This window comes from Gymnoscopelus braueri (assembly GCF_963280865.1).
Source record: "Gymnoscopelus braueri genome assembly, chromosome: 4".
NCBI classification, from domain to species: Eukaryota; Metazoa; Chordata; class Actinopteri; order Myctophiformes; family Myctophidae; genus Gymnoscopelus; species Gymnoscopelus braueri.
Window position 1 is genome coordinate 45,968,038 of NC_137605.1, and position 72,089 is coordinate 46,040,126.

At 42.2% G+C, this 72,089-nt stretch overlaps 2 protein-coding genes across 3 annotated transcripts in view; one reads left to right on the forward strand and one right to left on the reverse strand.

Moving 5' to 3' along the window:
* eif3ea (eukaryotic translation initiation factor 3, subunit E, a) overlaps nucleotides 1–590 on the reverse strand; it is a 38,257-nt gene extending 37,667 nt beyond the window's left edge. The window contains exon 1 of the mRNA XM_080426010.1: nucleotides 496–590. Within this exon, the coding sequence (XP_080282136.1) occupies nucleotides 496–585 (90 nt within the window). The 5' untranslated portion in view covers nucleotides 586–590. The remainder of the gene's footprint in view (nucleotides 1–495) is intronic.
* Nucleotides 591–13,713: 13,123 nt separating this feature from the next.
* emc2 (ER membrane protein complex subunit 2) lies at nucleotides 13,714–57,203 on the forward strand. 2 transcript variants are annotated; one of them, XM_080427064.1, is made up of 11 exons: nucleotides 13,714–13,757; nucleotides 15,532–15,645; nucleotides 19,698–19,762; nucleotides 20,849–20,934; nucleotides 22,793–22,850; nucleotides 27,688–27,773; nucleotides 28,479–28,538; nucleotides 32,136–32,217; nucleotides 32,499–32,609; nucleotides 34,467–34,571; nucleotides 57,076–57,203. In XM_080427064.1, the coding sequence occupies exons 1-11, from the start codon at nucleotides 13,718–13,720 to the stop codon at nucleotides 57,181–57,183; spliced, it is 915 nt and encodes a 304-aa protein (XP_080283190.1). In that variant the 5' UTR covers nucleotides 13,714–13,717; the 3' UTR covers nucleotides 57,184–57,203. The 2 variants fall into 2 exon arrangements, with proteins under 2 accessions (XP_080283190.1, XP_080283191.1); XM_080427065.1 differs by lacking the exon at nucleotides 57,076–57,203 and adding an exon at nucleotides 41,411–42,460.
* Nucleotides 57,204–72,089: the final 14,886 nt, after the last annotated feature.

Below are 72,089 nucleotides of genomic sequence, written 5' to 3' on the forward strand. Positions count from 1 at the left end.
CATTAGCAACTAGCAAATAACTTATTCGATTATGTAACGGTAATTTATATCACTAAAATACTTTTGGAACCGGGAGACACTCGTCAACTACCTATAAATTGTGTCACACAGCTTCATATTAGACACGATAGACATGATAATACACTTATCAGCTGTCTATGCGCGGCCATCTATAGCTAAGCTAAGATATTAGCAATGCCGTTAGCTTAGCAACCATAGATAGCAACGGCGTAGCGAATGTTTGTTTTAAGACACCGGGTGCTCCGCTCGAGCGGTCACGATACTGGCATTAAGGAAAACCGCCCATAAAATCTGTACCGGCTGTGTTGAAACGAGTGCTCCCAAAGTAAGCTGAAAACAGCGTAGTAAAGGCTGCACTACTAACAACCAGCGCACGTGGCGTTTTTAGGACTTAGAAAATGCCATCTACGTCAGTCTGTAAATCCAGAGAACAGTAGCATCGTCTACTTTAAAGAATACATCCAAGAAACAAACCTCTTTGACGGAAAGAAATTCCAGCAAAGGGAACACGAGATGCCGGTCCAAGAAATGGGTAACTCTGGTGGTGAGATCGTACTCCGCCATCTTTACTAGAGAGAGGAGGAGGATGATGATGATGATGATGGAGCAGCTTGGAGCAGCGGTGTGTCAACACAGTGACTGTGACCAGCCAATCAGCGACAGGCTGAGCCTCAGCATCCCCATCCTCCAAGAAGAATCAGAAAAGAAGTGCCAAAAGCAGGGGTCATCATCGCCATGCCGGCTTGTTGTGGTGGACATTTTTGTCGAAATTATATTTTTGCCATGCACATACAAATGAGCGGACAGTAATATTACCAGAAACACACAAAGAGCCAGCCCAAAATGTAAGCTATAGCGCTGCAGCGCAGTGGTTCTCAGCAGGTCGCGAGAGGGACCTTTGGGGTTCTTTGAAGGTGGACTCAGAGTTATGGAGGTCCTTGAAAATAAAATGTTTGAGAACCACAGTGGTAGTGTGGACTCCTAATGTGCCAATACTGTAGCAAATCAGTGTCATACATATGTTGAAGAAAACCTGGAGACTCACATTCAGCAATTGGGTCTTATGATCACAATAAGAACATTATAATGTTATGTAAAAACTAAATATATTTTTTTCCACGGACAAGGACAAATCTCGCCACAGACACATTTGTCCGTGTACAAATTGATTGACCCGGATTTTCCAATATTATTATTACACTGTAATAATAATCCTATTATTTCTGCATCCTTTTATGCTGAAATAATATCAAATTATATTATAATAATATAATATTCACAGCAATATGATATTATTTCAGCATAACACGTTAGAGAGAGCTGCAATTACAGCCTCCCAATTCACAGATCAATAATTTATATATTGATACATTAAAATTATGTTATGTTGATTTTGACCTTGATTCTCTTAAAATATAATCATAGTTGTTATTACAACTTGATATTGACTTGGCTTGAAAATGGATATCTGGTCCCTCTTCAGTGGAAACCCATGTTTGTAATTGCACATGTTTTTCTGAAGGATGCATGCATAATGTATGTTTAGTAATGTTGATACAATGACATATTTCATTTATATGGTCAATTTAATGTTGAATCATAGCACATCAGGTTTCCTCCATATCTCCATATCTCTCTGATATTATACATACACAGATGTACAACTGAAACAGTATGTTTCTATAACAATAATAATAATAACGATAATTGAACAATTGCAGGCTAAATAGAGTAGAAATAATATAATAATAATAATAATAATAATGATAATAATAATAATAATAACTAGAAAATGTGCTCCTCGGAGCACAAGTCTCCGCCAGCAGACTATAGCAATTATATTATCATAGCAATAACTAATGAGATACAGTAGAGTAAAAGATATATACTGTACTTAAATAAAAAGGTGTATGTTAAAGAAATATTTATTTAAAAAAAAATGATTTAAAAATCATATTTTGTCTTCTAATGTTTAAAAATTCAACTCTAGTCCTCTTCTGTGTTACTGTTGTAGATGAGTATGCTTTCTTAGCTTTGGCCTTCTGCGCCTTTGCTTGACCTATGTCAGGTGTTCTCAAAGGGACACACACACGCACGGACGGGTGATTTGGACTAGAAGATACTGTTCCAATCAAGACTGATTGATCCTGTCTTACCTCGCTTCAAAAACGTAAACGGCTTTTTGAAGTGACACACCTTTTTATTATAGGATTGTATTTCGTCATGCGTCCCTCTAGCCAATCAGAGACATTGATGTCAACATATTGACACGTATTAAGAGTTCGGCTTTGTTGTGGGATCATTTCAACTCTAGTCCTCTTCTACGTTACAATTGTAGATGAGTATGCTTTCTTAGCTTTGGCCTTCTGCGCCTTTGCTTGACCAATGTTAGGTGTTCTCAGAGGGAAACACACACGCACAGACGGGTGACTTGGACTTACTGAAGGTACTGTTCCAATCAAGTCTGATTGATCCTGTTTTACCTCACTTCAAAAAGTAGGGGCTTTTTGAAGTGACACACCTATTTATAGAATTTTATTTCGTCACGCGTCCCTCTAGCCAATCAGAGGCATTGGTGTCAACAAATTGACACGTGTCACGTGGAGCTTGCCCAATGTTAGCTTGGCTAACAATGTTTGCTCACACAAAGCGAAAACATATTCTCCACCTTCGGCGGAGACAATAATAATAATAATAATAATAATAATATTAATATTAATAATAATAATGATTACACTGGATGTCATAAAAAATACATAAAAAAGAAGAATAGAGATAAAAGAGAATATTGGTAATAGTACAGGTAAAAAGTAAAAACACTTAACAGCAATGGTAAAATGTGCAGAATATGTGTTGGTTTAGTATTTGGCTTATAGAATGTACATCAAGGTATACAAATACTGTATATTAGTAGTATGAACAAAAACTGGTATTTACGAATTGAATACAGTTTTTTCTTCTTCTTTTTTTCTGTTTTGTTTTTGTCCTTGTTCAGGGCTTTAACAGGTAAAAAAATAAGCATCTTCCTGAGCCCTGAGCCCCGGCTTTTTATAAAATTTCCCCTTCCATAAAAATAAGAATACTCCAAATTTCCCAAAAGTTAAAATGTCTTCACTGTGTGTCCAGGTGAATGTAATATTGTTCTTCTTCAATTCAGCAGCTGCTCCATGTGCTGACCATATACCCAGAAAGAGAAGAGCCAATATCAGCTACCAAATGGCCCATCTCTAATAGGTTTCACTAGTACCTTGTTTGCTTGACAACCACACACGGCACTAATCCTCAAACAATTCTGTCCTTGTTACTGTGGAGCTTTCTCCCACTCTTTCTCTCCTTCTCCCTCCCCTCTGACAGCAGGTAGAAATGAGTCATAAATAGACAGCACACACCGTGGCCGATGCTGTTTTACTGGGTGCTTCTGACACAGCCAGCAGCTTTGGCTTAATGTCAGCGCTCTTCTGAAGCCTCCTTTGTGTGTTCTGTTCAAAACGATAAAAAAAAGGGTTAAAACGAAGAGCCTCCCAAGTACATATAGAAATGTTGCATTGTGGAATAGTACGTCTGTTTACTTAAATTTTCTGTCCCAGTGAAAAGGAAAATCAAGATCTGAATCTAACAAATTTGTGGAGCTGACAAATGAATGCAACATAAAAGTGAGCTTTTTTATGCTTGTCATGCATATAGGCAAATTTGTTTATATAGATAATCTTATACACAAAGGCAATAAAATACTTTTCATTATGTATTTTTCAAATTGGTTAAGTACCAAATAACAAACACATATGACTGCTAAATTGCACACGCTATTTTATTTCAACCAGCAAATGGATAAGGATATGTTTTTGTTTGTTTGAATGTTTTCCATTCTAAAGCTTTCCATACAACCCTCACATAAATCAATTCACCCCAGAACAACAACCATGTTTCAGAATTTCATTATAGAATAGATAAATATTCCCCTTTACAAAATATATCTTCTTCTTTGAAGGAATACAGTATGTAACAGTGCTTCTTATAGCAGGCCAAGAATAATGCATGTAACTGTTTCATTATGAATTGATTACTCATCACCTTTGTGTACAACCACATATGCAACACCCCAGGAGCTAAACAGAGGTCAGTTCACTGATAGAATTGATTTTAGTTATGATCAGATTATGCCTAACCAGAGAATCTCGTCAAGTTGAACTCAGATATCCCCACAACAAATAGCTCCAATTAAAATATTTTTAGTTTTCTGCTGTTGACTCAGACTTCTGTTACATAAAGAAAGTCATACCATGTGACACATAACACACATTTTACATAGCCATGAATCAAATTGAAGCACACAATGTATTTAATATTTTACATACAGTATACAGTATGCAGATTTACATATACAGTAGGAGTAGGGGCTACAAGAGGTACATAAAGACGATCATTTATACAACTCATGTGCCCTCAATAGTTTGTACTCCAAAAGGACTCCAAAAGGTAGTAGTATATGATGGCTAAATAGCCATATACTACCTATTACAGGCGCCTCAGTCTATTTATAAGAGTACCTGGTATTTTGAAATAGGGAAAATGTATCACCATGTGCAAAAAAAGAACACTCCAAAATAAAGAACACATAAAATATAAAGCATAAAACAGCAGTGTTACTAGAGACATGACCCAGGGAATTCCTTCACAGCAATGGTCTTAGATCAAAATCCTCATCCAAGTGCCCAGTGTAATAAGCATCCAGAGGAGTTCATGTTTTAGGAGCATAGAGTTTATAACTCCCCCTCTGTGTGGATGTTTTATTAACTAAATTCCCATATATCTGAGAGTGGAAGTGTTGTGTTTCGCCTTGGCAAAGTGTACAGCCACAGGAGGACTAGATGTTACATGGTTTCTGATAGTACTGCAGTGTTCAGCGATTCAAGTTTTTAACGTTCTTGTGGTCTTACCAACGTATGCCAGTCCACACGGGCATTTAAGCATGTACTGTATATATATATATATATATATGTTAGCAGTATAGTGCTAATGGTTTGTGTGAGAAATGGCATTGTTGGCAATGACCACATACAGTATGGGTAATTTCCAGAGGGGACAGAGCAAAGGAAATATGTGAGGGCGATGGAGGGGGAAGGTCTGCTCTCACCAGCATGTTCATGTTAGGGAGTCTGTACAAGCAGCAAAATGTTGGTGTGACATGCTCATTAACCCATTCAATCTGGGAACACATCTCTGTCAATTTAAATGTCTTTGGCTATTCAAAAATAGCAGATATACAAGCTATGAGCTTGTAGATCTGCTATTTTTGAAAAATGTGTGCAAATCTTTTTTGTAACTCAAATTTTTGCTTCTGGGGGTCCCTGGAACAAAATATATTTTACAAATGTTCTCTTTAAAAATATATGTATTAAAAGATTTGCACAAATCTACAAGATTTGCAGATCTACAAGCTCATTGCACGGCACTCGGTGCCACGCTATGAGCTTGTATATCTGCTATTTTTGAATAGCCAAAGAAGTCTAAAATGACAGAGATGCGTTCCCGGATTGAATGGATTAATAAGATCCAAGATACAGGTAATAGGATTTGGCAGCAGGCAGTATTCCATCAAAGGGGACATAGAATATAGTATCAACTGTTTCCCCTTGAATTGTATATACAGTGGTTTTCTTCAGGTACCTTTTGTATATATGTAGACAGTGAGTATCTATATATAAATAAATCTGTGTATAGTAATAAATGAAATGCATTTGTGTTTTCTACAATTTAACTGATGGCAATTGTGCAACAGGTGTGTTATGTCACATGGATTTATAGGTATTTATCAAGATGGTGACTGTACAGTACAGTATATATTAGAAGTCTGAACAAGAGCCGTGTGTTGGATCCAGCACCCATCCTATTGGTCTTCTTGATTGTTTCCTATCCAGAGAATCTCAGCAACTGAACATTATGTAGTCCTAAACTCTCAACTCATGTTTTATAAAAGGGTGAATTAAATTATTCAATTGCATGCTCATCCATCCCCACAGATCAAAACTAAGCCAAACCCATGAACTCCCACAGGAGTTGAAAATTGGCCACGTCATATAGTAAAAAATATAAAGGGATTCTGGGCACTGTAATGATATGTTGTGTATTAGGTACATTAATCAGATAATACATCAGCAGTATAATAAACCTTCAAAAAGAATAATTCAAAGTGCGGAAATTCAAGATGTAATAAATTTGGTAGTGAATGGTAGTGAAAAGTAGGTACTGAAATGTGGGAGCTGGGTTGCGGAGAACTGATTATCACAAACCAAAATGTTGTGTTTCCAACTATGCTGGTAGGGTAAGCACAACATTGGTCTCTGAAACTAGTTATTCCCCATGTGAACCTAAATCTAAATTCACTTCCATTGCTGTTTGTCAAACTCAAACTTGGTAGGGATACAATACATGGTCTCAAAAAATAACATACAGTATGTCTGGGCAGTGTCAAATAGGTGCCAAGATGCTTCTGTGGTCAGCCCAATCAAGCTAGAGGGACTTATAGCTTAAATTCTAATTAATCTCAAACACTGTCATAAACAAAATATAAATTAAGCTTTAGTTCCACATCATATCACCATTATAATTCATGAAGAGTTCCAGGATGGGGGCTTATCAAACCTTTAAGCAAAGCTCAGAAAACAAAGTAACTGTAAACAGTCATATACCATTTCTGCTGCTGTAAATCAAAATGTGTGCTTTTGTAAGCAAAAGACTTGCTTTGACCACACATGATCTAAGGTTCTGTTTATCGCCATCCAATATAGGGATGTTGTCAGAAACATTTCAGCATGCGAAACAGTTATTAATCATTTAATGTGTCAGTCTTGTAGAAAATACTCCTTAGCTGCCTTAATGGGATAAACTTAAAGGGGATAAAGTGATGGGTCAAAGATTCCATGGAAAACCTCAGAACTTCACTTCCCCGAAAGAGAGCGCTTTCTCGGTCAACGGATGAATCCAAGGCAGGGAGAGGGGATGACACTGCCAAATACACCAACCACCAGCCCCTCTCTCTATATCTATCAAAAAATAAATCAATAAGATCAGAAGATGAATGCTTCTGCTGGATGTTACAAAGCCAAGCATCCCCTCTGCGAATAGTAATTTCAGAATATCTCATATGAATTTCAATGCTTCTTTTGGAGACTTTTTTTTATATGCATTACCTTGCTCCTAGTGTGTGTCAGGCTATAAATCAGTAGCCTACATTCCTGAGCCTGAGCCCAATGCTGACTTCAGCACTGTCATACTCGATGGGACCAAGTTTATCAACCAAGCCTAGGGGCCAGAAAAAGATACAAACTCCCAGCAAACAGCCAGTGGCACCAAGCATGGCAGAACATCTGTACAGCACATGTCAACTTTACACAGAGTGCATATCATGTACTCTTCTAACTTTAGCGTGTCCTCACATGGCCATATGCCACATGCTTACAAAACACACCGGCTGTTAGCATGTAAAATTGTGTGATGCCATAATCGTGGATTATACACTTCAGCAATATCTCCTGAGGCAGAAAAGGGCATGAACAATATTTGACCCCCCTAATCTTCCTTCACAAACCCTTTCCCAGACTCACTCTCCATGATATGCATAACTTCACTTTTCCTCTGCAATTTTCTCTGAAAACATGACATTACAGGGAATGTGGTGCTATCTCCAAATTTGTGGTCATGAAAATTCTTAAGAAAAAGAAAAAAGGAAAAAGAAAAAGAAAAAGAAAGACGAGTGAAACCTGATAACTCCAGATCATGTTGTTTAGCTATGGGCTTTCGTCGTAGAGGGGAGGGGATTTGATTATTCCTGTTCGTCTGGATTCTGGATTTCTGGAATAACGGCTGTTGCATGTATTTGTGTAACTTAGATGAGGCCCCCGAAGAAAACCACTCTCAGAACAATTGGAAGAAAGCAATTAAGGAGAGTGAGCAAGGGCCACGACTTCTCTGAACGGCAAACCTCAAGTAAGCCCCCCTGAGGGGACGTAGAAGTGCTCTGCGTTTCAAGCTGGAAAAATAGGACAAATGCTAGGGAATCAATGAACCTCACCAGTCATTGCACCTCTAATGTGTGTAATTTCAAACCGAGGGGAAAATAATGTGTTTTGTGGTTTCCAGGGAGCAAAAGCTGCAATATTTGATTTACAGGTCTCCAGAGATATTGCATTATTGGCAAAGTGTACTCATGAACACAGGGTTAAGGGTCAAACTAGTTCTGCAGTAGCCCTGCTGTGTCAACTTATTTAGAGTACTCAAATACAAATAAATGAAAAGATAGTTACTTCATGTTGATTTTGTTTTTCCTCTGTTAATGTAACCAGTACCAGGCAGAATACGTTTATGTGTACAAAAATCAATTTATTGTAACTTCAAAGGTTGCACAGATGGGGTTGTTGGTTTGTAAATTCCCACCCCTTCTCATGATGGAACATGCATCTAATTGTCTTGACACGTCGTTCAGATGTGGCTGAACACACACAGTGTGCTAAAGTCTTTTGGAAATAATCGTGTGCGTGGTGATGTTAAACTCGTGTTTGAATTGAATTTAATGAGCAAGAAGGATTGGCTATTAAAACCAATCCAGCAACACATAATATAGTGCATGTGGTAATACTCCACTCCACAATGAGCAATCGCATTGCTACACAAGGTGTCTTGGGAGCTATACATCCTAAGCTTCGTACTGGGTGAGTAACGTCAATTACCAGCACGGAGCTGGTCTGACATGGGGCTGAATATTGTTCTTGGCACTGAAGCACTGAAACCCAGGGAGAGAGGAGAGAGGAGAGAGTGAGGAAGCCTAATTGTGATGTGCCATAATTTCCCGCTCAGGGCCTCTCACTCAGGATATGGGTGAGGTCAAAGGTGCAATGGAGGGAGACCATCAGAGGCAACGTGTGCTGGAGTCATCTGTAGAGAGTGATTCACAGAGAGGTGAATGCAACTTGGTCGGACAGGGGACCTAATCAGATTTCAAAGTAAACACAGCACTGCTGGCTCCAGAGCGCTGAGTCCAAACATTGTTGCTAATTGCATCTGTCTTCATTTTCCGCAACTCACAGTGCGACACCAACGAGAAAGAAATTTAGATGGAACAGGAGCTGTTTCAAAACCACAGAAAGCACCTCAACCTTACCTCAATTTTCAATTCATAACTGTTCATTTTAGAGATTGCCAACTCTGATTGCTTCTGTCACAAATCAAAATATTCTGTCTGTGAAGTGTTTTTACTGGAATATTTCTTTTTTTAATGCATGGACACTGAAAGGGAAAATATATGTATGCTTGTCCCATGTGGGGCTTCCAGAGAATGGAAACCTACGTAAGCACCAGTCAAGTAGTACAATTTGGCTTTTCAGATGGTTGCAATTGATCTCCCTTATTGTGACATTTCTGTGCGAGAGAGTAGCTCCAAGGTAAACAGGCACCTTATGTCCGAAAGCTTCTTTTGGGTCAGATGCACCTCACACTGACAATCCTATAGACAAATACTTAAAGCTGTGCACAGAGGGCATTTACCATTATGCCATGTCATCCTGTGAGTCAGGCCCTGTCTGTTCTTTAATTCAGGTCATGATCTGGGCCTGTGGCCTTTTACTAGCACCCTGGCAGGGAGAGTTATGCCCTTTACCCCAAAGGACAGTGTTCACTTGTTCTAACGTGGCTCCTTTAGTATTTGGTTTTCCAGCAAAATCCCCAACCACATATCAACCGACTGCCATGTGCAGACTTGAAAATTACAAGTCTATGGATCGCTTCAGCTGAAAGTACATTAAACAACACAAAGTGTTTTTATTTTACAAAGATGATGACATTTTAAGAATCCCCTTGTGCACTTGCCCAACAATGATCATGCGTAATTCAGGAAAGCACCGCCATGTTGAACTGTGACAATAGTAAATAGTGTACTAAACAAAAAGTGGCTGCACATTCCTCCTCATAGTTACAGTGACAATTATTGAAGCACCAATATTTCAGTTATGAAGTCTTAAAGGGGCCACACCATGAATTTTTTTTTAACATTCAGTCATTCATTCTCATTTCAGAGATTTTCAGAATGGGCGTGTCTGAACAGGCCATTTCAGAATGGCAATGCAAGTGACATCACTTGCATTGCCATTGCATTGATGATGGCCAGACAGAATTGCTCAGTAGCCCCCCCCTGCCCAAAAGGACGTTTTGGTATTGCAGTTGAAAGTGCTGTATAAGCCAGAGACAATTGACTTGGGATGAGTATATCTGAGTGATGATTTAGGCTCAAACCTTTTGAAAAAGGTTTGAGCCAAATATTTTTTTTAAATTCATGGTGTAGATCCTTTAATTAGGGTGTTGCAACCTGAACTGAGACAATAGAACATTAACAAAGTACATGAATACGCTATAGGCTACAGTCAGTGCAATGACCAATGTTGCACCTCAAACAAGTGGGTAATGTAGTGAGAGAGAAGCTCATAACAAACAGGCGATGAAATCTGTTGAATCCTAGGCAAAACAGGAAGAAAATGGGAGATGTGAAGGAGAAGCACATCTCATCATGTTAATCTTGGGAGGACAGTTGATATATTCTAGGTTCAGTTGACTGTCCTAATCGATCCTTTTGCGGGGAATGATTTGAGAATGTTATGGAGCATCAGAGTGACAGCATCTGGCCTTGTAAATGGTTTCACTGAAGGTCCAGCCTACAGACCATTATGTCTTTGGATAGTGCTATGGGTAGGCAATGACAGATTTATTATGATTCATTGTAGATGGTGCTAGAACCCTAGCTTCCCAGTGCCTCACATCTGTTCGCTGACCTTGACACTGCACAGCATATATGATCTAGACTTGTAACATTCAAATTGATAAAAGTCATTAATATCATTCACTGGTCTCTGCTGCAGCAGGAACAACAATGTTAAGAATAGAGAGAATTAGTGCAACACGATTTATTGTCCTGCAGTTCTAAATGACGAACATTACCAGTATGAAGATCTAGGACATGGCCACTGGCCTCCATCTAAAATGAAATTTAAAGAACAAATTAGTCTTTAAATTTAGGCAAAGAAATAGTTCACCTGCATAATGTAAAGCAATAAGCATGTACAGTGCACTGTGAGCTTGTAGATCTGCTATTTTTGATGTGTGACAGCGACACAGCACACAACCAAATATAAATCACCCTAAAGACAGGGCAAGAGATACTTTTAAACACTTTCAATTTGAAAAACAGTAGGCCTACCTATGCTATAATTTGGCATTAAATGTTGTTTCCTTTGCAAAGCACTTTGTAACCCAGTTTGGAAAGGTGCTATATAAATAAAGTTTTATTATTATTATATGTTTTGGAAATTGTTTGAAGAGTATACATTTCCCATACTGTGATGTCAGGAGTGGAAGAATCCACCCTGATAAACACAACGTAGCTCATTATCATCATCATCATCATCATCATCATCATCATCATCATCATCATCATCATCATCATCATCATCATCATCATCATCATCATCATAATACATTTTATTTGTATAATACAGTGTTACAAATTGTGCCTCACACATAAACTGAGTTCTATTCCATTCTGCCACCAGTACAGTAACCTTTTCATAACGTTTAATGTCAATATAATTATATTAAAAAAGCAACTGATATTGTTGGCCAGGCTGGTATGTAAATATCCAGTGGTGGACAAAGTACTCATTCTACTCAACCATCATAGTATACATACTCCTGGTCAAATATTACTCAACTACAAGTGAAGGTTGCTCTATAAAATTAGCTCAGTAGCTCAGTCGGTAGAGCTCTCGCCTTTGGACCTCAAGGTTATGGATTCGATCCTGTGCACCGCAAACTAAGCCTATGAGTAGCACGGCTTGGGTGCGGCAAGTCGTGCGGTAAGTACCGGGAACTGATGGTAGGTATGGCGCTTCACCTCAGCAATCCATCTCCAAGGGGACAGGGATAGACTCCTGCGTTATCGGCTGATACCGACAATATTCAAAAGAAGAAATTACAAAGTAAATTTTCTTTTTAATATCAATGCATTGCTGCATTAAAATTTTGACAATTGTTCCAAAACAATTAAAATATTTTCCAGACATTTTCAAAGAGTTTGGGGGGAAAGTGTAAATAGTCGATCTATAAGCTCACAACACATTGCAACCTGTTGTGAGGTTGTAGATCTGCTATTTTCACTTTATTTGACATACAGATCAAATGGTTAATTCCTAATGTAGCCTACTTTTTTCCCTTCCTAGAAATGTAGTAGTGTGTGGTCAAAAGTACAATGTTTGTGATTGAAACGCAGTGGAGAGAAAGTCATAAAGTATCAAAAAATCACACCCTGTGTGAAGTGGGCGGTGTCTTAGTAGCTAATCACAATACTGAATGGAGTCAACCAATCATGTACAAAAAATAAATACATTTATTGAAACACTGTTTATGATGGACAAAACCATAACTTGAAAAAAACAAATTTATGTTTTTTTTCAAGTTATGGTTTCTTATATAGGGCTATGCACATGTGTCATGTGACACTGGCCAATCACAGTCCTGAATAGACTGTGATTGGCCAATCACGGTGCAGGATAATTGTACAAATTATCCTGCCAATCACAGCGCAGGATAATTGTACAAATTTCCAAACCTCACTTATAGGGGCGGTTTCACCGCCCAAAAATCACACCCTGTGTGAAGTGGGCGGTGTCTTGCTAGCTAATCACAATACTGAATGGAGTCAACCAATCATGTACAAAAAATTAATACATTTATTGAAACACTCTTTATGATGGAAGAAACCATAACTTAAAAAAAACCAATGTATGTTTTTTTTAAAGTTATGGTTTCTTATATAGGGCTATGCACATGTGTCATGTGACACTGGCCAATCACAGTCCTGAATAGACTGTGATTGGCCAATCACGGTGCAGGGTTAGGCGGGGTACATTTTTGTACATTTTTGTAAATTTTTGGCCAATCACAGCGCAGGATTTGTTGTACAAATATCCAAACCTCACTTATAGGGGCGGTTTCACCGCACAAAAATACAAATACTCAAGTAAAGTACAGATATTCAAAATATAAGTACAGTAGCCTAACACTCAAGTACAGTGGTGTAAAGTAACTAAGTACATTTACTCAAGTACTGTACTTAAGTACGATTTTGAGGCATTTCTACTTTACTTTTAGTATTTCCAATTTTCAATACTTTTACTTCTACTCCACCACAATTATTAGACCACTATTAGTTAGTTACTAGTTATTTGTAGATTTTGATTATTATTACAAAACATACAATACCCACCCACCCCCTATTTACATTTCATCCATTTGAAAATAGTTTGTAGATCTGCTATTTTCTAAAGATTTTTAAACATTTTATACATTTGAAAACTTGTGAAATGGGACATTTTGCATAATGACCACTTTGACTTATATTTAAAGTATATTTTGAATTTTGAACCAATGCTTTTGTACTTTTACTCAAGTAAACTTTGAATTCCGGACTTAACTTGTAACAGGGTATTTCTACATTGCAGTATTGATACTTTTACTTAAAGTAAAACATTTTTTAGCACTTTTTCCTCCTAACTTTAAGATGACCATTGACTTGTCAAACAGGCCACACCCACAGCAGATACATCATCCATGACGTCACACCCACCCGTGTGTTGTCATTCAATGAGAAAGAAAGATGGCGTCGGTGTCAGAGATGTACGATGTGGGCTGGGAAGGTAAACAACACATTAAAACACAACGTGCTTTTCTCATTTATATCACTGAAAAATCCGCGTCTAACTGAACGTGTCGTCCGGTGTGTTTAGTTCACAGTGAGTGAGATGTAAAGAGGAAGGTTGTTACTGGCTTATTACTAAGCATCTGACTGACAACATTAGCTGCACAAGCTAGCAAAGCTTAGCTAGTGGTCGATAATGAAGCTAAGCTAATTTTTAACTGTCTTACCAACTAGCGAGTTTTAAATGTGAAGAGTAATGCTGCGTTCACACTTTGTAGCTGAAGTTGAAACTAGCTCAACGTTTTTTGTAGCTTTTGTAGCAGCTACAAACGTTGGATGTATCTATCGTTGTATCTTCATGTCGCTGGCTTCCATTGAGAAAAGAATGGTAGCCTGTATCTCTGTAGCTGCCAGTGTGAACACAGCATGAGGGTGATTCTGCGTTATCCCGTTATCTCTGTGTCCGATGCAAATAAAGAGCCATCTGCAGTCGACATGATGATATGAGATTATAACGTTTCTAGCAATAGAATCAATGGGAACTTGGCTTTAGCTACTACAGCAGCGCCGCCTGGTCCTCGTCAAAGAAAGAAAGCCCTTGGATCTGTAATATTTTACACATCTAGCCTTGGATTTTTTTTTATCGATTTCGACATTTTTATATCTATATAAAAATGTCAAAAATCGATAAAATGTGTCTATGATAGTCTTGATCCAAGGCTACTGCCTTTGATCAAGTAAAAAATCGATAAAATATGTCTATGATAGTCTTGATCCAAGGCTACTGCCTTCGATCAAGACTATCATAGATGTATTTTCTCGAGTCTGACTTTCCAATCTATGATAGATGTGAAAATGTCAAAATCGATAAAATATATCTGTGATAGTTAGCCGCAAGCAACTCTTAGATCCTATTTTTAATATCTGGAATCTAGAGTTGCAATATCAACCCTTGACAGCCCATACATCCAAACAGAAAATGAACAACGTTGCATTATGTGACATTTCAAAACGGGTGGTACAAAGGACCGTTGAGAGATTTCCAACGAGCGCTTCCAAAAATAATCACCTGCATGGATTTTATAATTTATTGACAGAAAGTAGCTCATAACATGTCTGTGGTGGATTTTATGAAACAAAAACTTTGCAGATACAAATAGGTTAATCCAAGCTTTCCGTACAGCTGCAATGTTGGTGAGTTTAACGTCGTTTAATACAATCAGATAGGACTTTTCTGTTTGGATGTATGGGCTGTCAAGGGTTGGTATTGCAACTCTAGATTCCAGATATTAAAAATAGGAGATCTAAGAGTTGCTTGCGGCTGTATGATAGTCTTGATCCAATGTCAACGTTGGCTTGAAAACAACACTGACACGTTCTACTCGATTTGTTTTCAATGGAACTTTCAAATCACCCACGTCTCATGAGATTATTTACTCCTATAAATAACAGTGTGCCTACTTAAGTTTTGAATGTCACTCTCATCCCACATCGTCAAGACTATCATAGATGTATTTTAATTGAGTCTGACTTTTGTCAAAATCGATAAAATACATATATGATAGTCTTGATCCAAGGCTAATGGCCAATCATGGTTTGATTGATAAAAAATGGTGTCCTACAGTGAAAATGTCTAGACATGAATGTAATGCACAAATACACTGAAGATAAAGAATAGAATGTCAGTTAGCCCACTACTGCCACACACATTTTTAACCTAATAGTATACTAATACAAAAATTGCTCTCATTGCTTAATTGTTTTGTTGACAGAGATGAGAGACAAGCTGCGGAAGTGGAGAGAAGATAACAGCAGAAATAGCGAGCAGATTGTGGAAGTCGGCGAGGAGCTGATCGGCGAACATGGCTCTAAACTCGGGGATGACAGTAAGTTGGGCTGAAGGATATCGACCTGTCAGATTGTCAGATAGCGATTTCAAATGACCACAGAAAATGATCGTTTCAATAACAAGTCTGAATTACCCAGCTTCATATAATTAGCTCTCTCTGTTACATTCTGTTCCACCGACATACACGGCGCATCACTGCCAATACAGACAAAATGTAAAAAATACAGGAAATGAATATGAAGAGGTGGGTTTTATTCACAGACCTGATGTAGATCCCACACTAAATGCCATGGAAAACATTCTGTTTGGTTTGGTTGCTGGTCCATGAGCAAGGCTTCTCACTGTCTCTTTGATGAAAATATGATGGCACATCATATAAATATGATGGCACATCATATAAATGAAGGAGGACATAGCCCTCACTTATGTTCACAATCTAATAGTGGTTTTTGAATGAGGAACTGTCTGCGTGTAGAGTTCAGTACGTGTAGCACTCAAATATTATTCTTTTTGGAATGCTTAGAAGAACAGATAATGTTATCCACTGTGGGCCCAGATGCATTGGATCTTGACGTTTTCTGTGGATAACGTTGCTTGGCTTTTCAGTTTGCGGTTGCCCTACTTAAATAAAAGCACATTGGATTTTATCTGTCATTAACTTATTTTTTTTAACCCATTAAGACCTGCGGCTGATAAAAAGAAAAATCTTCTAAATCCTAACAGTTTTCTGAAAAGAACGTATGTTGGTGCAGTCGTGTGTTCAAAACCTTTTCATGTCAAGGCCCCCCAAAATGATATGTATTTGGCCGAGGACCCCATCTCAAAATATGCTGTTCCAGGGACCCCCAGAAGCAAAAATTTTAGGTACAAATGTTAGGTTTAAAAATATATATATTCAAAGATTTAAAAACAAATAACAGATCTACAAGCTCATAGCGCGGCACTCTGCGCGTACTCGGTTCCCGGTCTTAATGGGTTAAGAGAGAGCCTCACGTCAGGCTATTTTTGGGCAGGTTAACAAAATATACTCTGGATTAATTATTTCTAAAACATTTCTTTTTACAAAGAATTCGTAAGAAACATAGGGTCCCTTTCTTATGTTTTTCTGTCAAAAGACATGGATAGAAACACAGGGTTTGCAAACGTAATTCAGACGTGGACATAAAGTAACGTATAATTAAGTGACGTGAGGTAAAATGATCATGGTTGGAAGTTGGAAAACAAGGAATGGAAACAAAGACAAGGTGCAAGTGGAGTGGATGATTATATAGTGCGTGGATCCATGGATGTGTGAAGGCATCTCCCTTCAGTCTGACTCATGTTATTACTCCTGAAATGTTTTCATATAGGCTTACACAGAGCTAGGCAAAATTCATAACTTCTCAGTATTTAGATTATTGGATACACGTTTGTGAAGCCTCTGTAACCACATGAACCCATAGTACGTCCTTATTTGGAGCATGTATTATAGGCTAACCTTTTCCCAAATGTTTTATTAGATTTTTGTATAGTCCCCAGGGGGAGTCAAATTAATACAACCACTTCTTGAGAAGACAATAGCGAAAATAGCCAATCTACAAGCTCACAACTGCTTCACAACAATGCTTTGTGAAGCATTGTTGTGAGCTTGTAGGTCGACTATTTTCCTCGCACAACACCATCATATGACAAAGTTAAAATAGGGCTTAAGAGGGTAATCTGCCACTTGCATTTACTCCTGTTTTCCACAGTTTCAATGTGGTTTTGAGGGATGCAACATCATTTCTCTGGGTTTGGCTACCACCTGAACAGTGCAAAGGCGGTTTCACCAAAAATAAATAAATAAACAGTAATTTGAAACAGTGTAAGCCCCATTATCAGTGTTCATAAATCCGATGGTTTGAAAAGTAGTGAAAATAAACACACTGTGTGGATAAAAAAAAAACGTATGGATCTATTGGTTAAGACAGCAAAACCACCGGTTTGAAAGTCATAAAGCACCCTACTAAGCCCTTTGCCTGTTTTGCAGAATGGCTCTGACTCAACTTTATGATTTTTGCAGCAATGTAGATTCAGTTTTACCTACCATAAACACAACAAGGTTTAGGTTTCCTTTATAGTCCTGCTGAATTACGCAGTGAAACTCCTTTTCCCCCCAGTCATTATGATTCATACTGTCCTTAAAGTGGAGGATAAACATTTAACACACCATGGTTTTTATTGAAACCAGCTCTTAAATTGGCTGTGAAACAAGATTGCAATTATCAAAACAAGAGCTGGAATCATAAAAAGGCAAAAGAAAACTCCAGGCATTTGTTTGTCTTAGCAGAGGGCTATCAGTTTGTTTTTGGAGTGAGGTTTTATTGTTCTTTTTCAATTAGTAGTATTGGGTGTCCATTTGGCAGAGGAGTGTGTGGCGTGCTTGTTGAAATAGACTTCTGACATTTAGTATTAATCTCATTAATTGTCTTTGGCAGCCAAAGCTATTAGTGAATATATTATATTGTGATAGCTGACGAATGCAATAAACATTTTTAGTAAACATTGAATCTCTTACTGCTAGCCACAAAGTGAAACATGTTACAGGAGTGATGCAGATGGTCAGTGAAGTGTCTCACTATGTCCTTGCTACACAACTGCAAAAAAAGAATAAAATAACACGCAAAGACGTGTTGGGAGTTTTATTTTATAGTGTCAAGACTAGACATATTGCTCCATAATGTGTTGTGACACAAAAAAGTCAAAATATGCATCATGGTGCAGACATAAATATATTGAGAAATCAGTTATGGCCAGAATCTGATATGACCAGCTACAGCTGGGTAACAAAATTCACAAATCAATATCACAATTTTGTGCCAAAGTAACGAGACACTGACCTTCTTACCCATGTAATTCCTCATTCCTCGGTGGCAGTGATAAACATTTGAGAAGTGACTATGCAGTGTCTTTTCCAAACACATTTTAAACTATATTTAGTCTAATTGCAGTATATGGCTAGATATGGCTAGTATCCATTAGCTCCATGTAGGAAAGGTTTAATGTGGTGTTTGGTGATACAACTTAAGGATATCACAATATATATTATGGACAAAACATTAATATTTCATCTGTCTTCATATTCTGACATTTGGCCTATAAAGACGTTAACTTGAATTACACAATTCAATCAACACTGTTAGCAATATCTGTCTTTGTCAATTTGCTCCATTTGTCCTTTCTCACTGTCAGGAGCCACACTTGCATTACTGTGGATGGGTTTAAAGTAGAGGTAGTTGAAAAATACATTTAAAAATATCAAGTGTCTTTGTAGAATTCTTCAGATCATTCATATTGTTCAGTTATTTCCCAGTACTGGTAACATCATGCCACCTAAATAACTTCAGACATACATTTTGACATTAATCAATTGCAACATACATTTTTATGAAAACCGTTGGTGTTTCGTTTTTAATCCATCTATAATTAGCTGACCAAACTTGCTCTGGTATGTAAAATACAGTAACTGTTTACACAGCCGCTAACGCTAACCTGTGCAATGGACTGGAAAAATCCCTCTGCTGCAATTCCAACATTTGCTCTGGTTTTTGGTTCCACTGAACACATATAGTGTTTTAAACATCTCACCATTTTCAGCCAAATTTTTCTGACAGATATTTTTAGTTGATGACAACACACTTCAACATTTCTTCAAATACTCTGGCACAACCCTCACAATAGTCCAATCTAAACCTGTTCCTTTATAGCGAATTAGTTAACATATCACATTGACATCTAAGAAGCTCTAGTCTAAGCATATTTTCTAGCCAGATAATGCTTATCTCGATCGAAACATAAATATTGTATAGCCTAAGAAATATGTATGTACCGTACAAATGTAGAATATACCCCTGACGCATGGTAGATGTGTAGTGTAGCTGCCGTTTCAATAAATCACTTGTGAGTTCAGGGTGGGAGCAGCTAACATGCTGTGCTGCTGTTTGAGTCACAGCTTAAGACAGTACAAGAAGTCAATTTATCATTTTTCAGTGCTATACCAGGGCTCTTGAGTGGGAAGGGTATTAAAGTGTCTCTCTCTAAAACCTCTTTGTCTCTGTCTCCTTTGCCCAGTATGGATTATTTATGAGCAGGTGATGATTGCTGCGCTGGACTGCAGTCGGGACGATTTGGCTTTGGTAAGTTCCTACTAACATCTGCCTCCCACACCCTACAGCCCGAAAAGCCATCGCTCACTTTCTCGAAGCCATTGCTACTTTGCAGCCCATCGTGCCAAATGTGTGAATATGATTTTTATTTGGCCAAAAAGTATTACTCTGTCTGTACTTTGGAAAAACTATTTGCTGAGTGTTGGAATAAGAGGGTGTACAAAATGACTGTTGAAGCACGCCTTAAGTGTTAGCTGAGCTTGGCCCTCGTTTATGAAGTTCAACTGCCTTTTTCCCCCCAAGGATTCATTTGCCATCCTGGAGTTTTATGGGATGTTTTTGACATCACATTTAGGAGTGTTCGTCGGTCCTGAAAATGGTCAAGTCTGCATAGAAAAAAGCCCTGTGAAAATAGAAATTGTAATTCTGCGTGGTTTATCACGTGTGTGATAATTCCCTTAACAGAAATCATGGGGTCACTGAGTGCATAATGGTACAGATGACATTAGAGTTAAATGTCTTTTTGCCTGGCTGCCAGCCTTTCTACCATACCAGAGAAAACAGGAGAGCCAGACATAAGCTGCTGGATGGGGCGAAAGATTCGGACCACAGTGCAGACTTTCCATCTCGTTCGGGATAACACTGAATGTGACGATAACCATTCCTCACCTCTCTCACGAGTGTATGAAACAACAGCCTCCAGTTCCTTGTAGAAGAGGGAAAATGAAAAAGCGCTTGCAGGAGAAGGCATCCTCCCTCTCCTTTTTATAGTAGTGAGGGTGGAATTGTGGGTGCCCACATGCGTAACGCGGTAACTGCAGATTTTTACATCCTTTGCATAGTACAGTGTTGTTGACTTTTTTTTTTATGATGCGTCCTACGAACGGAAAACACACTGCCTGTTTTTTTTTTTCTTTCGCTGCTTTGCGCTGACTTGATGATCCAATTTTAGCCTTGTTTTTGTTTGCAACGTCCTTGATTGGGAATCCACAATATACATATACATTGTGATTTGTTTGTGTTAATTTCTTAGAGAGATGTGTTATTAATGGACCATAACGCCAGGTAAGTTACTGCCAACCATAACTGCTCTTTTCTCTGCCCACATCCTTGCAGACCTGTCTACAGGAACTGAGGAAGCAGTTTCAAGATAGCCACAGAGTGAAGCGATTATCGGGCATGCGGCTGGAGGCTTTGGAAAGGTAAGCAATGAGGGCCCTCATGGTAATGACAAAAAAACACACAAAAAACAAACGCAAGCTCAATATTTAACGTATTGGACTTCAGGGGGTATCGGGGGAGGAACTGCTTGCAGATCCTAAGTGGTATGGTGGTCTGTGTGTCTGTGTGCATGTGTGGTGGGGTGTGTTTATGTTGGCTCACCCACCATTCCTTTGGAGACGAGGGGAGAGGAGCGAGGAAGAGTTCAATGCTGGGTAGCCCTGTGGCCCTTTAGCCTGAGAGGGATTCCCGGGAAGGAAGTGGTTGAATCCCACTGTTATTCTGGGGGTCCCTCAATCTGCTCTGGTTTCTATCTCTCTCTCAGTCTCTCTCTCTCCCTCTGTCTTTATTACTCTCGCTCTTTCTCCTGTTGTGTTTTATTTTTGTCTGAGAGAGTAGGTCTTGTGTGCCCTGTAAATATTGACATGTCACCGCAATATCAACTTCTGTCCCTCTCTCTCGCTCTCTCGCTCTCTCTCTGTGGACGATTTTATTTTCAACTTCACAATTCATAAAAAAGCAGACGGACACAGAGCATGAGAAAGGAAAGAAACAGCGTGTATTTTTTTTACTTTACAAAGCTAAGTAAGGGTAATTCAATCTGTTTACCACCTCTCTCACGTTCCTCTGCCTGATCACGTTGACTGGTTTATCGGTTATGTCAGAGTTTATGCGATAATTGAGAGTGATTGCTCCTGCACCGTCAGATTAAATAAACGGCATGCTGGGACCTAATTGGCAGCAGGCAAAGCTACACTTGAATGACGAAGCTTCAAACAACTAAGGCAGGCCTATTCCTCCCACTCTAGCACACACACACACACACACACACACACACACACACACACACACACACACACACAGACGCACAGACGTTCACACACAGACACAGATGCACGCACGCATGCACATCTACCATGGTCCCTAAGTAAATAAAGCAAATCAAAGTGGCTCATTGAGTGGTTGCCTGGTGCCATCTGAAATCTCCCAGAGTGTGGCTGAGTAATAAAGTGGAAGTGAGGGACGGAGTGGTGCTGGAAGTGGGGCTGTTCAGCGCTAATCGGAACCAGAGTTGCTTCTGTCTGTTGTAGGTTGTGGGCGGGACAGGTTTTGATCATGGAACCCTGGCTTTGGCTGCTAAAGTGTCAGCGTTGCAGATTGCCCCCCTCCCAATAAAAAAAAAAAAGTTTCAAAATCATCCATCAGACCCTGATTTGACATGACAAGTGAAGTGCACATGCCTCTTATTTCCCATATTTCTTTACCGTATGATTTGATATTTACAGCTCATAACGTTTCATTCATAACAGAATCCATGTGGGCTCTCCCACACAGTTTGAGACGCGCGTTGGATGTAGTTGCTTATCAGGTTCATATGTGCGGGCGGGGGTTCCGTATCGGCCAAGAGTAAGGCAACTGAACCAACGACTTGAGCTGCGGTGCTGGATAGATGTAAAAGCAGCAATTTGATTTGTTTAAAAGGTGAATCAAATTGGATGCAATCAAATGGAAGTACAATCTCCGAATCAGGGTGCTTTGTTTGTATTGATTTCATGACTCACCGTGAAGTTCGGCTGTTTGACCGGCAACGCTAACTTTAACGACTGTTTATTTCTTTCCTTCACATCACTGCTGATTTCCGTACGGCCTCGCCGTAATGTAATCACAGAAACCTGCCACGCTGTATACAGAAACTTGATTGCCTTGAACTCTCGTTTGATTTCCCCACCACCTAATTTTACCCGACTCGTGAGATCGTGTGAGTCGTTAAAAAAACAAAACAAAATCTGTTTTCTTTCTTAACTTCCTTTTTTTCCTTTTTTGTTTCTGTCTCTGAAGGTACGACGAGGCCAACAAGTACTATGACGCAATCCTACAGGACGACCCCACCAATACGGTAAGAGAGGAGAGGAGAAGTTCTTAGGTTCCTACTTTGTTTCACTTTGTGGTCTCAACGTTTTTGGAGGGGGCTCTAAATCTGCTGAGGCACTTTGGTGTTAGCGGTGTGAGTTTGCTAAGTTAAACTCCCCTTGGCCTTCTCTGACCTCAACCACACTGCTGATCAGTCTCTCACCCACACCACTGACAAGTGTTCAAGGGAAGGGGGGTGATTCATGGATTTAGTGAGCGGTAGACATGTTTGGTGAAGCTAAAGCATAAATAAGAGTCTGGCCTTTGAAGACTGTGATTTACCAGTCAATTCAGACCCCCCCCTCCACCCACACCCCTTCTAAATGAGCAGGGCCATGCTCCTGTCCTGCCTCCTCTATTACTGGCTTGAGGTGCAAAGCCTACTTTTCATTAAGCAGGTGAAACAGCCTTGTGGATGTGGCCCTTCTACATATACAAACTGCCCTATCACTTCTCAACTTCCATTTGATATCTTCCAGAAGCATGTCTATGCAGTGTTCTGCCAAGCACACGCTACCGAACCCCGAAACATAACGTACCTGCTGTTAATTGTTTCCATAAGGACATGTGGCCTCGCAAGAAAATAAATGTTTTAAAGGGTTTTTCAAAAGAAACCATGAACTTATTTATTTTGGCAATGCCCCGCCCACCCGGCCCCAAAAGACGTTTGGGAAGTTTCCTGCTCTGCTCTTTTACACATGGACCTGCTATACTAAACATTTTAGACTAAACATTTTCCCTTGTGTTGGCAAAATGCTACTAGTCTAGAGACAAAACATAGGCATTGTTCTCTGGATGTCATGTCAACTAACTGTAGAAAACAAATGGAGGCTTTGATGACCAAATCAATAAACCCCAACCCCGCTCCGATGACGCCGTAAAATAACCCCCCCCCCCTCACTCTCACCTTCACTTTGTCTTGACCATCTGTTTACTTTGCCTTCTTGTTGCTGTTGGAACTGACCAGTCCTATTCGTCATTCAGTCTTTAAAAACAAGGAATATGGCTATTTATTTTTCATGTGCTAGATAGAAGAGCCCCTCAGGTGTTCCACTACAGTGGATGTTATTTTCTCGCAAGACAGAAATTCAGATAATCACTGTTACAAAAAAAACAACAACGTCCAGATGAATATAATAAAGTATTTGTATATTTTTGTTGAATCAGAGTGTGGGAGGTCCTGCCATTCTATATGACCATTTTACAATAACTCCTCAGTCTTTACCCTGCAAGATCTTCTCCAAAGGTAGTTAAGTGACACAGTAATCACACCCATAGGGTGGTAATTGATTACATTTAAACCCGATACGGCCAATCCAATGAAACCCGCATACTCAAAGTTCTGCAGAGGCTTAACCCATTAAGACCTGAGGCCGATTCTAAAAACGTCTTCTCAAATCCTAATCCTCTTTCATGTCAAGGACCCCCAAAATTATATGTATTTGGCCACGGACCCCCATCTCAAAATATTTTGTTCTAGGGAGCCCCATAAAAAAAAGTGTGTATTCAAAGATTTGCGCGAATTTTCACGACAAAAAATTATAATCTACAAGCTCTAAATGACGTGCTATGAGCTTGTATATCTGCTATTTTTTAATAGCCAAAGTATAAATAATGTTTAAAGTGGTTAAAATGATTATGATGCTATCTATATTCTATCTAAAATGACACGGATGCTTTCCCGGTTTTATTGTGTTAATTAGTTAATGGAATCGGCAGTGAAGAATCGTATGGCGTTTTATCCTCCACTATGGGAATGAAGGTCGTAGCTCAAGCGAGGGGATGGGCACCACCCAGGCATGGCACACAAATCCTCTGGGACGTTCACGGAAAAGGGACGGGTCCATTTCCTGTTCTGTGAACGCTACCGACCACCGTTACCCATGAGACCATGGGGGCTGTCAGTCAAACCCTCAGGGGTGGGAATGGAACAAAACAGACAAATAGGTCCTCTATCCTACGGGGTGTCAACTCAACAACCTTTTTCCCACAATCCCCATCCTGGCTTGCATGGGTGTGGCACGGCAGGCAGGGAGGGTGAAAAAATACAAGCACGATGACATCATCTAGGTCACCTGTCTGAGAGACTTGAGGCCTATCTCTCCACCCGGCATGTTCTCCAACATGTTCTTCAGAATGTGGGGCGAGGATGGGCCTGAGAAATGGCGGAAAATTGGCGACCACAGGGAGGACTTGTGAGGCATCCCAGCATGCGGAGCAGAGATTGGAAACTGAGCTGTTGTAATTGCAGGCTGTGGAATAGATGTGGTACCCATTAACCAAAATTGTTGAATCAACAAAAATTGCTCAAGGTTTCTCTGCCATGGCGGTGTCCAAAAAATGTTTCGAACTCTTAGCCCTTCCATCGCTTGCTATGTTCCAATACCTACAGCAATGATCTGGCTAAATTCTCGTCTGCTTGCGTAAACGCATTTTTCCCCCATTTTATGACTTATTTTTGAGTGCTGTGGATTATGTGGTGTCCACAACATTTGCATACAAGGGGGTAGCAGATTATTTATTTAGCATGCTTCTGACTCAATCATCCAGTGTGCATCTAACCCCCTCATTTCATCTTAATTGGTTTATATAAAAAGCAAGTATTTCTAGAAGAAGCCATTGAGGTCGTGCAGAATCCTGAGGTTGACCTAGAATTATAGCCTGTTGCAGTTTCAGGACAAGATAGTGTTTGCAGAGGTCAAGTGCACTCAGATTTCATCTCAACACTAGATCCTCTGTAGACTGCTATTTTAGATTGTTTCATGCATCATGGAGTGGTGAGCTATTGAGTAATATGGCGATGATTCCAAAACACAAGACATCTGAAAAAAATCTTCCCTCTTCACTCTCTTTCTCTGTCCACTTCTATGTCTGCATCTCTTTCTTTCTTTATCTTTTGGTCTTTCTCTTTCACCCACTCACCAATCCACCCCAGTGTGCTAGGTGTCTCTGTCACGGGCCTGGTTGCGACAGGGTCGTACGTTAACGCCAGGTTGCGGTAGGTCGCAGCAGAGAGCCAGGGGTGATGTAAATAACCCAGTCCTCACTCTTGAGGGCTCCTCTGAACGCTAATTAAAAAAGAATCATGACAACAGAGGGATCAGACCCACTGCCAGGTTTTTCTGGATCATTAGTTAGAGAAAGGAGGAGAGAGAGGGAGGGAGAGTGCGAGAGGAGCGGTTTGGAATTGCTCCTCGTTTAATAAAGTGCCGTATGACTCTCCAGGCTACCAACTTCCATATGTTCCTTTGAGCCCCAAGTGGTTCTTTATCTGGAACAAAAAAAAAACTGGTCGAGAGAGAGGAGAGGTGGGTGGGGGGTGCACAAGACTTGCATTGAACACTGCTGCAGTGCTTGTCTAAACTTTTACCTCCCCCGTTTTGGTATTGGATGAGGAAAGAACCCACATGCTTGTAATTTAGAAAAATAGTGAGTATAAATTCCAGAATCTCATAGCGTCAAGTCCCTGTGGAATACGCTCCCACGTAAAACGGTGTGATCTTCTGAGGAGATCTGTGTTTTCATAAGCAGGCGAGAGAAAAGAGGAAATAACGATTTGACCTCCTGTTGCTCTCCAATTATTGTGAGATTCATAAAATGTTTGAATGTCTTCTGAAATGGCATTCTGTTGCATTGTGTGTAGCCCACCCTGACACCAAATACACACCACACCAGTTTTTTTTAACTGTTTATTTTGGAATAAGGCACAGAGTGGTAATTGTTAAAGTTAGAAATCCCGTTAGCGTTAGCAGAATGTTTGTTTCATCTGCTTGTACGAGTTAACAAGTAAAGTGCATACGTGTTGCATTGCCCCCCCCCCCCCCACCATCACCACCCCCCCTCCTCAGTGTGCGATGTGGCCAGGCCGCAGTGCTGCTGCAGGTCGCTGTCCCAGTGTGATGGATAAGTGGATTTCTTGTGACGGCGGTGTCAGAGGAGTCCCGGATTTACAGCCCCCCAGACGTGACTCATGCGCAGCCCTCAATGGCTTTGGTTATGAGTGTGGGAGAGAGGAAGCCCCACTCAATCAAGTGCCAGTCCATAAATAAAATGGGCTGTGGCAGGGGCAGTGCACTGCTAATGGAGCAGCCGCATCCTCTCTTAGGTTCTTCACTCCCTACCGGGAGAAGCAGAAAAAGAAAAATGAGGAAAAGCCTGGAAAAGTCGCGGAGGAGCAGGCGTAATACTTTCTGCTTCAGATTGATGAGAATCTAATCCACTTTAAGGTCACTTCGACATCAAAAAGAAACGGAAAGCAATTTTAAGCTGATGTAAGTTGGGGCTTGTGCTGCTTTACATGCATGCCGGGCAGGCAGGCAGGCATAGGGGTTTGGTGTAGTACGTTATTTTCCCCACTTAGATGAGCGATGACTCACCACTTTATCTCAGCCGCTAAGCTCGCTGCGACTCCCCCAACACTGACTCATGCGTGTCCATCTCTTGTGGCGCCCCTGCTGGAAGTGACCATTAACGATCTCTAATGACGTGCTCGTCGGCGCGTACGCATTTAAGCTCCCAAAGTCAATAACAATAAACTGGATGTCACTGACAGCATTCGAGTTTTAGCTCATCAGCAAAAGTGCAGATTAATCCTGTTATGTTTTATAAATGTTTTTGCGGTTTCGTACCCATGCCTGGACAAGGGGAGAAAGGCCAGTGGCTGTGAAAATCCCCCCAGCATCCTCCAAATTCCACCTGAGCCCTCCTCAAATCCAGTAGGCACTCACCCCCCACAAGCCCCTCGACCCTCTCACCCCCACCCCCCCAAACAAGACAAACACTTGAGGAACTGAGACTAATCCTCTGTTGATATTGCTCTGCAGGCGGCAAGGAAGCGCAAGATCTCCATTTTGAAGGCCCAGGGGAAGAGCGCCGAAGCCATCCGAGAGCTCAACGAGTATCTGGAGCAGTGAGTGTTTTACATGGGGATTTGGGAACCCTCCCCCTCATCGCCTCCCCTGGCTATTTTAATTAAAAGAGGGTTTGCATTCAATTGAGCTGGGACAACCTGTCCCAATGCCAGCATCCATTCTTTCCCACCTTCTAGTGATAATCAGTATAGCAGTTACGCCAATATTTGTCTTTTTCTGTGTTATATTTCCACTAAACATTACCACTATTTATCTACAACTATTAGAGTGCAACTGATGTTAAGTATAATAAACAAATACACATTGATTATTTATCATGTACTTGCTAAAATTACATTTTTATGTATGTATATATTTGCTTGTTCATTTTATAATTAAAGTTACATTTTATTTTAATATATTGAAGTTTAATATATCCAGTATATAATTTTATATAATCTTTATTAATGTTTTTATCTTTTGTTTCTATCTATCAAAAAGTTCTGTGTGTCTATTTATTGTTATTTGGTTGCTTATTAGTTAAATGTTATCAAATATAGAATTACATCTTTCAAATGTTTTACTTTTTGAAAACATATCGCCCACAACATCGGCAATATGCAAGTTGGGACTCTCCAAAATGGATCGACATCAGACCCAAAAATCTGCCATCGATCCAGCTCTAATAAAAACACAACACTTTAATAACTATACCACACATTTTGAACTGTGTTCAAGAGCCAAACTGTGCTTTGTCTTTGCAGGTTTGTTGGGGACCAGGAAGCTTGGCACGAGCTGTCAGAACTGTACATCAACGAGCACGAGTAATCACATTTTGTACTATTTAAGTCACACATCCTATTGCCGATGACAGATTTTAGCCTCAGACTTTGAGACTGCCAGTCACGCCAGACAGTTCCAAAAAAAAAAAGGCATCACCATATTCTCAGGGGTATCTGTCAGTTTTAACCGGCCTGCATCAGGCTGACGGCTTGATCTCCAGAGGGCTGTTTTGCTAGCCACAATGGAAGGTGGTGCAGTGCCTAACTCAGCCAGGGGTCTGAATGGAGCCCTGTCCATGTTTGTTACATAGAGAGTAGTTTAATAGGATTTCGGCCCTAAGCCCGTCTCCTACGGAGGGGGGGAGAAAAGGCTTTACCCGCCTCCCACTGATATCTCTGTTGCCTGGGAGAATTGTCAGCCAGACAAGAACATTGTAAGAAAGAAAATAATAATAATTTTGTTTGTGTCACCTTTTATCTCCCCTTAATTGTCTGGAGCTTAGAGCTCAGTAGAGCAGCATCTTTAGCGCAGCCGTGGTTCCGTTTGTGTGTGTGTGTGCACGCACGTGCATGCTGGCTCTATGGTCACCACAGTACAGGGGCAGTAGCAGCAGGAATGTTTAGAGCGGAGAGAAGGCTACTTATTGGATATTTCTCGCTTTTGTCTGAAAGGCTTTATTGCTGTAGTAGCCAGAGGAAATCCAGGGGTGAGCGGATTATCTCCCAGCTTAGGCCGTGGTTCTAATATCACACCATTCACTCCCACAGCCCCTTATCTACAGGCGTGTCAATTCCTTTTCTTTCTTTTCTTTATTTTGGGTTGCAAACTCCCTTTCCCCTCCTCCTCCCCTTCCGGAGAGCATGGCATTATCACCTTTTTTTTTCCATGTAGAGAGAGAAACAGAGAGCGAGAGAGGCTCCTGAAAAATTCCCAGGAGAAGGTGGTGGCACTTTTTCTTCCCCCCCTGCCAGAGAAAATAGAGGCTGATGGAGAAGTGAGGGAGAGAAGAGAAATAAACTCTCCTCCCTGCCTGCGCAGCGCCCTGGGAGCTAAAAATAAACAAACCGCTCTCCTTCTGGGCAGCCATTGTTGGAGCTGCGGCAGGCATCGTTGCTAACACAATATGACTGTAATTAATAGCCTCTAAGTCGACACTTTTAAAATAATCCTCACGCCAGCGGTGTTTAGTCATCCCGGAGATTGTTTTGTCTCTCTTCCGTCATTGCGTCGACCCACTGAGATGCATGGGCCTGTGTTGGTAAAAAAAAATAAAAAAGTCTGAAAACTTTTATTCCAACTTGGCTTATGAGTCTATTCCTGTAAATTGGACTGGTCATTCAAGATTGCAGGATAAATAGTCATAATTCTGTTCATATGCACGTTTGCCCATTCTGAAGCCATTTCTGCCTCAAATAGTCCGAATGTGGTATTGAAATAAGAAAAGCCGCTAGTGACGGCTTCGCTGGACTCCAAAAGAAACAAAAGTGATTGTTGGCTGTCTGATGTGAAGCTACAATGCTGATCAAGCAGCCTGGTATAGGTTAGACCACTGTTTCTCAACCAGTGGTCCACGGGCCAATAGTGGTCTGTGGGAAAATCCTGTTTTAAAATGTTTCAAGATATAAAAAATGTGTTAAAATCACATTTAAGAAAAAAATGAAACTATTAGGAGTAGTGTGGGGGAAAACCTTGAAATGAAATAATGACTGTTAAGGGCCTATACTTAGTGCTGGTGTCACGCATCGAGAATAGCTGATCTACAAGTTCACAACGTGTTGCACTGCTAGTGCTCCAGAGCTAATTTTTTTTAAGAACCACTGTAGTAGACTCGGGAGGATGCCCAGAGATTAGTGGGGTTATAAGAGCGGTTTGGTAGGTAGGGTTCTGGTCCTGGTAAAGGACTCTTTGGCTGATGGAACTGGCTCTTTTGCAGGCTGGGCCCATCACACAAGCACATCTGAAAGTCTTTATGGGGAGGAAGTGGTAATTGTAAGCAGCTCCCAACCGAATGCCCTGATCTCCATCGCCCCGTCCGCCCACCCTCTTTTATTTCTCTCTTTTATTTCCCTCTCTCATTTCTCTCCCTCTCTCTCTCTCTCTCTCTCTCTCATTCACCCTCCTATGCCATCAATGTCTCAAGAACAAGTTAAAACAGCCAAACGAAAATGGTCTGATAAGTCACTCTCACATCATGTCAAGGCAGTATTTGGACCACTCGCTTGCCGCGAAAACATCCCACTTGCGTCATAGCATTTCCTCCCCTTCCCTCGCTGCCAGTGAAATTACTATAGATTAGCATCCCTATCTACTGTAGTTTAGAAGCCCGCTGCCACAAGCACCGCTTTTGGTTTTTCTTTACTGATAAAGTTAGTGCAGGATCACGTACAGTCTGGCACAGCTGCAATGTTTGAGACATAATCGCTCAAACAAAAGTGCTTCTGAGTAAAGTGGTGTGAGGTTTGGTTGTAGAGCAGTCGTTCCCAAACGTTGTGCCGTGAGACAAGTCCAGGTGTGCCTTGGCATTTTCTGACAACCACACATTATTATTGCAATATATACTGTAAAATGTTATGAATAATTATTTAAATTTACTACGAATATCAATACATTACACACACCCATTTCTGAATACAGAGGCAAATGAAGTACCCCAGAAAATCTATTTTAACCACTTCTATTTTCACTCTTTTTTGAAAATGTGTGAACGTATGAAATAGAGCTTAAGTGGTTAAAGCTTTTTATTTGGATTAGTAAAAACAAATAAACGTTTGCAGAATGATACGAGTGATACCACATGTTATAGAGCTTATTTTGCTTGGATATGAACACAGGTGTGCCTTGAGATTTTGACTTGCCATTTGGCATTCTGTGGTCACAAAAAGTTTGAAAAGCACTGTTGTAGAGAACGCCCTCAACAATGGGCTTGGATGTTTTGATGGAAAGGTAACAAGTGCCATCCTCAATGTCTTTGTGCAGGTCCGGTTTTCCTGCATTAGCCCAGTGTCTTCCTGTGTGCTCTGTTTCTTAGGTACACAGAAGTCTATGACATTGTATTATTTAGTGATGTATCTTGGACTGGTCCCCCGATGGGGAAAGCGCGTATTAGAAGCGGAGTGGCAGTGGATTAGTGTGAGGTCAACAGCTCAGCAGTCTGCTGAGAAGTGATCTCATCTTGAGTATTGGGCAAAGTGTGCCAGCTCTTGCTGTAGTGCTGACCTCAGGAAGGTAGTTAACTACACATTAAAGGCTGAAAAACACACAGACAGACAAGATTGATCCTCACTGTCTGCTCCTGGGCTGTCCCTCCCCAGCGTCCCCAAAGGAGAGGGATTCACCACACTCGATAGGCGGTTTCCTTGTGCCAACTGTCTGAACCGTGCAACCTTACTATAGGCCTGTAAATGTACTTAATGTTACACAGCGGATCTTCACAGATCTCACTAATGTAGGCCCATTTACAATAAACCGAACCACAAATGCCGTAGCTCACTGTTCAAAATTGTAACCTACACCCTCTTGCACGTTGACCCACTGCTTCACAGTTGAACACAATTCCTCTTGTACCATGCTGTAGCTCAAAGATGACACATCCACAGATGTATCCATTCACACAGTGTTCTTTCTTGTGATTTCTGCAGCTATGGAAAAGCCGCGTTTTGCCTGGAGGAGCTGATGATGTCCAATCCACACAATCATTTGTACTGTGAGCAGTATGGTGAGGTAGGTGCCTGTCTGCACGTCTGTCATCAGGTGGGACGGGATGGGGAATATGGGGGGGGGGGGGGAATAAGTTACGATGGAATAAGTGATACCTATGTGTGAACAGTTCCCCTTGCTTGACCCAGGAGCAATGACCCCGCGCTTGACGTCACTGAACGTCAGCTCGCGGGCGGGGAAAGGTTTACACGACTTGTCATGCGTACTCTCAGAATGCCATGCTGTGGTCCCTTCGGTATACCGTGTTCACTCTGCCGTGTGTTTGATGCTTGTGTGTCACGCAGGTGAAGTACACCCAGGGGGGGCTGGAGAACCTGGAGCTGTCCAGGAAGTATTTCGCCCAGGCGTTGAGGCTGAACAACAGAAACATGAGGGCGTTGTTTGGTCTGTACATGGTGAGTATCGCCTGGCATGAAAAGAGAATGGAGAGAGAGAGGGGGGGGGGGAGAAAGTGGTGACACCACAGTGGAGCCTTTTTTTTCCTTCACTCTGTGGTTTGTCAAGGTTGAGACCTGCTATTGAGTGTATGGACTGAGCCTATACAGTAGAAGTGTGTGTGTGTGTGTGTGTGTGTGTGTGTGTGTGTGTGTGTGTGTGTGTGTGTGTGTGTGTGTGTGTGTGTGTGTGAGTGTGAGAGAAGAGGCTCGCAGACAGGTCAACTCACTGCTGACTCAGACGGTGAACGCCAGTCTCGGAAAAGTCTGCCCCTTGGAACTCTGTATTTTCTAGTAATAATACCCCTTTGGTAGGGACCTTTTTATGTTTATGAGTAAAATAAATAAAGTGATCATGGAGCAAAAGAGTGCGAGACAGAGAAAGGGACTCTAGTGCCGCAAGCCTTCTTTCAGCAGCGAACGAACCAGCCGGTTGTCGTTTCGATCCTTTTTTCTTTTTCCTCTCGTCAGCGCCCGACGATGGCCCTTTCATCTGTGTGTTTGTTTAAACAGGATGTTGTCCATTAGCGCCAATGCATCATATGTAAGTGAGTCCTGACATAAGAACACAAACGGAGCGAGGCGGGGAATGAAGGGTGGGGCGGAGACGGCCCGAGGGGGAAGTGGGTCGAACACAGAGAGCCCCAGTGTTTCCTCCGCCCCGTGCACTGGGGTTCTTCAGGTAGTCCAAACACCTCATACCAGGAGAGGGCCTGTGCCTTCTGTCGTGCAGGAGGATCTGGGTGGGTCAAATAGACATTCAGCTCTGTTCCCTCTCAAAGTTCTTTGGGACACAGTGCAGGCGCTGTAGCGTTTCCTGACAAGTCGTCCACTGACACTCGGCTCCCTAATGGAACGTTCAGGTGGAGGTTTAATCTCCATCACTCAGAGCTGCGTGTGAGTACATTTTTGCAGATTTGTCAGCCAGTCTCAGCGGTCAAGAGCTTGGCAGGTGCGGGAGTTCAGCAGTGGGGCAGGACATTTTTTCGAGGTGTCCTAACGGCCGGTAGTGATGTTCCCAGCTCTTCAGACAGAGAGGTTACTGTACAGTACATGCTCAGCTCCTTGCTGTTTAACAGAGGCACCTGGCATCACTGACCACAGTTGGGATGCGGGCTAGCTACAACACTTGCAGGGATTCCCCATCACAATGGCGCGTGTGCTTGTGTTCAGGGACAGCCCGTCTTGGTTGACATACTGAGGTTTTCCTCAAGTTTTTAGAAAAAGAAGAAAATGCTTACCAAAAAAAAAAATCCAGAAGCCAAACTGTTTTATAGAAAAACAGGGCCAGGTTGATTGGTGTGTAGTTAAAATTTCAGCACGTCTGCAGGGAGGGCTTTGAAGTACAGGCCGGGTAAGCGCTCTGGGGTTTGCAGTGTGGAGATGATGGCAGGAACATGGGAAAGACATGGGATTTGTGGTTCCGAGGGGAGCTGTCGGGGCAGGCGGAGCGCATGATTCACACGGCGCTCCCAAGCGTCGCGCGCGGGCTTTTTCGAAGACATGGCGAGGTCCTTTCATCACCCTAGAATCGCTGGTGTTGGAGAAGTTAAGGAATATTAAGTGAAGCTTCACACTGAGGAAAGGGAGGTTTTACGTACGGGGCCTTAAAACACTCACTTTTTCCTCCTCATAAACAATTTCTCCTGTGTCATCAGGCCAAACCTTTTTTTTCTTCTCAATCCTACCGCAATGACTGGTGGAGTGGTAGATTGGTTGGGTGGTTGAACATTCATCTCAATTACGCTTTTATTGCACTTTCACCAAGTTTTGATGTAGCAGCCTCTCTCTCTTCTTCTCTCCTCTCCTCTCTTGTAGTCTGCGAGCCATATTGCTGCCAGTCCTAAAGTTGGTGCCAAGGTGAAGAAGGACAACATTAAGTATGCTGCCTGGGCCGCAAATCAAATAAACAAAGCCTATAAGGTGAGTCACTAAATGGTTGGAGAAGGTGCTGTACCTTTGATTTACAAGTGTACCTCACCTGCATTTACTACCCACGTCATCCCGTCTATCATTAAGTCCCCACATAGTTGGACAGAAAGTTCTGTCATCTACAGATGTTCAATTTCACTTTATTGTTGTCATTTCAATCCCTATAGAGTGCTACCGGGATGACATCATTTTGTAGGCCAACCCAGAAGTTAATTTACCGTGGATTCCCACCACAGATTTCCAATAGAATTTTTGAATTGGGTTTTAGATAAATCAAATAAAAAAGCTCTATAGCAAACAAAGGCTTATGATATTACTGGTCATATAATCTTCATTCTTCAGAAAAAATTTTTTTGAAGATTTTTCAACCACAGCAAACCACAAATCCCTGCAAATTCATAAAAAGTTTAAAAAAACGTATAACGGCTAGAAAATTCACGGTTAAGATACTAATTAACATATGATTTATGTCATAAAAGAAAACGTAAAACTCTTTCCCGCATAAATTGAAAACCCTATGGTAAAAAGCATTGGAAATCTGTTGAGGGAATCCATTATGAACTCACGTCCGGGTTTTAGGACTACAAACTGTAACAATCTTGTAGCCACTATTAAAGTGGATAGAGTACTTGTTATTAACAGCACAAATTGGCCATATCAAGACATGCATACTAGGGCATTCACGACTACAGATTTTTTTTTTTTTAAAGATATCTTTTGGGGCTTTTTCTGCCTTTATTGATAGGATAGTAGGCTGACAGGAAAAGGGGAGAGAGATGGGGGGGTGACATACAGCAAAGGTCGTCGGGATCGGGAGTCGAACCCGCGACACGCTGTCAAGCTGGATTACCAGCATATGTGGTAGTCGCCCCACGACTACAGATTTTTCGAAGTTGACGTTAACTCCCAAGAAGTTATCGATAGGCCGATTAATCGCGGGAGATTATTTTTTTCATCCAATACAAATGATCAATTCTCGACATTTCTAATTAAAAACTCTAATTATAGCCTTGAATACAACCAGTGAGTACAGGGTTAACTAATGTAGGTGGGACAAACCTGGGGGTTGGTGAAATAAACTACTGTAATAGACTCACCAATCATAAATAAAGTATTTCCACACTGTAAGCACAGAGCATAGAGCCATGTTTTTCTGCCTTTTTCTCTTTCTGCATGTCTGCTGTTTTAGGGCCCCTCGCACTGACAGCAACGTCATCTACAGTATTAAAAGATTTGACAACAATCAAACATGAATGTATTAAGAGAAGGATTTTAGTCCCATTACATTAGTGCCCGCAGCTGCATATCTGCAGTAGATATATTGACACTGCTTTATATAAAAGTGAATATTCGACGTTGATGTACAGTGTCGAATATTAGTTTTGAACATCTAATAGTCGCATATTTAATTATTCCATTTTGTTTGTCCAATTAATTCCCAAAACAGCACTTGACTAACTCAGTTGGCTAGACTGTAGACTGTTAAAGCTGGCAGTGGACAGGCTATAACATTTTAAATCTTGATAATTAAATGTAATATACTGTATATGCACTGTATTTTTATGCCATCTGCAGATGTTTTTCTCTTGTTGTTATTTTCTCGATTTGAGCCTTCATTTAGTTACACTATTTCTGTTTTTGCATATGAAAGACAAGTCAAATACCCCTGACTCTGGCTGCGATAATACCATCGCAGGCTATTTTGGGAGCGCCACAGGCATGTGAGAAATTTCTTAGCCACCTCAAGTATATCATTGATTAAAATGGCCAACCAAGCACAAGTTTAATTCAAATTGTTATTGCTGCAATGTTACCACTATCTGCAATTTAGGCTAGACAATCTTGTGCTGAAAATGTAGGGAAAGTTTAGCCTGCTGTTGCTGCTATTACCCACCGCCTATGACTTATGCCATGACAAGGAATCTCCACCGCAAAGTGTCCCCTAAATGCCCAACTGTGTTGACGGATGCCTTTGACTGGCAGCAGTGTAAGAAGAACCTCAGTGTCTCCGCTATTCATCTACAGAGCAGAGATCCAAGACTCTCAAAGTTTGTTTGGGTTCATTTACTGCTAATGTGTTGACTTAAGCCCACAAGGCCCGCATTGAGTTTTGGGTTCACACATGAGCTTCTTTGAGCTGAAGTCAGAACTTCGGGCTGTCTGTTCTGATACACCCAGCGCAGGAACTGCACACGACTAGAGCGGAGCAGAGACACGTCTAGATCTGGTTGAGATGGAGGGATTAACGCATGGAGAAAAAGAGGGTAGAGAAGGGGTGAAAAGGTAAAGAGAGGAAGGGGAGATGTGTGTGTGTGTGTATAAATGAGAGTGCAGGAGGGAAAAAGTGAGGCACAGCTCAGATGGTATCACTAAAACGGTTTATGCTGTTGCCACGGCAACTCGAGCATAAATGCCTATTTAACAGAAATCTTTACCGCCATAAGGGCAATATGCATTGCTTACTTAGGCATTGACAGTTAAACGCGTATTAAGCGGTTCCTTACTCAGCATGTGCGGGCCCCGTTGAGAGAGGGGCTCCCTGCCGAGCCGTTAAAGCCTGCGTCTCACCGCACTCTGTGCTCTCTTCCCCTCCTGGGGAGATGAGGGTGGACACAGTTCCCGCCTTTCTAGCCACACGTTCTCCTTTTTCTGAGGCGTGTGTCGAGGAAAGGCGTCTGGAGGGATTTTGTTTGTATAAAATAGCCCGATTGATGACGACACTCTCAGCCCGTCACGCCCTCTATCTACCAGGCAACAGGATGTGACCTGCGGGCCCGCCCCTGTGCTTCTGCGCCGCTCCCAAACCTTTTGTGTTTGTTTAAGTTGTCTGTTAATAGCAGGGGTTGTACTGGAACCTCACCTCTGCTCTCGGTGCATGCTTGCGTGCCTGTGTGTGTGTGTTTGTGTGAAGCACACGTGCACATGCTGTACTGTAGATGTGTGTTTGCCCTGCGTGTGAAAGAAGTCTCAAAATGACAAGGTGTGAGGTTGCCTTCTCTAGTTCTTTTTTTTTTTTTGGTCCTGCTCTCCCTACCTCTTGTAAATTGGCCTGAGTTCTTTGAAAGGCAGCGATGGTGTGGGCCTCTTTCAGACAGCTGCAGGCTGCTGCGGGCTTGTGCTGGCTGATTGATGGCCCCTTTAAAGCGTAGCTCGTGTCAGTCGTCCACTTTTATTAAGCCGTCGTACCTGGTGATTGTCATACCTCGGTGTGAGAAAAGGTAGGCAGGTGAGTGCAATTGGGAGCAGACGTCAGCGAGAGGTCAAGACTAACAGGGGCCTGTTGAAAAAAGAAAAAAAGTGGGTGGGGGGTAATTTAATTGCCACGTTGGGGGCCCCGTTGACACGTAAAGGAGCCGGGGGATGTACGCGTATGTGTAATTGGTGATGGGGACTGTAAAGCGGCCCTACCCGGCCCGCCCTCCTGTCCTAACGCACTGACCAGATTCCCTGATTAGCTTCTCCGTCACGGCCGACCGGCTCCCACGGCGTCATGCATCTGTTATCAGAGTCTAAATAGACGCGGAGCTGTCTGTTGCAGAGCGGGGTGTGAGTTAATGCAGCGGTCGCACCTCAGGCTGAGGAGATAATTGACTGGCAAGGCTTCGGGTAATGGCACATTAGCCAGTGCAGCGAAACACACTTGATCATCGTAACTCCCCTTGTCCAGCACACACACAGACTTAACACACCCAGACACACACACACACACGCACGCACGCACGCACAAACATGCCCACTCACACCGCTAAATCTGGATGGATGAGTCACACTCGGAAATTACTTGGCTAATGGTCCACCTTAGCCAAATGCCCTCTCTAAGATGCAGTTTGGCAAAAAAAAGAAGGAAAAGGTTTTGCCATGGAAATACAGCACAGGCGAGGTTAATAGTCAGTGGCTGCATATCCTAGGTGTGTGCGTGTGTGTATGCGTGCATTCATGCGTGGCCTGCGTAAGCCCAAGCAGGAGCTCGGTTTGACAGTGAATAAATGGCTATGAAAACCATTGCTTTACCTTGAACACGGGATTAAGGAGTCCTCTACTTTTCTTTGTTATTCCGCAAGCTTGTAGAATGTAGATGTGCGGTTTTGGAAAGAAGTGAGGATGGTCTCAGTGTGGGCAGCGGGCTGGAATAATTTCAGCCATTTTTTCTTCTGTGTGTGTGTGTGTGTGTGTGTGTGTGTGTGTGTGAGAGTGTAAGTGTGAGAGAGTGTGTGTGTGTGTAATGCACTGCTGTGTAAGTGCTCATGCAGACGCCTGCTGCTGTCTGTGCAAGCGTGCGTGTATGTATACTCCTCTCTCTCAAGGGGCTCATCTCTCACCTCAGAGGACATGCAGAATGTGCTCCTCTGTCCAGAGCCAGCAGTGCCATGCGGCTGAAACATTATCCCCTGCCTGTGTTTGAGTCAGGGTAATGGTGTTTTCATAATGATTTAATTGAAAGGGGCCCACGATCCTTGCTCTGCTCAGCACAGCTCAGCTCTTGTCTGTTTGCCGACACATCTGCGCTCGCTGCTCCATGGACCCACACACAGCAGCAGATGTTGCTTGCCTAACCCCCTAGTTGCAGCCCCAGTATGATGATGATGATTGTGATGCTTCTGTCTATGTGCCCAAATAGTGATCTCTCACAGGGGGTTGACATTGTGCGTGCCTTCAGCCAGATATAGCTCCAGTTAGGTATAGCTCCAACCTAGCGTCCATATTTTGGGCATTTTATAGGCAAAGATCTTCAGAATCGTAAAAAAAAAAAAGCATATCAACAAGCTCAATCACAATTAATTGTGAGCTTGTAGATCAGCTATTTTTGCCATGGGACACCGAAGTATGACAAAGTATAAAATAGGGCTTAAGTGGTTAATATTTGAGGCCTGGAAATTCCAACAGGATCACAGTTTTGGTGTGTATTTACTTAAAGAGCAGTTGTAGTGTTGACCCTCTGCACCATGGCTCCAGCTACACACGTTTGAACACAGTAATCAACATAACTACTGAATACTGATAGATGTTTGTTCTAATGGAGACAATGTCACATTTAATGCAACATGACGTCAGAAATGCATCCCTCTTTGCTCTTCCATTTTAACCGCACACTATCAACATCACAATCAAAAAGTTTAGAAGCAAAAGGGGCAACTTCTCTCTCACACACACAAACACTGCCTCTGCAAAGGCCCTCAATCCACGCAGTCAAAACCAAATGAAGTGTCTGCAAGCTCACGGCGCGTCACACGTTGTTAGCTTGTAGAACAGCTATTTTTGGTATAGACCACTGTCATATGACTAGTATAAACTAGGCATTACTTTCATTTGTTTGTTGTGTTCTCTCACTTGTCGCCACAAGTATAAGCCTGTTGACCGACAAGTGACAGCATCACCACGGACACCTTTGAAATCACAGGCTGGTCAAGAGGAAGTACCGCATGATGCATGATGACAGTGTGTTTTCTAAATTGGGGGTTAAACTTAACAAATAAAATATCATGTGAAATAAATTAAGGCCTTAATGCCTGTGGCTACTAGAGACTTGACTCACTCAATTGTGGAGCTCCCCAACCTTTTCAAGGCAAAAAGCAAAAACGTATGACCACAACATGACTAAACAGAAAAGTGACAAATGTTATTTTGACTGGCAATGTCTTTAGGGACTGAATTTTCATGTCACGTGACCCTACAGTACATGGGGTCCCTAGCCCATGGTTTTGGAAAGTGTACTTGAGAGACCATAGTGCGTCTAAAGTTGTGCATATAAGTTATACTCTTGAGGAAGAAATTATATTGTTGCTTATATCTAACCTTTTATACATATATTTTTGTATTCACTTATAATAATTATACAATACATTATGATATTTGGTAGCTTGTAAGAGCCTAAATGTCTCCACTAGGCCTGATAGCTATTGTTTATGTTACAGCCTATCTTGTTATGGTTCAGCTTGTCCTTGAAGCATTTACAGTATGACTATGATCTGATCCCTGTGCTCTTGGCAGGACTACCGTACCACTGACCTGAGTGTTATTGTATTTCTCCCCATGATATCATGTACATAAAGGATAACCATCACCACCCTAGAATATTGTCTCGACTCCTATTGCCTCATCGATTACTGATTGATCCAGAATTCCACGTCACTCTCAAGGCTGAGAGGACGCCCCTGCATTAATTGCAAGGCTTAATTAAGCTGTGTGTGTGTGTGGCGGAAAGTACAGTGTGTCCCTGTGAACAGAGGCTAGGGTTTTATTTGTTCCTGAGGATCCATGCTGATCACCACCATACAAGCTCACATGGCCAGCCTGTCTGTCACTCCCCAGTCCCCACACATGCGCACACAAACAACTCTCACATCCAACTAAAACAGGGCTCATGCAACACTGTAGAAAAACCTCAGACTTGAGGTGCTGCTTCACTTCTCCTGACCCGTCAGCCGATCCTAGATCGGCCTTGCGACCAGCGCCTTCAGCACCTCCCGCTGTTGGGAGATTGGCCTGTGCTTTTAATCTGTGCGTTTACCTCATACCTCTGTCTCTGTCCAAATAGGACAGAGATGTTTTCGCACTGTTTGGTGAAGCATGGGATGGAGCTCTGAGGTTATCGTGGCCTCTGAGCACGCATGTGCGTGTGTGTATATGTGTGTATATGTGTGCACGTGCGCGCACAAGATTTTGTCTCGCCATTCCTTTAGTTGCAGAGGGAACATAATGAGCTGATCTTCTCTTTTTCTCTCCCTGCCCCTCTGTCTCTGTCTTTCTCTCTCTCTCTCTCTCTTTCTCTCATCCGGACCCCCCTGCCACCCCCCACTTGTTCTTTCACTCCCACCCTCCCTGTCATGCAGCTGGCCGGCCGTGGGACGAAGGAGAACAAATGTTCTGTGAAGACTGTGGAAGAGATGCTAGAATCCATGCAGATCACCATGTCCTAAATGCCCCTGTCCACACAATGATGCCTTCCCTCCCCACACACACACACACACACACACACACACACACACACACACACACACACACACACACACACACACACACACACACACACACACACACACACACACAGCCACATGGCAGCTCTTATAGCCTTGCATTGAGACCAGAGCTGGATCTTACTATTTGAAATCCACTCCAGTTAATATCTGTTGGTTTAACTAAGCCACAGACGTTGGAAAAACACAAAGTGAAGTTTCACCAACACATCTGGAACTCCAGGTACACTGTACAATCCTCAGTGTTAATTTAACATGGAGTGTTAAAAAAATGACACAAATGGATCCATTTTGGTGCATTCTCTTAGAGCTGGTCCATTCCGTTCCATTTTTTACACGCCCCGTGTAGAGCCAGACAAAACGCTGGAAGTAACTGAACTTATTTTAGTAGTAAACCTACCTATTAATAACCAATGACCCTTGTCCCCAGGGCTCAAGACTAACTTTTTAGTTGGTTGCACTGGTGTGTCTAACTTTTTCATGTTGCACCAGCATATAATTTAGGTGCACCCCCCAGACCTGACAGACCTACTAAATGTAAGGTACGCTAGTGCGACCAATGAAAATGTTTGGTTGCATGATTGGACAGATTTTTGGGTGCATATTGTGTGCCCAAAATGGTTGCACTCTGGAGCCCTGCCCCCCATATTTTTACGTAACCTAGTGTAGTGGATACCGGTACCCACATCCAGATTAAGGCTGTGAACTTGTGAATGGGAGAGATAACATACATTTATAAATGCTATATTTATGAAAAGAACCTCTAGGTCCCACCTGTCTGCACTGACCTCCTCTAAGGGTTCCTCACTGTCTGTAAATCAAATGTTTTTATCGTAACTACTTCTTTTTTTTCTTCTTTTGTCGGTCCATCAAAATGTCTTAATAAAGGATTGAATTGTTTGCAAACTTCAAAGTATATTATTTCCTCTGTGGCCGGGGGTTATTTATTGACACGGATGATTGACAGGTCTTTTATGTTTAAAGGTCTCCTCTCTCTCTCTCTCGGTTTCTGTCACCCGCAGTAACTCTGCAGCCTCTGCCCCGCAGTAAAAGTCCCCAATGTTAATTTATCCATTTGTAACTCCTGAGAGTGTACAAAAGTAACCAAATGGACCCTTACCACGGGTCAATCTTTGGTTACGCTTGTACACTCGGGATTTTACAGTGAGGAATCGGTTATAATGATCTCAGTTAAAGCGAGAGGGACGTTCTCATTATATAGGCAAGGGTAACAGTGTAGGCCGTCTCTTTCTTTTTTCTTTTCCCAGTGATTCCAGCTGGGGAAATCCTGCCCTTCAATTACCCCAGACAGCAGCTGAACCCACTGTAACACCGTGGAACACCTCTGTCATTTTAGTTTAGAGAGCCTCAGCATGCCGCCAGTAATTAACGCACCGCAAAAAAAGAAAAAGAAAATGCTATTCATGAATCTGGGAACACTTAAATAAATGTAAGCGAAGGAAGAAAAGATATGTTGGTGCTGTGAGAAGCAGGTCTGGTTTCCTAGTCGCTGTAGGAGCACGCTGGTTCTGTAATTGTCGGATCGGGGTTGATCCAAATGAACGTCTTTAGTCGTCACTCACCCGTGCAGGGTCAGCTGTTACTTCCATCTCTTTTGTTTATTAAGTCGCGGCAATTGTCTCATAATTTCACTCTTAGACTGATGGAAAACTTGAGCGTTGAGTTTATGGCCTTTTTTGGACAGCGTTTAAATTGAGAGAGGTCACGAGCTCAAAGCAGTTGAGTGGGGAAAGCCATTTACTCCACGGCTTTTAATGCCCTGGCCTCTGGTCAGCGGATGAATGTGTCTGCATTTGATTTTCCTCAACAATCTGGCGGAACCAATGGAAGCCAGGGGACGTTTGAGCATAAACTGACGGAGTGGTTATTTTTACAGGAAAGGGCTGAAGCTAAACGAAGCTTTTGAAGAGTTGCGGGGTGAATGATGTTTGATCTGAGGGAGAGGGACTCCTTCTCAGCAGTGGTTCCCATGCAAACTATGGCTGGACTGGCGATGGTCATTTATGAACTTGTAAAAGGGTGAATAAAGATTGTCAATCAGTTTGATGTGAGTGATCATTAGAAGGCACTGACATCCAGTGCCATCCACTATGAGGCAATAGTGCCCTCTGTAGTCCAGATGAAGAACTTTGAGAACTTTGGCGAAACCTTAAGCTTGTTGGAATGTCCTAACAAAGACATGGCTTTGTATGCCTCTTTCACTATTATTGTCATAAAATACAGTAGGCTAAACATAGGCTGATGTTATTTTCATCCTGTCTGTATAATATATACATTCTGTCTACTACAATTTTCAGAACCTATCCGTTATGAAAAAGTGCATTATGCACAGTCCATTAGTCTCAAATACTCATGTTTCCTTGCATTCGGCTGTGTCGTCCAAACACGTCCAGGCAGAGAATTCGATTCACACTCTTGGTGCCACATGTTCACCACATGAACCCTACCAACCCTATTCTGGGCACGTCATAATAGGCGGAAATAGCAGATCTACAAGCTCACAAGCTTTTAGATGGGCTATTTTCACCATTTGACTTCCCCTGGAGTATGGGGTTTTAAGTGGTTCATGCTGGGTTAGAATCTCTTCAGTTCGCGCCACCACCAACTACCAGCAGCAACCATCCAACGATGGACAGGCGTCACTTCCATTTAGCCTCAGATCAGCCTTGCAACAATCAGTCGGTCTGTCCTTGTCCACACTGCAGCGCCAGACCAACGGAAGGAAAGGGGAAACCCAGTTGCTAAGCCGCTGGCTCTGCTTAGGGGGTTACAGACCAAGTGTAGTGGATTAGCTATTAGTGTTGCCTGTAATCCCTGATTCCCTGGGAGATTAGCCTTCGGAGAGGCCTTGCTTGTTCCCAGCCGCTCTGGGGGAATATAGCCTGCGGCCAGGTCAGCTGAGCAGGATGGGGAGGGATATGATAGGCTTTGCTACACCATTGGTTCTCAAAGTGGGGTCTGGGGACCCTCAGGGGGTCCTTGTACAAATGGTACGAAATTGACCCGTTACGGTCCATTTCGTTCATTTGTACACTCTCAGAATTAAATTAACATTGATTTTACTATATACATTTGGGTCCCAGAGATAGAAATAATTAAATGGGGTCCGTAGCTTAATGCATGTCAAACTGGGGGGTCCTTGAAATTAAAATGGTTGAATCACTGCTAGAGCCGTAAAAATCTTCTCTTATGGGGGGGTCCCTGACATATCGTTTCAAATAGGGGTCCGTGGGCTAATGAGTGTCAATTTGGGGGTCCTTGACATGAGAAAGTTTGAGAACCACTGAGTTACACAGCCACACAGATTCGTTGTTTGGGTCTAGCTCTGATGAAGAATATTTTCCCGGTAAGGATGATAACAGTGGTTAATGGTGGAGTTCCTCCTCTTAGCTTTTAGATTTTGTTGTAAATCAGAGGACTCTTCACTAGACAGTGCTGTGAACGATTTTATTGCATTGAACAGAGGAAATGCATCCAAATCTGTGTTCATTGATACTCGTGGAGAGTGTAAAAACATGAGTCTGTTAGAGGCAAATTAACACTCCGGATTTTACTGTGGTGGAGTATGGGGTGTGAGAGTGGGAAAAATTGGGAAATAACATAATAAAAATAAAGAGACATGGAAATATGGAACAGAAGGGGGTTGAAAATGAGAGCAGTGGGTCTAGAGAGAGAAGGAGAGAGGTGAGGTGAGAGATTAAGAAGGAAAAGCAGAAGCAAGGAAGCCTTCAACGCAACTGAGAGAGTGCAGAGGGGGAGGAGCGGAGCCTGCTTCTCCTTGGTGAGGAGTCGTGGAGGAGAAGAAGTTTCCCAAGGTGAGGGAGTGAGTGGAAACGGCAAGCAAGGGCTCCAGCGAGCTCATCCATCTCTGTCTGTTTTGGGGAAGAGGCTGGGAGTGCTAAAGATGGATGAGGCATGCATAACGCTAAATCCTGCTTCAGTCCAGTCGCAGAGCCTGCAGCCTGGTGATGAAATAGTGTTTTGGCTACAAGCAGGGCGGCCAGACCCACTCCCTTTTTTTTTTCTGGGAATGCAGAGCCAGGAGAGGAGAATGGTAGCAAGGAGAATGGATCACTCAAATAACACCTGACAGCCAGACAGGAGAACTGTCCGCAGGTCAGCTGCTATGGCACAGAAACACTCAAAGACTGAAACACACCAATAGATAAATATTTAAAACTGCTGCTTTTAACCCCAAATGCAAGATTACACAGCGTCTCTGACTCACCACCACACTGTCTACAGCTGTACCGCAGCTATCAAATCGTTGAAAAGCAGCATGATTCGCTGAACGAACCTCGTCCAGATGAACCTGCACAAATAGGTTCAAGACCCTTCGAAGAACTCACAAAAGAATCTCCTGCCTAAGCATTTCAGAACAGTTTCCAATCAGCTTTTGTCAAATATGCTGAATATTAACACGTATAGCATCATGAATGTAGTTATTGGCAGAATATTTACATAGAATTACATGGGTTGTCATTTCATATTAACTTTGTTTCATGACTTTGTTTCATTTTTGTGGAAAAAACATCCTGACAAGCCTTGGTTCAAACTAGAGGAGTTCATGCCATGAAAAACAGAATTGTAGTGGAGTTCATTCATCTTCTGCACAGTATGGTAGTTGTGAAAGAATCTGAGCCACACCGCTCCATATTGACATAAGCATGGAAGATGGTGATTTCCTGAAGGATATAGCCTATCATATAACTTTCCATACTGGAAAAAGGGGCAGAGCCACATTGCATAATGAAATGTTCTCATTACATATGAAACAGAGAGGTCATCTGGCAAATTTTAAAATGTATAAACTTTTTCTTTCTTTTTTTGTCATTGCACAATCCCATTCTGTTGATATTTGCCAATTTCTCTAAATTTATGGAGACCATCATACGCAGTTTTTTCTTTTTTGGTTGTTGTACCAGCTTCAATGCAAACTGAATTTTCTCTCCAAGGGCAAAGATGCTGGGAAACAATTTTCTCTCAAGGCAAGAAAGCATCCCAGTGAGCCAAGTATGTGTGTGATTGTGAATGTGAATACTAGATGCATGCACGCCTTTGTGTGTGTGTGTGTGTGTGTGTGTGTGTGTGTGTGTGTGTGTGTGTGTGTGTGTGTGTGTGTGTGTGTGTGTGTGTGTGTGTGTGTGTGTGTGTGTGTGTGTGTGTGTGTGTGTGTGTGTGTGTGTGTGTGTGTGTGTGTGTGTGTCTGTGTGTGTGTGTGTGTGGGGCCATTAAACGATACAAAGAGGTTTGGCCCAGGGAAGTAAAACCGCTGACTTTAGGCCCTTCAGGCCTCCTTGACCAAGAGGCTCCAGTCTGCTGCCATCTCCTTCCAGAGGGGATTCTTGAGCCTCCAGAGGCGTCTCTGGCCGTTGTGCTGTGCTGAGAGGTGCTTCATCACAAGATTCCCGTCATTTCGATGCGTTTTTCGATTTAAGGTCCAGTCATTGTCAGCGAGTGTCACTGTCGCGTAATAAAGTACATCAACTTCCAGGGTCTTTGGCAGAAATGGTGGCTGTGCACATGGTGCCAGAGCTGCATCCTGCCTGCACACGCCGCTACAGTGCATGGCATGTGTCAAATCACAGAGGGAGAGAGGGGGGCAAGCTGCCGGCTTCAATAGACAGTTGTTCTCTCCAGGTCTGACTTCACAGACCACAAATCCCCCCACTCGGAGCGTCTTCTCAGCCAGAAGGTATGCGGCTTACCCCACACAAGGCCTGGGGCCTAATTACAAAAAGGAGGGAAAAGGCAGGATTGCTACTGATTGGGCTTCCGGGGTGAATGTCGCTGGCAATCGTATAGTCGGTTATTTTATACTATGAAAGGGATGCAAGGAAATAGTCGGGGTGTCTACACCATGCAGTGTTTCTCAAACGTTTTCATGTCAAGGACCCCCAAATTGTCACTTATTAGCCCGCGGACCCCCATTTCAAAAGCTATGCCAGGGACCCCTATAAGAGAATATTTTTACGGCTCTAGCAGTGATTCTCAACCATTTTAATTTAAAGGATCCCCAGTTTGACATGCATTAGGCTACGGACCCCCATTTAATGGCATTTCTATCTCTGGGACCCCAATTTATATTGTAAAATCAATGTGGGTCCATTTGGTTCCATTTGTACACTCAGAGTTACACACCCTTAAGGGTCATTTGGTTCCAAACTATCCATAATTTAGCTGGGGACCCCCTGGAACTCCCTCAAGGACCCCTGGGTTAAGAACCAGTGGTCTACACAGCATGTACGAAGGTAGGGGAGGCAGGTGATTGGCGGGGGGCATGCAGACAAAAGCTTTATGTGTCCTGAATAATGAGACAAGCTGTAGCATGTTTGTTCATCCATAGGTGTTTAGTGTTTCAGACATCATGTCTGTGTCCTCACTCACATAACACCAGCCAGGCATGGTAAACATGAGCTTTAATTGCTGCAACAATGCCGGATTCAAAGGAACTCTGCCGGCGTCGTGCCAAACCTCATTCCGAATGGTAACAATGGGACATGGCAGGCATTCCTTCGCATTCCCGCTTTGATGTGTGGATACTTCCTTCTCTGTACTTTGATTACACCGGAGTCCCAGTCCACACATACTGTTACATATACCGTACTATGTTGTATAATTGTGCCGTGTGCCAAAAATAGCAGATCTACAAGCTCATATAACGTGCTGCGTCGCGATGCATTGTGAGCTCGTAGATCAGCAATTTTTGGTAAGCGACACCGGCGTACGCGAAGCATAAGTTAAGCATACTGTATGATGTTCAAGCTCGGTTTTGTGAACCCCTCCAACCATTACAGTCTGAGCCACTAAGCTTTAATTCCTAGAGTTCAATACGGAGCATTGTTATTCCCCCGTTCCAATAACATGTTTTTCTTTTTTTCTAATCTCTAAAACCAACAACACCATTATTGATGGCATCCATATGTGCTCATGAGAGTTGTGGCCATGCATGGTTTGCTGTATCAGTTGGATGGTTACCTCCTTCCTTGCCTCCCCCACTCACTCTCTCTCTCTATCTTACTCTCTCTCTCTCTCTCTCTCTCTCTCTCTCTCTCTCTCTCTCTCTCTCTCTCTCTCTCTCTCTCTCTCTCTCTCTCTCTCTCCTTCTCTCTCATGGAAGCCATTGAACTGCTCCACTGTCTCTGGGGTAATCGGTTGCTGCTAATTTCCCCCCAACAAAAGATAATTGGCAAACGTGGAAGAGTTTATTGAACAGCCAAAAGATCTCCACGGCACAGCGTGATTCACGGTCTGTAGACTATGGCTGTTTGATATGTGTAAAGTATGGCGGCAGACCGGCAGACATTCAGACTTCCATGTGCAGGACATACTGTGGCGGAGGATGACAGACTTGCTTTGATTGCAAGTCACCTCCCACTCTCAATGGCACGCATTCCCTCTGCTCTCTTGCAGCACAGTACGTTTACCGTATTATAACTTAAGTTCTCACATATAGCCCGCCAAACGGGCTATATACCCCCCCCCCCTTGTGACGTGGCCTGTAACGTGACACAAAAAAAAAGAATTATTTCGGAAGATAAGGGGAATTTTCTAGTAGTCTACTGAGATGGATGGAAATTAAGTGTACCGTGTTATTGCCACATACACTTTTAAGTGTGGGCACGCACGCATACACACACACACACACACACACACACACACACACACACACACACACACACACACACACACACACACACACACACACACACACACATGCACACAGAAACACATGCACACAACATTCTCTTCAGTGTAAACTTGGCAGGCTAGTGATGCTACCATCTGCTTGTGGGGAGAGGGATATGGTAGCAGGGTGACCGCAAGCAGCCAAGGTAATAGTGATGGGTTCCACTGAGTCTCTATCTCCCAGACAGCGGCAGACTGCACACTGCAAAATCCAGAGTATTCAGTCAACTCACTCAGAGTGCAAAAATGGACCTGCAGTGCAAGGGTCCATTTCTACACTCAGAATAAAATTTCAAGTGTTCAGGATTTAGCAGTGCTCATTCCACAGCATTGGCCTTCGTACAGTGAGCCCCAGTGCAGTGACAGACTGTTTCCCTGGTTTAACGGGGGTAACTACTGTAACATTGCTCAGACATTTACTTGCTTCTGTGTAAAACAATGTCAAAATAGAATTATGTGTTTTTCTCTGTGTAAAACTCTGAGCCATATTCCGCCTATTTTCCAGTTAGAGATTTTTTTGTTTTTTTAATTTATAAATGTTGATTGAGGGTGCTGTCACACCGAACTTTATTTCTGCCTATGCGGGCGGATTCGACCAATGCTTTTCAATGGGAATGAAGCGTTTTGTTGCGGAAATCCGCAAATGACAACAAACCGCTCCGTTCCCGTTGAAAAGCATTGGCGGAATCCGCCCTCGTAGGCAGAATCAAAGGATATTTTGGGGACAGAAAAGCCCAGTGTACTTAAAAAGAGAGAAAACGCATTGCAGATCCAAATAGGAAGGTTAGCCATTAGGCTGAGCCAGCAAGCTAATAGAAAGACATTAGAAAAACTAAATAAAAACATTTGGTTTATGAGTTGGGTTTTCAACCAAATGAATAAAGCACTGGGCAGAAAGTGACTATAAAAAACATACTTACAAACCCATTACCTATGGCAGCATTTAATATACCCTTTATTTCAAATGAATTCTGGGCAGCAAAAAAACCTAATATCTCTATTTCAGGAATGCCGCAAAAAAATCCAGATATTTATAGAGCCACTATATTATACTTGCTAAATGTAGTTTTAAATTAAGAGAAAATAGACTCATGTACCTGACATCATACAATGCTAAAGGTATAGTATAAATCAATTTATTAACATTAAATTATATAATCAATTACATTGCAGTTGCCGATGTGACTCACACATCTGGCGTTATTGTTGGCTAAGTTGAGTTCGTTTTGAATTTTGAAGGGAGCCAAACTGTGTAGTTTGATATGAGGGCCATTACTGCTCTCAAATCAAAATACTTGCTTCCACATGAAAAAAGAAAATACATTTTGTTATGATTTTCACATACACATTTCATTACTACATGCACCTTTAACAACTTTCAACATGGCGTTCCTGGGCATGTCATTATAGGTGAAAATATAAAAAGATATTTTCAGAAGTAGCAGATCTACAAGCTCACATGACATCTCACACTGTGAGTCACTCATAATGATTTATAACAATTCATAACACAATATAAAGCAATTTAAAATGAAACAGTCACTCTGACCTTTTCCTTTGGCCAACATCATCATCATTCTCATAGTTGTAATACATTAGCCTATAATAATTTTATAATGCATTAGTGTGATTATAAGTCACTATAAGTGAAAAGAATAGCATTAAGTCAAGCAAGAACAACACAAAACATTTCTGCGTACACCTCCAGGAATGTGATTACTTTACTTAAAGCATTCAATGATTGAACATTAGTCTCCCAATTGCACATCATCAGCAAACACTCTCATCAACAAACATCTATTTAAAAAAAATAAATAAATAAACACAAAGTTATTAGATAACCCCACCCCATCCTTGTTGCACTTGTGCACCTGCCAATTATCCCTGCTTGCTTTACACCTCAGCTTACAAATGGCTCCACTTGCCTAATACATCATCATCCACATGACAACGATTAGGTGATACTCTGGTGCATAACGACATTCCATTAAACTTCCCTGTGGGAGGATGAAATAAACTGCTACAGGAAAACTTGTAAAAAGGCGAAATACAAACCGAATAAAAACCGGCGAAAAAGCCATCAAAAGTAGCTGGGTGCCATGGAATGCCAATGTGTCAGCACCACACCAGAGGAGCGAGTGTCTACAGAGAGTGAAAACGACAGACATATGATAGAAGTCCAAGATGTTTCACTCAGTGCTCACTTATAGGATGTGAAAAGAAAAGAAAAACATAGAAAAAACAACAACCCATTGGCACATAACTGAATTGGACCCAACAATGAAGGACATTTCGACACATTTCGACGCCCTACCAGCATTATACTGAGACTGGTACGGTCAGACCTCCCACCACCCAGACAGACAGACAAATATTTTAGTCCAATATCAGAGGGGAAAAGCCAGGCTATGTGATCTTTGAACTAAATGCAGCTTCACAATGCGATGTACTGAATGTCTATACACTCCCATCCGGAGAAAACTAAAAGACTAGAAAGGTGTGCCCAATAGAGCATAAATCAGGAGCATGCATGCTCCAATAATAATAGCGTTACAGACAAAGGTAGCACACAAGGTGAATTTTCATATTTCACATATAAAATCAAGCAGTTAAGTGATCTGTTATACATTTTAGATTTTACACAATAAATGAGTTTAGTAATGAATTAGGATGTGGTCTTTGTGTCTCATCTGCATCTGCCACTATTTTGAACCTCATGCACATACCTGCTGCTACTGTATATTATGCTATACTGTATATATGAGTAGAGTGAATATATACATAAACTTTTACATTTGAATATTTGTCCTGTTTCTCTATCCTTTTTGTCCTGGCTCTTCCTTCAATCTCTATTCTTTCTCCCTTTCCTGAAAACTACTAATGATAGAACTTGTACGAAAAAAGGAAATACAAAATAAAATCACCCACTTCTTTACACCTGTGATTTGACAAGAAATCAGATTCTGATATGGAGGGAAAACTAAAACAGATCTGCAATCTGAAATTTCTCAACATAGAATAAACAGTGTTTCGTCCTCGTGATTTTGTAATTTGTGACACTGAGAAAGTGACGATATCCACGGTATAAGAGGTGGAGATTTTGAAAAAGCTGGGAAACGAGATGGATGTTTGAATTGAACACAGTGTCTCCCAAGTGCATCCACACTAGGTTATATTGCAATACCTGTCTATTATTATCTGTATCCTGCAACTTTTGAGGTTGATAATGAGCTATCTTATGAGATGTCCTGTACATATGGCGCAATTAGTATTACATTACATTGACATGATTTTGACATTTGTGTCATTATGTCATAACATAATGTTTGTATTGTATGTTGCTTTAGTTGCATTTCCTCAAGGGACAATAACAACATTAAATAATGCAAAGTTACACAATGCTTTACATAAAACTGAAGGAAAAAGAAGAAGAAGAAGAAGAAGAAAAACAACATCATAACAATAATAATGCTTGACCTGCATAAAACAATAAGTGCAGTGTGAAATAACAACAAAAAAATCAAACATGATTCAGATTGAGGTATTGAGTTGGACTCAATGTTTGTCATACACAGTGGGGGAAAAGGCCTGTAGAGATTGGATGACTGTGACCTTATGCCAGATGTCCCTAAACGTTTCTATGCCAAGGACCCCTAAATAGCCATAGCCTCTGGTTGTGGTAAAAAAGACCAGATCTACCAGTTCTGCACCTTATACTGCACCTGTAGGTGTGTATTTTAGACCTGACAGGTCACAGTGCCCTGAAATGTTATTGCTTCAAAATAAACAGTGTGCGGGATCCCAGTAATATCATCACACAGCCTTTAGGTTGGGTTACTGGACTGAAACCTCTCTGGATATGGAAGCTGTGCATTCAGCACATCCAGGAGCGCATTGATGACACCACAATGAATATAAATAGGAGATCAGGTTCTCCTTAAAGCTATCAAATTCTGCATGGTCCAATAAAGACCTGCTCAATACTTCTGACAGCTGCTGGACCATCAGGTTCCCTTTAGGCCCCAATATATTTCACCATAATGCAATCCTTTAAAGATTTTTGATATAATACCTATGCAGTCCCTGCTGCAGAATGTTACTTATTTCTCAGTGGAATAAGTTTCATTTTGTGACATCTGTTTGGCAGCCAATGGGTCTTATGTGTGCTTTTGGAGAGGTTCTGCAAGAGCTTTCCCCCACTGAAATGCAATCATTGATGCAAATTAGTTTTGTTGTTGAGGCTGCGACTTGGTCCAACTCTACTTCACGATGGTCCGTTTTGCTAAACCCAAATTGGGCTAATTTCCTCAGAGGAGAAGGAGATTTAAACCCAAACTATTAAACTCTCACTGGGAGCATTAGCACTCTGCCCTCCTGCACCACCACCCCTGTGGTGCTTGTCCTTTGATACGTGGTTGGGACTGTTATCAAGTCCTTAAAGTAGAGTCTGTGAGTCTACCTGGATGCATTGTGGAAAACAATCATTAAACAACGGAATTGTTAGTTGGATTTGATGGCATAACAGAACCTTGGAGGGTCAATGTGATGAATCTACAAGTACATCAGTTGAATCTGGAAAGAAAAATCTGAAAGAAATGGCTACAGTGAACTGACAGGAGCGTTTTCTTCTCTCCCCCCCCTCTGAGGAGCTCGAAATAGATACATGACGCCCAATCCTCATAATGTGTGAAGGGGTAAACAGAGATCACGCTGATTTATCAGAGCTGGGAACCGGTCCCCGGAGATTAATGAGCTATAGGCTCAATAAAGTATGCTGTCCCGCAGACAGCCCACCATTATTCACGATGACAGATCAGGAGCTGGGCATTTTTGGCATATCTATTATTAACACTTAAACATTTAAGCCCTATATACATCGTCATACAGCAAAAACAATGTTTTGAATAACATTTATTTTGAAAAACTTTGGAAGATTTGCAAAAAAAAAATAGGAATGCCCAGGGTGAATGTGTTTAACTCACACACGCCCAGCCTATACAATGAGATTATCCTCCACTAGCGTCATCACCCCATCACCTGATCCAGCAATGTCATGAGTTACGTGTATTCTCAAAGTATGGAATTGCAGGGTCAGACCGACCTGCACTTCTCTTAGGTTTGGATGGGGCATATTCTTTGCATTTTATGTGAACACAAGCAATACAAGCTGAGCACAAGGGTAGACTGGCAGTGATTTGTTTGTGCCAGGTCGATCTAGTCTGCCTCAAATCAAACCACACACAACAACACACCCTGATCCAGCTCGCCGCTCGCATCTTTGCCTTATGATCTGCCCTGGCTGTCTGAATTCTGGCAGTCAGCGATGCTGTCACTCAGGTATGAGCCAATGAAGTGGACAGCTTAAGTGAAGGGACTATGCTGAAGAAATGCTCAATTAATCCCTTGTTAATCCAACACTTGACTTTATTTTTTACTGCATCTGACTTCTGCAATGATTTGTTTTCTTTTACTTGAGGATGACCCAAAAAAAATAATTGACCAGAGATCTTATTTTTTTTTGGGGGGGGCGTGTTACATTGGTTTATGTTGGAAGCAGCAACATGGCAGGGCTTATTGCTGCAGGCGTGTCTGAACAAGCAGGTCTAAAACACACACGGTTGCTGACTGAGTCGAAGAATCGGCACGATTAACGTGACAACGCTGTATCCAATTATGACTTCTGTCATGGTTCTCCAATAAATATGATGGCTCAATAACTCAACTGCGGTTTCAATGTCTCAAGATCCAAACCCAATGCAACTGACGGAGTTCCATTAGCCGATGTTTTGTCGTTAACACTTTTCCTTCCAACCCATTCATGTGGGAAACACCAAGCCAAACTGACAACACTGCTGCACTGTTTTGGATTCATATATTCTCAGAGAAGTGCTTCATCTTTCTAGGTGTCGAAGCGCTGAGTGGTGGGATGGTGCTTTTTTCCATGATCTTGAGAACAACGCTTCCTCTGTTTTCTTGCATGGGGAACGTACCTATGTTCCCTCAGCCCTATGTTCCCTAAACCTTAACCACTTAAACCCTATTCTTAGTTGACGAGAGTTCCCCAGGGCTCTATACTAGGCCCCCTCCTGTTTTCACTCTACACTAAATATCTTTGCTGAAAATAGGCAATCAAGCTCACAAAGCGCTGTGTTGCGACGCATTGTGAGCTTGTAGATTGATTATTTTCGCTGAATGTTCTCCCCAGAATATGGGATGCAAGTTTTTACCCCAACCCTAGTCTCGTGTTACCAGACTGTTGCCTCCCACAATTTTCAAATGTTTCCGGCATACAGTCTGGGACTCGGAAGCTCTGATCATGATTAGAATATAAACCGGATGGGGAGCCTCCTCTCCATTTCCGTTTCGTCTTTACAGTCGCACAAATGTATCCTAATATAAATACAAATCATCTAAGTATGCATAGCTTGCTGCTTAGCAGAAATGGAAATTAAAAAGTAAAGTGTAAAGATATTTTAAAATATATGTTCGTGAACGCAAGTGCCAGTTTCCTCTCTCGGATTTTGGGAGTTGTAGTTCCAGACTCTATAGCATTCAGAGATTGTGGAATAGTTGTCTGGCTACGCGAGACTACCCCAACCCTAACCCCAACCCTTACTCTAACACTAACCCCAATCCCAACCCTAAACTGAGGGAACATAGGGCTGACCCCCTTGCATATGACTTGCTGCTTGATTTGCGTAGACCCAGACAAATTCACCTGGCTTCCAACACGACTTTTGCTGCTAGGATCAGCTATCAGGCGTGTTGCAAGACTGTGTTGGAGGGTGGAAGGATGGAGCGTTTTTTGACCTGCCTCGGGGCTAGGAGACTGTGTGAGAATCCGGGTTTTCCATGTCTGATTTGTCTCCTGGAGAGAGCCTGGCTCATGAGAGGTGCTGAGTTCCTGAACAGAGCCATCAGTGTTGGGTGGAACAGTGGTGGAGCCTGAGGGCCTTGCAGAACACCGGGGGTCTTGTGGTGGGAAGTCGAGGTCTGCAGAAGGGAAGCAAGAGGCTTGGGAAGCGTGAACCCCATGTACACATGGCCTGCTGGCGGGACCCGGTATGTAGATAGGGGGTGTCTGGCAAAATATGTGGATATGTTGGATACATCTTATTAAGAGACACCGCAGACACCGGATCTCACTATCTGTGTGTCTCCAGCGGTCTCTTGGCCAGCGAGTCTGCTTTATTGCTTCTGCACAGTATGCCAATGTTATTTCACTTTCTCTTTTTCCTTCACACTCTTTGAGACTCTGTCTCACTCCACTCCCATCTTAGTTCCCAATGCCTTCTCTCTTCTATGCAATGATATAGGTCAATAAAGACCTGTGGAAGTTTATCAATTTGAACAGATTTAGTGAAATGCGAAAGGTTAAGACTTGCAGTTAGGCATGCATCAGGTTATCGTCCAACTGGCTATTTAGAATAGGGATTTAATCACAGCTCATTTATGTCCATTACATTGACCTTCAGGATACTGGTCATGAGATTAGACTGAAACCAGTTAATTTTACAGCTGCCTGTAACAATTTTGTGAGCTAAACGCCCACCGATCTTTGTCTTTTTTTTTTTACCAGTTTTGGGAGGTTCCAGCAATTTCAAAATAATTTTTTTTCCTCAAGCCAGAACTAGAGAAGTCTAATGAGTATCACTTCAAACACGTACCGCATCTGTCTGATTCCAGAAGGGTTTTTAGCCACGGTTGCATGTGCTTCCAAATACACTGAAATCACACAAGCCTCTCATAAAAAGCCAGCCGCTAATTTGTTTACTTTCAACAGCTTGGTTCCCTTTCATGTGATCTCTTAGTTTGGAAGCTACTGGCACCTGTTTGGGGATTTGGAGGAAGGGGTCAGCCAGACCGTCCTCGGGAGTTTGGAACGATGTGGGGTCCCGCAATCACTCCCATGTGGTTGAACCCAGGAACTGGACCAGCGGGGGAGAAAATAACTCAAGTTGCTGATTCAGACTTGTATTGCGGTTCTGTATACAGTATGTCATGCAGGAAAAGTGATATATTTTTAATAAAAGCGACGACAGTCGTTGAGATGGATTGTACAGATTGATTTCACTGTTGCATAAGTCCCTTGTTTGCACTGCGCACGTTTTTATATCATGGTTGAAAACCCAATCTAACTCGCCATTGTGCCCACCAATGCATGTGTGCTTGCATGTGTACACATGCATGCACATTCATACATGCATACAGTACAGTACATATATATACAGTATACTTACTGTACATACGTTTACAATAACTCAAGAGTCACAGTGAATCAGGCATTGCTGAAGGGTATCTCCACCTTAGACAAATCGGATCATTGGCATTAGTTCAGGAAGCAGTGTATAAAATGAAAACACCCCAAGGGGCTTGAGGGGGTGTTTGTTTTGCCTTGTTTCCTATTCTCTCCCCACCCATGCTTCACATCCACTGATCCTCGTCCACTTTGCTCCGCTGTCCCCGGGGAGAGGAACATCTGAAGATGATCAGAGCATAATGCACAAAAACTGGCTTTGCACAGAGTCCCATCTGATGCCGCTGCACATGGAAGACTTCAGATCTTTGGGCCCTGAGCAACATTCCTCACAATAAGGGTTGTATACTGGTCCCAGTGGGGTTTCCATTCTGGGCCGTGCTCCTTGGAGGATCGTCGTCCTAAACAACATCGGGCCTGAATTCCACATGTGTGTTCACTTCTGATTCTTTTTTTTTTTTAAATACAAAGTGGGCGGGAGTGGAGACAACAGGTGTTATGGGTTACATAAAAATGAAGATACTGTGCCCTTACAACATGACACAGTGTAAATGGCTTAGGGTGACTGATGGACTAAAAGGGGGTTAGCCTGATAAGTAAAAAAATCACACCCAGTGTGAAGTGGGCGGTGTCTTGCTAGCTAATCACAATACTTAGTCTGTCTACTGTCTTTAACCTTTTCTGATATATCCTTTGATCTGAATGGGCCAGTTCTAGGAAGACTTTCTATTTTCTTCTCAATATCGGTTTTCCCTTTTCTCATTTCAGCCATAGTGATCTTTGAGTTCTTTTTTACTGTTCTCACGAAATGGACAGCATCTAAGTTAAATATACTAGTGTCACATCAAAGTGGTTTTAGATTAAGAAGTGATGGAAGAAACCATAACTTAAAAAAAACACATTTATGTTTTTTTTAAAGTTATGGTTTCTTATATAGGGCTATGCACATGTGTCATGTTTCCCTAGCCAATCACAGCCCTGAATAGACTGTGATTGGCCAATCACGGTGCAGGGTTAGGGGGGTACATTTGTGGCCAATCACAGCGCAGGATTTGGTGTGCAAATATCCAAACCTCACATATAGGGGCGGTTTCACCGCCCAAAAAAATAAGTAAGAATTCATGCATAGAAGAGTAGCCCTGCCTGAAGACCTGAAGCCTATAATATTTCCCTTGGCCAAAGGAGGATTCCTCCCTTGGGATGATGATTGGTTTGTTTGTGGGAAACCCGGGTTCGAATCCAGGTGGTTACATTGGTGCTACAGTATAGGGCTGTCACGATTATGACATTTTACGTGACGATTAATTGTCACATAAATAATTGCGATTAACGATTTAATTGTGTTTTTGTCATTGAACACCGCAGGAGCATATGATTAAAAATAACATTTCTGTTTGTCTTTTAGCTTTGAAGTTATCGGGGGAGATTATGGCGAATAACTTAAATATATACAAAGAAATGACTGACAAGCTCACAACGCATTGCATCGTGATGCGTTGTGAGCTTGTAGATCTACTATTTCCACAACTTTTTGAACATGGAAACAATTATGCAAAAAGTATTGTGATTATCACAAATAATTGGGATTAGACGGTTACATAATAATTGCAACAGGCCTAATTGGCGCTATGACCCGGATCAGGTTTCGCGGAGGGTTGAATGTTGCAGAGTAGCCCTGCCCGAAGACCAGAAGCCTAATGTCAACCTTTGGCCCAGGGAGGACTCCAAGTGGTTCCACATGCGTCACCTCTAGAGGCTGCCTTTTGGGGTATGAAAAAAGAAACAATGAACTGTTTGGAAGTCCATGTTGAACTGTCTTTAAATCCCATTGGAGTGCAGTCAGTTTACCATTAGCATATCATGAGCTTATTACTGAGTACTTTCTAAGATCCAATCAAACAATGCAGTCTAGTATTATGTTGGATGAGTTACGCTTTAATAACAACAGTAAACATCTTCATTCTTGCACTGGTTATGCACTGGTAGCTGTTCACATTGGAAATGTCTGATAAATGATACTCTGCCCATCGGTCTTCACCCAACTTTATATAGCCTTCATAAAGGCAGAGTGACCGAAATATTTTCAGTGAAATGCAGTGATTCTATACCTTCTCCCTCTTCCTGCAGCTTTGACTTTACTGCCATGCCTTTAACACCTTAGGATTTATGAAGGAGCAACTCTAACATCCACGAGAGGTTTATGAACCCCAGTAAAATGTTATTGTGTGCAGTCTTCCAAATGGTCAGACCACAAAACATCCAATCATGGCATTAACAGTCAGTATTGACCTGTTTTTCTGCTGCAGCCCACTCCCGTGGCATCCAGTCAAGATTCTGAAGACAGGCCCCAGGCCCAAACCTTTGCTAACTTGGACGGAGAGAGTAGACTAAGCTGAGCACTCCTATTCTACGGCGCTCTACAAAACTTGGATGCCTACCACAACATTTTATTGGTTCAGGCTCTCTTGGACACTTGCCGTGATCACTGCATCAAATTGTAAGTTACTGGGATATTTTCACATGTGAACCAAGGAATGCACAAGGTCAAATAGTATACATAATTCCATTTGGCCTATATCGAGTCTGTATATGATACAGTATATGATTAAATAATTTTAGTATTAGCAAACACTCTGGCTGTCCGTGACCCTCATGGTTTTGTTTTAACGCTGACCAGAAAGGCTACCTGTAAAGAATTTGCTATTGTATGTTTCATTGAATTGCAATAACTCTTGCAATGGTTATTATCAGATCAGCATCCAATTGGTAAATAGTAATGATACTTGTCAGCTTGAAGTGCTCCACAAGATTCTCAGCATTGTTGGCCATCGCTCTTGCCAGCTATGATTGTCTCACAGCTACAGAATCAGATGCTTACTTTATGACCGTACAGAATTATATTTGTGTGCAGTTCTGGCTCTTCCTTGTGATTGGAAATGACGGGAACGGAGACATAAAGTGGTATTGTGTCTCCATTCACATCATTGTCAATCAATGGGAATAGCCTGTGTTTTAGGAAGATACAATTCCATGTGGTTATGTACTGTAGGAACACACATTTGGTAACATTTTTCTGTCTTTGATTATTGACAATCAATCCATCTATGACAGCTTCCTCTCTGTGGACACAAACACAGATTCTACATAACCAATTCAATATTCCTCATTTCTTCTTTTCCAAATCTGTTTGGGTTTTTTGTGCTACTTTCAAATGGCATAAATACTGTGCTCGTTTTCATTTAGCAAACAATTTCTGCCTGGTACCAATATAATATGAATAAATGTTATTTTCCGTGCTGTTAAAACTCTTCCGCTCTTGGGATTTATGTAACTGCTGGACAATTACTGGACAATCATTGCAAGCTTCATGCTGTCTCCAGTGTCAGAGAGAGAGAGAGAGAGAGAGAGAGAGAGAGAGAGAGAGAGAGAGAGAGAGAGAGAGAGAGAGAGAGAGAGAGAGAGAGAGAGAGAGAGAGAGAGAGAGAGAGAGAGAGTGTGTGTGTGTGTACTGTGCATTGTGTGTACTGTACTGTAGCTACTGTATAATGTGTGTTGCAGTCCTGAAGGTCTAAGGGACAGGACATGATGACCACTGGAGAGGACATCTGTATTAACTGCTCACTCTTCAGATAAAACTGTCCCAGCACAGGACGGGGCAAAGGACACTGGGGCAGTTAAGAATAGATTCTGTGGTTCTGACACATCTCACATCTCAGGTGGTGATGATACAGGCCTTGTTGAGGGGGTGATCTGTACTTGGTTGTGCACCGGTTGTAGCACATTGAAGATAGCCGATCTACAAGCTCACAACACTTCGCAGCGTGATGTGTTGTGAGCGTTGTGACTGAGTAGAAGTATGCCGTATAAATCACCCTTCAGTGACCGCAACCACAATTTTGACATTTAAATACCTTCACCTTCCCAATGGGCCACATCCAGAAAGTAATTCTGGAACTTCTGGAGGCTGGCTAGAGAAGAGATACACCCGTAGTCTGTTTTAAATCTGAGTTACCAAACCTGTGTCTAAAGTCAGAGACATGGTCCTTTTTTCTTTTTTTCTCTTGAGGAGAAAATTTAACAGGCTATATAGGAAGTGGTTGAAATCATTCATGACAGATTGTAACGTTACACATTGATTATAGTGTAAGTCACAACAGTGTTGGGGGCATCTGATGGGAAAAAAAAATCCACATGATAAAATAAGAGTCTTCCCAGCAATAGGACATTCATAAGGGTTACATCATCGATAGTACATCACCAGTACTTCACATCCTGTGGTCTTTCAACCTCAGACTCACAATAGACACTACATGGCTGAGTTTAGTCCTTGGAAACGGCTCTGCCAGGGTCAAGAACACTCATGACAAGCATATTTCCATGTGTTCTCTCTCTTAGGCAATGAATCAATCAGGCTTACACGCAATAAAAGCAAAAAGCGGGTGTGATTATTATTGCAATAAATACTATGTTGTCATTGTGCCAGGTTTTTTTTTTTTTTTTTTCTCTTGCTGCTGCTTTTACTGCTGGTCACAGATGAGCGTTTTATGGCCCCGCGGCCCCTAGCACGAGGTCCTAATGCAGTAATGGGGCCCTCTCGTTCCCGTAAGGCTGCTTTCTAAACAGACTGACATTGTAATTATGCCTGGTGAAGGGCTATATGACGCAGCAGAAGTGCGGGAGCTAACTTTGTGCAGCCTTTGTAAAGAAGTTCTCCTGGGAGTCTTGAGGCCAAAAGGATGACCGTAAGAAAGGAGCTAGACGAGATTCCTCTGAACCAGAGCTCACACGACCCTCACTGATGCGAGAAACCATCGTGCATTGGTTTTCACATTTCAAAATGTCTGCGTGCTGCTTTTTGTCCCCTGATATATAAAAGAAAAAAGAATACAAAATGTCAATATAAGTCAAGTATTTATTTGTACATTTCAAAAATAACAATGATAAACAATGTAGGCACCAGATCACAGTTAATCAGGACACATCTCATCTTGTTTTTGCTGAACACCAGGCTCTGAAATGTTGCAACTTATGTTCTGTTTGTATTGTAAAAGAGCTACGAAGACAAATGAAGATTGAGGGTTGGGCAGTTATGGGCTGCCTTATGGGAACCTGCTTAGAGTTAGGGATGGGTCGATACTCCCTTTTGAGTACTCGCCATTACAGAGTACCGATACGAGTACTGTTAATAATATTACAATTTTCAATTACCACAATAAGACTCCTCTTTTTGGGCGGTGAAACCGCCCCTATAAGTGAGGTTTGGAAATTTGTACAATTATCCTGCGCTGTGATTGGCCAAAAATGTACCCCGCCTAACCCTGCACCGTGATTGGCCAATCACAATCTATTCAGGACTGTGATTGGCCAGTGTCACATGACACATGTGCGTAGCCCTATATAAGAAACCATAACTTAAAAAAAAACATAAATTTGTTTTTTTTAAGTTATGGTTTCGTCCATCATAAAGAGTGTTTCAATAAATGTATTTATCTTTTGTACATGATTGGTTGACTCCATTCAGTATTGTGATTAGCTAGCAAGACACATGCTGCGATTGGCTAGTGATACATATGACGAAACTAATCTAAAACCACTGTGATGTGACACTAGTATATTACTTAGATACTGTCCATTTCGTGAGAACAGTAAAGAAGAACTCAAAGATCACTATGGCTGAAATGAGAAAAGGGAAAACCGATATTGAGAAGAAAATAGAAAGTCTTCCTAGAAGTGGCCCTTTCAGATCAAAGCATATATCAATAAATGTATTTATTTTTTGTACATGATTGTTGACTCCATTCAGTATTGTGATTAGCTAGCAAGACACCGCCCACTTCACACAGGGTGTGATTTGTTTTCTCTTAATGATGTATTCACTCCTGTTTGTATTCATAACACAGATACCAATACTGTAATCATCACTCATTCAGAGTGGCCGGCCGGGGTGTTCACGTGTGAGAAAAGGTTTCCTGGACACAATTGGACCTCAGCCGCGCCAAGTGTCAAAAACTGAAGCACAATAAACAACGTCCTCTTGTTTTGTTTTATTATCCACGTTATGGTACATTGCGTGCTCTGAGGAAGCGGCAGTTTATTCAATGCTGCAGTGGCAGAACCAGTGGTGTGTTCTACCGTGTTACGCTATATACGTAGTGTGACCTGCAGAACATTTTCTTAGCCAAGCGTAGCCATCCAAAAAACGTCAGAGAAAGCGTATCTGATATGCAGGAGGATGGGCTGGGGGCAGCAAGAATGTAGACTTCAGTTCAAATAGCCTTTTTCATGTGATAATGTGGCCTCTGAGGTGAAGGCTTATGTGTGACTATTGTCTTGAGGTGATAATGACCGCTGGCCGTTGGAGTTTTGAAAAAATTCACACATTAACTAGTTAACAATAGAGCGGTTATTTCATCCGGCGACCACGCGCTCGCGTACACACGCGTATGTGCACGTGCACGTGCCATGCGTGTGGGCCCTCCGAAAAAACCTAGAACACACCACTGGGCAGAACGGACATATAACTCCTGCTGAAGTGAGCTCTACTCCATTTTAAGGTCCTGTGTCTCCGTGCAGTATCATTATCGGTGTTTCCCTATTTAGAGTATACTTGAATAAAGGTTCGATGTGTGAGGTCATTGAGCCAGTGGCTGCTGGCCTCTAACACACTCGCAGCTATCTGTCTGTGGGTGGCGCACTGCAAGCAGAGTCCAAGTTATTGGTTGTCATAGTTGTGCCCACGTATTGGATTTCTGTGCAATAATATTTGGCTTTCCTTGCATGGTGACTCCTCCTGCCCATGGTTCTGCTCAGTCGGTTCGCTCGGCCCCAAATCTCATAAGAGGCTGAATGAAAATATTAAAGATGCTGCATCAGCGCCGATGAGAATGTATAACAATACCCATGGGCAATGCTTCTGTTTTTGTCAGTTCCATTCAGTGCGTCTTTGCACCCGTAGGAATTTGATTTATCCTGGATTTCTTCCCCCTCACATAATTTTCACAAAAGGATTTACAGTGTTTTGTAGCTGACGTGCGCCATGACAAGAAATCATAAAATTTACAAGTGGCTCATATAAGATGCTCACATACTTGGGAACGATATATTTCCTGACAACCATAATAAAGTCGAATGAATCAAGTTCAAATAGCAATGAAGGAGTTATTAATAAGTTGTTCCATCACCATCAGGGAAACCTTCCGAAATGTACCTGTCCTGTGGGGGAAATTAAGTGCCAAAAAGACACTAGAGATGATCTATGGACCACTTCCAATTGAGATAGACACATAACTGAAGAGGGACAGGGACTCCACCATATAAGCCTGTTACAGTTTAGATCAGCCTGCCTTGGGTATTCTAGTCTCGTCCCACCGCTTCTTAATGCTGATTGGATTGGGGAAGGCCGTGGGACTCAGTGTCTGGGGTGAGAGTGTGCCTCTTTACTTGCTTGTCCCATTCACGGGAAATCACATAGACGCAGCGCATCCAAGAGTCACCCTGTGTCACTGCTCAGAAGGTTTCACTCACCTAGCTAGGCACTCGAGAATAATAAAGGTCTAGATTTACACTCTCTCGCCAACAAACTACATCTGACAAAGCAGTGGAACACCGGGGAGAAACCTCACTCCCACCCAGTACGGGAATTACCGCATGTCTTAGCATACTGTGACAACAATCGCGGTTAGCAGTCGTAGCATAACAATAGCAAACCAATGCAGTCATAATTCTGCCTCTCAGGCAATAGAGCCGCCGGGCACAAAACGGAGAGCCCTGAAGCATAAAAAAAAAGCAATACCATCAAGGTCGCGATGCCACAATCCGCTCAAGCGCATTGCAATGGGAAGTGGGAGATGTTGAAACAGATGTTTTTCATATTGCCTTTGTGGAGTTGAGTTGATGAGTGTTCTGTTACATTAGCACAGTGAGCTGCGCTGCTGTAAGAATCGCATTCAATTTCATCTCTCCCTAATTACACACAATAAGCTCCCAGGCTTCCACTCTCTCTCCTGGCGTCGATTTACACGGATGTCTCTCAGGATCTACTTGAGCGTAAGACTCATCAACTCCTCCATATCCTTTTCGGGGGTAATATTTGTATGTTTCAGTGCTCTACGTGTGTCCATTAAAAGGCCTCCTAGTATAACATTGTTGAGGCAATTTGCATTTGAGCATCAAGTGACTCTTTTGTTTTAGCATTTCCTATAGAAAGTGGAACCGAACATAACATGGCGCCACTCCATTGAACTGAATGGACGCGGCCGCCATGTTATGTTCTGTCGACCTATTACTTTGAATGGTGTCCATGTTCTATTGTACTGCAATAATCCCAACACTGGTACCCCCAAATATATAACCTTTAATGATGAACTTGACTGACCTTAAGTTGAGGTGGGAATATTTGCCAGAGGGACTCCATAAGAGAAGAAAAGAAAATCCAAATTATTCCCAAAAAAAAATTAGCTGACCAATCACCACAAGCTAAATTGCCACAGCATGCTGAATTGTCACCAAGAGTGACCTTGTTTGCAGAGGGAACTGAATGTCAAACATGAACAAGCAGTAAACATGTCTTCCCCAACCAGTGAAGTAGTCTCACCTTTCATTTCAGCATTTCAGTTCAGCATCAATTAATTCATTAACATGGTTAACAGACTCAATGCATTATTGTGCACGCAGCTTCTCTCACCAAGCTGATACAGTCCAAGGTTGTTGTGACAGCTTGGCTATCAAATCAAATCTAGTGGCTTTAATGAATTAGTCGACTAGTCAGACATACTGTACTGTAGCTGGGCCTCTGAAAAGGTCTAGTGAATGGGGCCCTCCCCAAATCTGCTTTATCACTGCATGTATGTGATACATGAACACACATTTAAATTGAGAGACAGATACAGACATACAGATATGGGGTTACATACTGTAAGTATGCACACTCCTTCTGGCAAAGTCCTTTAAATGTTTTAAGTCACTTTGTGTAGCCAGTTCACACTCAATGGCAAGCATTGCCAGGTGTAACTCTGAGCTGAATGAAAAAAGTTGGTCATTAAATTTTTTTATTGGGTCCAAAGCCCTTGCCAGCTACCTCTTTTTTGTCTCCTTTCTTTTCTGGCATCCCGATTCATGTACTGTACAGGTCCTGGCATCGCAAGGACTCTCACTCCAGCATGCTCTGTTTGGTTTGTGTCGCCAACACAGTGCGTTACACCGCATTTGGTCTCATCAGATTCTGTGACCTTCCCTCACTGCAGTGACGGTACGTCATATAAGCGAATGTGGCGTAACACCACGAGAGGCACGATGCAGTTTTGACAAATACTCAAACCATTTTCAGGAGAGGCTTTTCCCCCCATTATGAAACAAAAGCATAAATAAAGAAGAACAAGTCCCATGCAGCACCTGCCCATGTTCTCAGCCACCTCCCTCCCCACACTGGCAGGAAAATCCGGCCAGGGCAGTTCCGCAGGGCAGTATATTTATGAACTTAAAATGTAGATTTTATGAGACTAAATAAGGCTATGGGTATGTGATAAACAAAAAGCAAATTATCACCTGGCACTCGTTGTTGACCATCGTTATCCAACCTTAGAGTGCATCAGCCTGGGCTGGTTGAATGCCTGGGTGATAAACTATATTTACTGCCAGGAGCATAGTTCATCTTTGATCTGCCATACCCTTAGTGCACCTGGCTTTATAAACAAGATGGGATGGCTAATGATGTTTGGGGACGAGGCTATCGTAATGAAAACCCACAGTATTAAATGATGACCTCACCTCATCCAGAGTAGCCTATCCAGCCTCAAATGGATGGAGCTGACATCGCCTAGCTCTGTCTCAAGTGACTCCTCTCTCCACATCTCTGTTTCTCACTCTCTCTCACACACACACACACACACACACACACACACACACACACACACACACACACACACACACACACACACACACACACACCTACTGATGCACGTGCACACATATACTCAATCGGCCTGTCCCCTCCCATCCCGGAGCAAATGAAAATGGACAAGCAGTTAACGATATTAAAAAGAGTCTGACATTGACCGTCTCCATTGCCCTATACGTCTGTCTCCCCTCGTCCTGCACCTCCTCCCAGGAAGAGATCCACTGAGTTTTAAAGTGGGTCATTTCTCGTTTAGATGCTCTCACACAGGAGAGACGAGGAATGCACTCTTTTCTGCATTCGTTGGTTAAAATATTAGCCTACCACTTAAATCAATCAGTTCACATTGCAGGAGAATAACGTTAAGATAATAACATACACACACTAACAAAGTACAAACACAGTGGAAAATGTGTCATTTGGTATCAGTCTCCAAGTTGTGTCTGGCCAGTTCCTTGAATATGGGATGAATATGAAACCAATGGAAACAAGTGCTATTTTGGACGCAAGGGGATCCAAATATTACTGTGCTTTTAGAGGTAAACCAGGCTGCAACTGCAACGAATCGCCCCATCAGCTTCATATAATGTTATTATCATGTGCATTGGGGTTTGAGTGACATCAGCTTTGTTGAGAGTATCTGTTAAGCCCGATGTATACTTCTTGGTACGACAAAAATAGCCGATCCACAAGCTCACAATGCGTTGTTGAGGCAACACATGGTGAGCTTGTGGATCTGCTATTTTCGGCGCACAACACCGTCGTATGACGGAGCATAAATTAGGCATTAGCTCATGTCAGAGCTCCCCTTCCCCTCGCTTTCACCCTTTCACCCCAGAGAGAAGTTTTCTTTCCAATTCAACGCAAAATAACGCCAATAGCCCCCGAGCCACACAAATGCTTCTTATTTTCACTGCAACCTCTCTATGTCTCTTTTATGAGGGTTTTGCCAGAGCGGGCCCCGACTCTGGGTTTTTAGGAAAGAAAAGGAGCGATGGCTGCCAAAAACGATCGGCGGTTGAGAAACAATGGCACGCCCTGTGTGATTCTCACTGTTCCTCGAACCCCAGACGTCCTCTGAGCAGTAATCCTCTGTTCCTTTTATTTGTCAGATCACGGCTGCCTCCCCAAATTGGTTGTGTCAGCTTTGGCTCGGGAACGTCGAGACAACCTGACCAACATGGTCGCGCATCTTGCCAAAAGGAACGGGGAAGAAAGGGAGAGAGGGAATGAGAGAAATGCTTTAATTGCTGCGAGAATCTAGACAGTTTTGGGGAAAAATTGTTGGAGAAATGTGCGGATAATAAGACGGGAGGCGAGGCGAGGCGAAAGTGGCAGGCAGCGTGTGAGCCAGAGGACTCTGAGCTTTCTCTCAAAGCCAGATTTATGTGTCGTCGTACCACAGGATCACGCGCTGAAAATAGCCGATCGACAAGCTCGCAACGAGCCGTATCAGTGACGCGTTGCGAGCTTGTCGATCGGCTATTTTCGGCACACGATACCGTTGCACAATGGAGCATGAATTTGGCATTTACAGTGGCCATTTGTGTGGCAGATGCTCTCTGCTGGGCCCCCAGCCATGTTAACCCATTAAGATCTGAGGCAGATTCTACAAATGTCTTCTAAATCCTAACATTTTTCGGAAAAACATGTTTCTATATCAGTGGTTCTCAATTTTCTTCATGTCAAGGACCACCCGAAATGATATGTATTTGGCCGCGGACCCCCATCTCAATCAAGAAGCAAAAGACTTGAGTTAAAAATGTTCGCTTTAAAAAGTATTATTCAAAGATTTTTACAGATTTTCACGGTTTATCAAAAAGAACAGATATACAAGCTTATAGTGCGGCATGAAGTGACGCGCTATGAGCTTGTACTATATCTGCTGTACAAAATAATGGTTAAAGTGGTTAAAATGATTGTGACACAGATGCTTTCCCGGATTTAATGGGTTAAGACAACACTAGAGAATTATGACCAATTATGCAAGAGTGGGTGCATTGCGTTGGAGTAGTTCAGGGATGGAGGGGAGCCGTTATGTAGATGCAGGGATAAGCCTGGCGTAATTGATGTTGACAGATGTGGATGGAGACAACTGGTCCAAGATACTGAGGGAAACAATTGTGAGGTGCAGCGAGCCAAGCTAGTTCCCATAGACGTGCAGTCAACACACCGCAGCCTGCTAATCAAAGCTGGAAGGTTTTTCTTTTTTCCTACTGTACTTTTCAAGTTAGTGAGTTTAGTTTTGGGGATGCGATAGCTCACAACAAGTTCTGTGTTGTCCTCATTGTCTTGAAAGTTTTGACGAGATAGTCCCGGTTGAATTTTACAGAAGAGTAGGCCTGGGCTACTTTTATTTTATTTTATTTAAGATATTGTTTTTGGCTTTTTCTGCCTTTATTTGATAGTATACAGTAGACTGACAGGAAATGGGGAGAGAGAGATGGGGAGTGACACGCAGCAAAGGTCGTTGTGAACAGGATTCGAACCCGCGACACGCTGCAATAGCAGCCTAGGTGCCCGGACCGCTACGCCAGCCGTCCGGGCCAGGCCGATAGGCTACTTTGTTTGGAGACTGAGCATGAGGCTGCTTTGCCTCAAGGCATCGCGGTGACATTGAAAACTGTGAAAGTGATTACTGTCATGGTTTTGTCTCTGTTTCAAATGTCTGCTGCACTTTTATTCAGTTTGATATTGGCAGAAAACATTTGAATAAAGCACAAGATTCTGTCATAAAATGCCTTCACTCTTACTCTGTGTTCACAAGTACATAGTAAAGAGACATTTATGCCCATTTCATTGAGATTATTGGAAGGGACGAGTGAGGAGTGGGAGGGGCAAGTAGATTAATGGCTTTAGCTTTATCTTGGCAAATCAAGCTCCTATAAACCTTAGAGAAAAATCTAAATCTGGCTAGCATGAGCACTAAACTGTGATTTGATTGATGTCAGAAGGTAGAATAGTTCCAGAAGTCTGCAGGTGATTCTTTTACAGCCCAATACTCATTTCGAACTGGAGTTTTTATTAGCCGAAAATTGTTGATACAGGAGTGCTCTTGATACAGGAGTGCTCATTTCCTAAATGAAGGCCTGCTCACCTGGACATGCCTGTTCAAAAGTGTGATTTATAAGCTTTCTTTCATATAAGATTTCACTACATAAACTGCAGGACATTTCATTTTAACACTCCATTCATCTATAAAATTAGATTATTTTTGGAAGGCAAGTCCCACCAAATGTGATGGAGTTTCATATTCAATGTTCCTTGTCTCCTGTGTGTCAGCTGTTTACAGTATTAGACTCTGCAATGTACAAAACAGAGACATTGTCATGACCTTAGGTGGACAGAGGTGATGCATGGCCCAATAATAATGGACTAACGGGAAAGTGAAACGCTGACGTGGCTGTTCTGGAACTACTCACCACAGGTGGTTGAAAACATTCCCACTGCTTATCTATCACTACCAATCTCATAAACCATGGTGATTTGGCAGCATAGTTATTATCTCATTTTTTTTATCTCGCTCTATAATGGTCTCTCAAAGCACACATTAATAAAAGCAGGCATCCCTTTATGCCTTTTGGCACAAATTACTGCACTTATAAATCAAGCTGTTCTGGGTAAAGATTGCATCTCAGTTCATTGCATATCAGTTTGAAATCTGATCATTCCATGTAAGCACAAACTGCTACAAACTTGATGTTGCAATAAATATGATCTTCTTGTTTGTGAGTTTATCTTGAAACTCTAGTATTATCCCCTTTACTGGATGATTTAGAGACATTCTCCAACAGAAGGTGGGTTCAGACTATTTCAACAGGACCCACTCCCTATATCTTCATCTCTTTCAGCACCTTTTTCTTATTTCCTTCCTCTTGTCTCCCTCTCATTCCTGCTGTCCTCCTTGCTCAACCATTCTTTTTCCCCCTACTCTTTCTCTCCGAGTGATGCAACAATTCCCCAGTTGCATGTTTTACACCACTTTTTCATGCCAAGGACCCCAAAATTGTTATGTATCTGGCCGCGGACCCCATCTGAAAATATGTTCTGCCAGGGACCTCCAGAAGAGAAGATTTATGTTAAGAAAATTCTAAATAATTCAAATATTTCCAGAAATGTTCGATATTTTCCAAAAAAATCAAATATAGCAGATGCACAAGCTTGCAGCACGGCACAAAGTGACTTTCTGTGAGCTTGTACATCTGCTACTTTTGAATAGCCAACATATAAGTGGATAAAGTGGTTAAAATGATTGTGATGCTGTATTAACACATTTTGCTGGGGACCCCCTGGAACCTCCCCAAGGACCCCTGGGGGTCCCCGCACCCCACTTTGAGAGCCAATGTTTTACACCATTATGGAGTTGTTAGGGTGCAGGCTATTTTCTCCCTCCTCCTCCAAGATGCCCCGCTGGCTGCATGGGTTCAGGATGAGGGCAGCCTGCAGTGAAGGTTGAAGCCATCGGGCTACATACATGGGGGGTGGGGGCTGCTGAGGCCAGGCCCAGAGGGAGGCCTGATGGATGGAAACTATTATGGGGTACAGGGCCCCTTTGGGCCTGGGTCAGAAAGGGCCAGGGAAAGGAGAACCGGACTAGATAAATATGGCTGACCTGACAGGAGGGGATGATTGTAACCCTGCTCACCCCACTGCCATGTTGAAAACTGAGCATTCTT

Bases quoted from the DNA above. Each gene is read 5' to 3' on its own strand.
- emc2 (XM_080427064.1), top strand. From the start codon at position 13,718: ATGGCGTCGGTGTCAGAGATGTACGATGTGGGCTGGGAAG. The intron at 13,758-15,531 runs GTAAACAACACA...TTTTGTTGACAG, and splicing joins GTACGATGTGGGCTGGGAAG to AGATGAGAGACAAGCTGCGG. The intron at 32,218-32,498 runs GTAGGTGCCTGT...TGTGTCACGCAG, and splicing joins ACTGTGAGCAGTATGGTGAG to GTGAAGTACACCCAGGGGGG.